The sequence below is a fragment of the Varroa jacobsoni genome, unplaced genomic scaffold, assembly GCF_002532875.2.
Source record: "Varroa jacobsoni isolate VJ856 unplaced genomic scaffold, vjacob_1.0 contig00888, whole genome shotgun sequence".
NCBI lineage: Eukaryota > Metazoa > Arthropoda > Arachnida > Mesostigmata > Varroidae > Varroa > Varroa jacobsoni.
The window spans coordinates 39,410-111,498 of record NW_019214547.1 but is presented as its reverse complement, the minus strand read 5'-3'; the positions used below and the strand labels follow the sequence as shown (position 1 = coordinate 111,498).

Here is a 72,089-nt window from a genome sequence, read left to right as displayed (position 1 = left end):
TAACTATTCAGATGGTACGCGGTCTTTAACTTATTTCAACTCCTAATCCTAAATGTGCTTTACGGAAATGCTTAAACGTATGCTTTAACAATTTCGTAGAATTCAATATACGAAATATAGAGGATTTGTCGTTTTATGAGTCTTTGGAAGATTACGAGGCAGGCTCCTTTCAGATCTGTACCATGTTATTTTAGTAGGCAGTACCTTGCCTTGGCTGGAGGTAAAAGTCAGGTTCTGGTTGGCTTCAAGGATTACGCGTGCTTCAGAAGATTCGATCGAGACTCTGCGAGGGCCCTCAACGCGAAGCTCGCGAGTGGCACTCTCTATCCGGAGGCCTCCAGAGTCGCCCCATGCCACCACAGGCGTTTGTAATGATACGCCATCCTCGAAACGCACTCCACCACGACCTAGGAGAAAATGGCAAGCGTGCACGGGAAAACTAATTCAAAAAAAAAAAAAAAAGCTGGCCCACCCGCTATATCTAGTTGCAAAGAATTGTTACTGAATATGCATAAATAGATTCGTAGTAGTACGCTCGAAGCCTGTAAAATGCGTATTTCTTGTTGTCGTTTGCTATAGTTGTTTACCCAGGCCATTGTAATATAATAATTTTTTTTTTATTTAACTTGGCATTTACTTAGTGATATCCCGAACAGGAGAGGAGCTGTAAAATGTAGGTTTGGCTAAAATTTCACTATAGGATTTTTAGGAAGATCGTCCAATTGCATTTTCGGTATGTCATGGGTAAGGCGTTTGTTTTGAGTGTCGAACTTACCAATGATCCTAAGGGTATGTGTTACGGTGGTGATAGCCTGTGACGATGATGCTGATGGTTGCTGGTCTCTTGCTTGGAAAATAAGCTTTCCATCTGCGCTATGTATAGAGAAGCTTTCGGCGAGGACATTTATCCGATCCGGGGCTACAGCAGGACAAAGTGTGAGCACTCTACAAAAACCTCAGGTGGTGCCTTGGCACAAAAATATGCTACTGGAAAACGTTTTTTAATAATTTTTGCGCTTGCCTCTAGAAAAATTTTCCTAACTAACATTACGGAAAGTAGCGGCAATCTTGACGTCTATGGCCAATCACTTGGATAAACAGTAAGTACTGTGTGCGTCATTGTTAAAGCTTAAACAACAAAGAAAATTGCACTTACTAAACCTAAAAGCTTAATCATGCTTTCCTTCCTCTGTCTTCGACATACGAACGACTCGAACGCTAACATACTTTAGACGCAGAAGTATAAAGATATGAGAACTTACCAATTGACATGTAACTTGTAGAACTTACATTGCGAGTTCTTGCTGCCGAGGACAGCGTTATGTTGATCTGCGATAGAATAAAGATTGGTTCATCCTGAAAAAAAGTTGAATGCATAACAAGAGACTAATTGTGGACGCTCGTCTTCGCACCGGTTGCCTAGATGCCACCGGGATACTGTTCGGTAGAGCCTGAGTTGCCTGGCCAGCAACTATTGCGTTTAGTTCCAAGTCTATATGGGCATCTAACTTAAGCGTAAACTACGCTTTGACGATGATTGAATCTACTCTTACCCTTTCTACTACCGATACATAGTATTGCTACAGCTTCATGAAAGACGGCCATCCATCATTTGTAAAATAGATTTGTCTATTGATGAGTGTTTTGCGTATCATGTTTGTCTACTTACGATTCGGGAGTGAATATTTTTGACAGCGATATCATCAAGAAAGTTGACGATGTCGTTGGCTCTCAGTGAGTTAGCTTTGATGGCGACAGAGGGCGCTCCAGTGGCGAGCGAAAAATTTATCGCCCTCGATATCCACAGCGTAAGCAGAAGATTGAGTGCTACGAGCCACGACAACGCGATCAACAGCATCAGAAGGTAGCGCTTACGCCAGCCACGAATGTCGATGACAAGGCCGTCGAATACCGAAGGTGCAGGCGTTAAAGGTATTCCAAACGAGTACTGGCACTGTTACCAAAGGATACATTGTAAATGAAATTATCTAAACTATCTCGTCTCCTATTCGATTGCGCTTTACGCATACGTTACAACACAACAAATTAATTTGAGTTTTCCAAATAATAAGGTGGCCACCCTGGCCTTCTCGGGTAGGAGGCCTCATACTCATATTCTTTTCGCTCGTTGGGCACAACTGCATTTTGTAGCTACAAGTGCCAGGTCACGCGCTACAAGGTCAAAAAAACCTGTTCTGTTTTTTTTATCGAAATTGCCAAGTTAATAGGGATCAGGTAGATATCTGTTCTACTTTGAAATTGATCACATCGACACGGGGGTGCAATTAATATGACATACTATACAGCGTTGGTGTAAACACAACAACGGTTTGTCACAGCGAACTTCTATACCAGCCTAAAATTCCGCCGTAGATCTCGGATATGAATTTCGAGGAAAACGAAAACACATATGCCCGTATTTTTAGACAGATAGTTATAACGATCGAGTATATGGCGTTCAGTTAGGGTATCGCTCTGGGATTGTAAATAGATTTGCAAAAAGCTTGGCAAACGCGCACGTACCATGCTGGTCAATAAAGCAAAAAAAAAATTACATATGCTAGACAGTCGCAACCTTGCTTGAAAATTATTTTTCAAAAAACCGGAAACAGATTTTAAAAAAATGGGAATCGGTTCGACTCCGCTCCATCTCTGCCTCTGCAGGATTTTCTAAAGGATTTAGACGATCGAAACAAGGTTGAACAGGATTCCCAGGGGCATTTCCATGGACGACTTCCGATTACATATTGTTCAGGAGCCCGTCTGATTTTCAGCGACCATGTGTGTAAGAAGTAGCGAAGTGTACTCAAACGAATAGTGGGAATATGCTTAAATAGTGCTAACAACTATTATTAAGTGCTCGTATTAGTAAACATTTGCATACCTACAGGCTAGTTTAAAGATCTCTCTAAAGCTAACTACGACTTGCTGAGTCGTTTACAAGTAACTTAGTTACCTGGGTACGAGCGCTACACCCTCGAGGATGTTTAGTTTTGGAAATACGCTTTATAGGACTCGGGATCCGTTTCGGCGGGTCCACACAAAAAATATCATAATGCAATGGCATTCACTGCCTTACAGATCACGATAAATGCGTCAATATAAATGCTCGGTTTTCGAAATCCTTGGATTTAGAGAGAAACACACACACTATGTACACAATCTGTATGCAAAACAGGTGAACTAAAGAAGGTAGTGATTCAAGTTAGCCCTTTTAATAGGCATATTGGGATCACATATAGGCCAACTAGATGCCGTACCCGTTATCAAAAACGCTGTGAGTCAAATAACGTAAATCAATCTCGAATTTATGCGCATTTCAGCATTTAAACACTGACCGTCCGTTGTAGTTCAACCGCATGGCTCATCCGCCCATTTTCTCGCTGCACTAGCACAACGTTCCGCTTAAGAGCGCCCTCTCTTGGCATACGGTGAAAACCGCTGACCAGCTCGTTAGCCCCACTGAATGCCTGGAGGGCAAATTCGTGGTCTCCTGGTGTCATTGCTAAATACTCGACAGCTTCAAACGCACAAAAACGATCTTGTTCTTAATTTTTTTTTAGCACTATATCTGTCAAACGTACATTCGCCAGCTACTAGCACAGTATATATTTCTAATGCGTTATTCAATAACAATTTTTCAAATGATCGGTTACAGGGTGTACGTTGATACTTTCCGAGTTACTTTCTGCTTTTAAATTTAGCACTCAGTACCGAATAAGCTAGCGTCCTTATCCTCATGACATGGGTTTCACCTTAGTCGTATACTCGTCTCCACTTTTATTTGGGTTCGGCCAAATTTTATAGCCACGATCGTTTGGCATAATCAAAGGTTCTTACACTCAGTCATCTCAACACGTCACTAAGTCCTCAGTAGCGTTGTGGAGCATCACGGTAACGAGACGATGTTCACTTGCGGAAGTCCATCGGCTTGGAATCTTTTGCGACCCACGTGTCAACCGCAAAGGGTGGGGCGGGCTGTGAGAGAGGGCCTGTGGGCTAAGCTCCGCCCTCTAGACGTTAAAGGGGCCTTAAAGAGCCTCAGAGTGAGCAAGATTGATCTCGAGGGCGAGGGCATTAACAGAAACATTCCGTAAACCTCATAGGATACGGTTGGCAATTTCTTCTATAAATTACATACTGTCTTACATTAAGCCCACTCTCCGTACTTGGTCGCATTAAAAAACTTACATCCAACAGTACTTCGTTAACGACATGCAGCTATCATTCAAATATCTGCACGCAAAAGTTTTACCATAGCCATAAGTTACGAAGTAACGAAAAGTAGAATATCGCATACGTATTAAGCAGAAGAGTTCATAAACCCATACGATGTAAATTAGTACGAGCGAACTTTTTGCGTGTTGCATAACTGAAATTGACGACAGAACCTATCTATATAAACTATTTCAACTTTGACGAAAGAAACGTCTCACTGTGTAAGTTTTAGAGGCTCGTCTTCTTCGGTCGAAACAGCAAAAACGAACAAGTTGCTCTGAAGTTGGAAAAAAATAAAACTAAACAAAACTGCTATCTGTGTTAATTAAATTTATTTTGTTTCTAATCGAACCTAATGTGATTGATCCTCAATAGTTTGGTTAGACACTGGGGTTTTAGTTCAGAGTAGCGTCAAATCAAGCATACTATTGTTGATTACTTTCAACGTTTTGCTTCGTGCATGATAGAACTGTTAACGGCAGAACGAGCTTTGGAGGCTGTAATCTATTTTTATATTCCATATACCTGCTGTGTCAACGGCATACTTGCCAGCGTTTACGTATAATGATAGTTTTACCTATTGTTCGTGTTTTACAGAAACTACAACGAAAATATAGTAATAGTTCTCCGAACCATTATAATATATAGTCGGATTATGGTCTAGGGTTGATTTTGTCCCTCTCTCGGTGTTTGTAAACAAGTGAGAGCTGGCAGACTTTGAGCCATAAACACAACAGCGAATGGGCTTTGCTACGGCAAAGAACTGTTAGTATCGAAACGAAGCGCTCGTTACGGAGATATTCCGCAAGCGCAAGGCGAGGGGTATACTAAGGCGACTGATCGAAGATAAACTAAAGCACAGCATCGCCTCAGTACAAAGTTGTATTGATGCCCATTTAACGACTTGAGCGTAACGTCGTATTTAACCCGACACGAAGACACTGGACGCAAACAACTTTTGGTTTCGGCAAGACGAGACAGCTTGCCCACCACGCCATCTGGTAGAATACCTATCGGCGATACCGGCGAAACGAAGGGGACATTTGGCTGACATATCTGGATGAATTTATGAATACTAGCCCCATTCCAGAAGAATTCCATCTAGTCCACATAGTATAGATAATGTGACACTAACCAGAGCTTTACGTTTTCAAACCTTTCTCTTTGAATGCTAAGCGTTCTAGGTTTATCATTCGCTACTGTCGCTAGAAGTTGCACGTTTTACATGTTTTAAAACAACCTGGCTCACAGCGTTAAAACAAAGCCACCGCCATTGCTCGCCAATAGAAAACTATTCAAAAGGTTTCGTTTTACAGAAGCCTATAGCTAAACAAATTAACCCTAATACACACTTGTTTTTTCTAGGTAATAATGTTGACAGAATAAAGTTTCGGAGAAAAGGGTCAACTTACTTAAAGGAAGTTACGCTGTTCGGATAATGTCTGCAGACAACTACTGAGAATCTATTGATGGTTGTCGGACCTCAAACGAAGGCAAAACTGAATACAGGAAATAAATTTTTCACCAGAACCCTAATAGCAGAACTTCGACATCGCCTGCAGAGAGAAACCTACTCGTTGACCATATTAACCTCACTCGTCCATCGCCACCCTGTTGTGCACAATATTCATCAAAAAAATGTCACCCACCTAGCGCAAAAGCTGGTTCTATCAAAAGGAAACATTCTCAAAGCAATGACTACGTTCAAACCGCGTGCCGCGTAAAAATAAAAAACCATTTTCACCTGAAATAAGCCTGAAACCTGAAATAAGGACATGCATAGGCAAATAGAGAGTATTTAAAGCGAAAGAGGCTGATTTATAACTAGGTAATATTACAGCAATGAGGTTAAGCGTACCTGAGAGGTCGTCAAACCTCTGTTGGAGTTCTACCAGTCATACAGGATCCTAACCAAAAGATAAAAGTTACGTTTTCTGCGCTGTATTTTGGTCTCATTTATTGAAAATAACCGCTATAATCTGGATTTTAAGGAATAGGTAGTAAAAAGAAACAGAACTTCAGATTTCACTTTATCTTCTATGGGATCAAATAGGTTTGCGAACACTTTATAACTTCGACATATTTCCATCTATAAAAGCTTAAATTTACACAATTGGCGCATAATGAGGGACTTTTTGAGTCGCTTTAACATGACGAGTAGAGGACGAAGAAAAGCAGCCATACATCAAAATAAGATGCCACGTCAAAGGCCAACTTTTAATATTTCAGAAACCGCGAATACTTTAAAGTTTAAAAATAAAACAGATCCAATATTTGAGCAAAATAAATCGAACATTACAATGAATATGTTTCCACTCACAAACATATATAATAAGATATATAATAAATATATGCCACAAGTCACGATTCTAACTGATACAGAAGCGTGTAGTTTTCAGTTGGCAAAAGGATGTCCAATAAATCAATAAAAATCTGCCATAATTTTAGTAGGTGAACGTAAGCATCGGTTGAACGAAGTAGTTTTTCTAAAGGTATAAACGTACATAAAATCTAATGAAACTCAAGTTTTCTTTATAATAATAATAATGGTGGTTGTTGTGACAACAGCACCTTATGATAGCACTGCTAAGCCACCGTTAACTTACTTATAGCCTCGTTCATGTCTAGCTAATCAATGTTATCCTAAATTCACGCCCCTTTATTTATAGAGCTCTAGACGTGCTCCATGTAATCTCCAACCTCGTTTGCTCACTGTTTCGCGATACGGTCCATTCCCGTACCATAGCATAGAAACATAAAACAACATCCCTGTGTTACGTACTGGTCAAGCTCAAGAAGCAAGTCTGTAATCATCATGTCAATCCTGTTCGTATTGCAGCTAACGTACTCGAACCAACTCCTCCGCCCTCCCTTCGATCTGCTTTCCACTCTATTATCTCTCCTTTTACCTCGAAGTCTTCCTATTCCGCCTGGTAGACCCGATCGTGTATAGACACGGAAGTGCGCTGAACAAGTTCCAATAACATCGTCAACGGGCAGACCCCTACAGTGGCAACAACATATAACCAAGAATAATAACGGATCTTCGGACAAGAAGACAGTGTACCCGTATCGACGTCGACTACTTTTTGTCTGTTGGTGGGTGTAATTACCTTACGTTCCCCGATTGATCACATTATCGGGTTCTAACTATGGCTGTTATTTGCTCAAAACGCAACTACCTATCCGGAAGGTCTCGAAGGATGATCATGCTGTAAATTTCTTGTGAGCCTTTGCTTTACTGTTATAAGATCAAACGAGCGATTAATGCGCCATTTTTAATGTAGGCGTATAGCACTTTTCAGAGTTTTATAGAACTATGGTGTATTGACAAACAACGTAATATTGATATACGGGTCCTATTGGCAGTTTCTTTAAAAGAAACTAGGTTTTTTTTGAACAATAATTATTTTCGGCGTATATAGTGCCATACCTGTTTTTCTGCCATTAATACTGGTATATTTATCGTATGAAAAAATTCCCAGTAGAGCCGCTGTCTAGTGATGAAAACACAAGTTTCTCTGTTCGCATCGAGATTGTAGGAAAATAGGGAAGTGGACACGGTTGACATCAAGTTTGATTGCCTCGAGGGTGTCGTAAGTGTAAGCAAGTAGAGTTCTATATCATACAAAAGTACATATCGGCGAAGCTATGAAACATGGCGGCATGTGACTGCAGGTGTTGGGCCTGAGCGATCGAAGACCTATAGCCGAAGCCCATATTCCACACTTTTTCAATACTTACGTGCAGGATAGGGTCTTCCCACGAAATCCATGCAAGCTATAAGAGCAAATAAAGAGACCTTCGTAACTTGAGAGGCCTCTCTCAGCCGCATCGTTCTAACGTCTACCGTTCCTTTGTCGCAGTAGTGCTAATGAAGTGAGTGCTTCCTCTCGTGCATAGATCCAATTCCCATGGAAAACCGCATCTATCACGAAAAGATCGGGTGTCGTTTCGTAAGATCCAAAAAACATACTGTGCATGTAATATGCTCTTATAGTTTGTATCGATAGACTATAAACATATATCCTGCATGCGCTGTAGGAACAATTTCTAGTCTACTCTAAGATAGAAGATATTCTTTTAGTTCGTCACGACGCCCGAGATGGCTCATCTATTTTCTACTAGGTACTTTGGTTCTATTCCTAGACGGACAGGTACATCTTTGAACGAACAGCCAAGGATCATTGCGGTAACTTTCGCAAGGCTCATTTCGTAAAATCTTAGGTAAATAAAGGTAAAATCTTAGATTACCCAACTTAAGTAAATCCAATTACATTGATGTCTAGTTGTTATCTGCGCTAATTGCTAAATGCTACAAGCACTGCATCTTCTGAAACCAAGTTACACTATCATTGACAAAAAATCATCTGAGGAACATTAAAACTATACCCTTTAAAGGTATCACAAACCGCTAAAAACAAGCGTAGTGAGCGATTTTAGTAGAATTTTAAAAAAAAAAAAAAAAAAACGTGCAAAAACAAACGCGTTTGTGTATCACAAATTCGTTTAAAAGAAAACACACAGAAATCCACCATGTAACAAAAATAATACGTACACATATATAGTCGTTATCAGATAGTGTCAGAGATAGTAAGTTATGATGTCCTTTGTAAAGTACTTACGATACACGTACATGCACACCTCATTACCGAGTTTGTATGAAACAATTCCTTGTAAAGCTCATTTGAAAATCGGCGGGAAATAGGTTATTTCCCTTATCAGTACGGTGCGTTTCTTAAAATGGGTACGCTAGCACAAACCACTCGATCAGTACAGGTTGTGCGATAGGCACTGCTCGAAATCAACGTAAGCTGAACATTCTATGGGAGACAATGACGATTTGCACCTTATTTAGCAAATAAATTCATCTTGAGCTTTATTTCATAGTCAATTCTGTTTACTCGCTGCGGGTAGTGTGAATCCAAGTTACTGATGTTGACACCGGCAGCTTTCGTCACCTGACAGACCCTGTAGCTCGGTTTAAGCGGGATCGTTTCAATATAATCTAGCAGGTAAATTTTGCCATATTGACGCTCGTTATTTTTCTTTATGAGTAATAGAAAAACAATCTACTTGGGCGTCACAAGGAGTATAACCTAGGAAAATATTATATAAATAGGAAAGCATTCATTTCTTTCATGATGAACGTAGCAAATATAGTTATTGTATCATACTTCGATGTAAAAAAAGCTTGCTTATTTACGTAAGTGGTACGGTTATGGACCATAACAGAATCCATATGGTGGCTTGCCTTGACGGCAATCACCTGCGTTATTTTCGAATATCTGCATTGACAAATGAAACATGCCAAACTGTGTAGGGATTATCGCTTCGTAGGGACAAAATTAATAATATTCTTTCAAGTTTAAAAAGAACGAGCAGCCAACTCGTCCTTTGCAGATGTTACCTCCATTTTGGCTTTCGCTGTCGTTTTCGGAAAGCAAGGGCGATCTCGTGTCACGATCCTGTCGACGCCATCTGGTGCACGAGACGCTTGTCAGCGCTGGCAGCGTAAGTAAATTTCGACTTCGGCCTTAGTTGTACTAGGCTGTTTTGTCACATTTGAACTTCTAACATAGAAAATTAATGAGAAACATAATATTGACTTGTAGTAAGTAGTGGATTGTGTAAGCACGGTACAGTTGCCGACGTTTATCTTTGTTCATACTTGTTATCCGCACCGCTACGAATCTTCGCAGAGACAAGAAACCGGCTACAGGGTCAAATATTTTCCCGAAGCTCTTGCTCCTGTTATTCAGGTACGTACATACGCCTGTACCGTTTATTGACCAACAATTAGTTATTCGCTCACTGTAATATAAACATGTTTATTAAATTACAAAGTTAGTTCGAGTGAGTGAAATGGATGACGTTACTAACGGAGTATATTTGCTACCGTAATGAAGTGAGTTACAATCGGGCTTCATAGTTCTGCTTGGCCATTGTTTCTCGGTTTACGCGTGGCTTCACTTTTTCGGAGTTAACCTCGACAACGAACGAAGCTGCTGCTCATCACCTCAGTTCTTTCCGTCCGCATAACGAATTCGACCAAAGCGGTTGCATCTTGTGGAAGAAGAAGACAACTGTGCTGGGCAAGATGAGACGCACGGCTTCCCGTTCGAGCGAAGTTGGACGAAGGAGCATTGTTGTACTCTCCTCCCAGACTAAGCCCTTCGTGCCAGTCGCACAATCTGTTGTCCTGCAAAACGGGCTGCAGCTCGAGTGGACCAGTTCTTACCACAATCTTCGACGCTCTTAATGGGGCACTAGGACTCACTAGTGAATGGATCAGGAAAAGAAACTTCGTTTCGAAATTAGCTTATATGTGTATATAATAACATGTCCATGCGCGCCCACATCATTTGCATAATAATTACTATCATCCACCACCATAACTTTGTTAGCTGCAGATAAACGCAAACGCTTTCCTTGTTTTTCGATAGATTTATATCTGTACGGGTCAATTATGTTTGTGCCGTGCAATGCAGGTCAAGCTGGTGATATATATGTATAGCCGTCAAATGGCCATAGCGAACAGCTAATAACTGCGAATCCCGAACCCAAAACATACATTTTAACGAATCGTGCTTCGTCGTGCAATAACAACGCCATGCAGAAAGCAAGCTTGTCTAATCGAACCATATGCTAACGTAGCCACCTAATTTGTAGAAAAATTTGGCTTTCAATCCAGTTGATCCAGAGCCGAAAAAAACAGCAAAGAACGAGTGAGTGGTTTAGAATAACAACAGCGTCCCTGGATAAATATCCCTTATAGCGATAACTAACTATAAACAAATCAGATGAAAATGGATCATGTACGGTGTACATGAGCAACAACAGTACTCAATAACACCATGTGTTACACTCCGCTAGGCCATGCATCAACGAGCACAATTAATATACACGAATTTTCTCCATCCTGTCTCATACCCCTAAACTAAATCATATTCTAGAAAAAAATACGTCGACGTATCAAATTCGAGAATACAATATCAAAGAGGAAAAACTCACTTCTTCCATAGACCATAATATCATCAACATGAAACTTCAGATCAGGCAAGAAAGCGGGTGACAGGCGCTGGCTGAATCGTAAGACGACGCTGATGACTGCCGTCCCAACGAAACGCGAGGGCAGGAACGGTGCGGCGCGGAGGAAAATATTTATGAAGACGTGACAATTGGGCAAAGCTGCTTAACGTAATCGCCTTACTCACTTCTCCTACGCTGCCTTCATCTTACGAATCTTATGCCGCAGAGTCAACGAAGCTTTAATAAGAAAGAATATCGACATCACCAAAAGGAACACTCACCTCATCGACGCGACAATGGGCTGAAGAGTGCGGTATAGAGTAATGGCAATCTGCAGCTGTGGTAAGCGGGGCAAACCCTGTCACCTTGTTCGTATGTTTCTCCGAATATCCTTCAGAAAGGCTTAGGCCTTAACTAGAACGAAACATAATATACATGTGTATGTTTCCCTTATTGTTGAATATCGTGTGGGAAAGTGACTTGAGCTTTACGTTGCAAAATATCATATTTACTGGTAATAGACCACGGGACAATAACCGGACCGATCATAATGAGAATAATATTTGGCTGTAGTAATATTATTTTGTATTTCATTGTATAAATTGATAAAATTATTTGTTTATGACATTTGACAGAGTTTTAATATTCTCTAGCATGTACGTCCTGTAAGTTAACGAGACCAATATTAACAATTCGTTTGTCAAATCTGTTAATGCAAAGGTTGTGAGGTTCTGAAATTTGAAATTGAAAGGCCGCAGTAGCACTTCTTGCTACCTACAATCCCGCTTGTATAAGCTAATTGAACCCCGTACAGTTAAGGCAGGCTAAGCAGCTGAACTCTGAATGGCCAACTAACCAGCATTCCTTCACGGACGATTCTCTAGCTTAAGTTCCATTAATGGGCCAGACAGACTTCGATGTGCTGCGCATCAACAAGAAAAAGCTACTCAAATACTCATTACACTGTGTTAGCCGATGCAGCCAAACGCCAGGTGGCTGCTGACATCTTGAATCATTACGGACGAAAACAGCGAAGTATTCTTGAACATCGTTGTCCGAGCCTGGGCCTTTTTCCAGTTCGGCAAAGCCACCTGGTCTTTCCCAAGTACACCTTGAGTACAGAACCAGGCCATTAACGGCCGATTAACAACAACATGCCACTTCTGCGCGTAGCAATAACTAATCGCAGTGATAGGCCCACTTGGCACATTGACCAGGGAACGCGTTCAGGCACAACTGATTCAACACTGGCTATCCAGCAATTTGAAGGAAGTTGGAATTAACGCATTCTGTCCTTTTTGTTGCGCCTACTTCAGTTCAGCCATATTGGAAAGCCACATTGGAGGACATGGTCGAAAAGGCTCAAATGAATAAGTCGTGAGAATATCGGCAGCTGGGTTAAATCAGATGGATCGAACAGACAGGCAAAAGCTATCCTTTGAGAATGGTGAGTCGTGTTGGTGCCTTAAGATATGTAGGTTGCACACAGGGGGGGCATTGTTAACATTAGACTATCAATTGATCATTGAGATAGACAATCTATCTACACCCGGAAACCGATTTTTTACACTCGTGGCATATATTTAATACTTCTATATCGACGACGCGGTGATTTGGTCCGTTGAGTCCCTGGCTGAATAGAACGCATACTGCTTTTGGTCTTTTTCAGTGAACCAATCTGTGTACAGACGTGGTTAGAAAATAGGAACGCGCATGAAAAATTCTAGTGTCCTATAAATTACAAAAGCTCATACATTAAAGATATTTGAGCTTCTACCATATGACTACAGTATGCATCATGATCATATTCCTAATAAATAGCAGCTGGATTTTACAACGGGACCGTCGGAAGCATGTTGCAGCCGTAGCAGTCTTACAGGTAAAGTCGCGTTATAACATACTGTCGCTTATGGTGGCTCTGTCCTAAAAAAGGTCTCCTCGGTGGCCTCCTCACGCTAATGTCTAGCTGCTGTGAACAGCGTCTCCACTCTGCCTACATTCAGTGCACGCACCCTTGCCGACATGCTATTGTCAGGATGCTTGGCGTCATCAAGTTCACCGCTATGAATGCCTGCGTACACAAAAGCGGCCTGCTCGTAGCAGCAAAAACTTAACGACGTGGACCTACTATCGTTGAACTTTCTTGTGTCTTTCACCATTGCCTTCGTCTTCGGTAAACTGTAGAGCCGAGACGACATAAATGAGACAGACAGCCTTCCACAGATGGCAACAGTATACTAATGAGCTGCACCCGTAACCCAGGGGTTTTCTTTTCACTTGCCTTGGGCATCTACCGCCATCTCGACGAAATACAGCGGTGACGGACAACGCTAGTGTATTTAAAACGTGGCCCAGAAAATATTTAAACATTCTACTATCCTGCGTCCACGTATACGATGAGTGTATCATGTGTGTGTATACGTATATAAAAAGGACTATCGTTGCGATTCTACCTTATCTAGCAGGGAATTATCGGGTGCTGAAGTTATGCATTTGGGCCAGGTTCCCTGGCCCGGGTGTCGAGCAAAATGCGTTGTTACGTAAGCTATTAGTATATACTTGGATGTAAGCAAATTGATATTCAGTATTTGTTCATAGCCTGCCATTATGGCATTCTGCTAGCGCCACAGGGTTTTAGTGCGACAACTATTGACAACGGGGTGGATGGAGAAAGGATGGTCATTTGAATGATAAAACATGCCGCTCGCCATAACCCTGCAACTTTCCACAGCTCTACCAGAAGTCGAGCTTTTTGACGCGAGCCAAAACACGCCGACAGAGAGATACATACATACTTTCGGTGACATAGTAGTAATATAATAAAATATCATATTTGATTTATGTACCAAGACCCTCGGGGGTCACATTTTTGCTTAAAGTTAGCTATTCAACCAATCTCAACGTACTTGTTGCTTCAGCGATAGCTCTGGTCGATAGAATTTCTTGCAGCCGACATTCATCGTCCTCACCTCAGTGGTGATTGATGAGCCAATTTATGAAGATAACAAATGCAGTTGAAGAATTACAAACCCCCATAACTCAGTAGTAGTTTTCCTTTGCTCGTTCTTCACTATATATATAATATATATATATATATATATATATATATATATATATATATATAAGCAAGAGAAAAAAGGTTTGCGTAGAGTTTTACCATTTATGATAATTCTAACCTAGGTTATAATGAGAAAGTTGAACGACCTTGACGACATTTGAACGACGATACAACGAACTTGAAGATACCACCGAACGAAAACTACTCAGAGGATAGTAATCATATTATGAATGTGCTTAACTTTTCAGAAGCCCAATAGTGTAAGGGGCTACCCCTGGGGTGCCCCTGACATCTGACCATTTACCACAACAGAATGTTCATAGGTCGAATCCAGAGTATTACTCTAACACAACGGTGACGAGTAGTACATTCATTCCGTGGTTACTAGATTTGGTTTATTTATTTGCGTGCTTAAGATCCCGCTGCCTGTAGCTTTTCATGTGGCGCCTGTCTTCCGTTCAGTCACAGGGGATTTACAATCTGAGTAAATATTTACATAAAACGATGGGAGGCAAATTATATAAGAAGATTCTTTCATATTTGGAAAACTTGCTAACACAAGTGATCTATTCAGATAGTTAACATAAATGTTATAGGTAGGCTTGGCTCTTAATAAAGTAAACATACTCAATATCTCCATATCAATTCGGACAACTACAACCAGTTACAGCAAACATAGCTATTAGCAAACCCGACACTGAGTTCTAACGTGTTCTACCTAATCTTGCTAGCTGCTCTTATCACTGGGAATGGAGAGCTTGTATTGAATCCTTCTACGATGTGAAATCTCGAGGGACCCTTTTTCGTCTTAGTCCTAGCAAAAGCGAATTGAGACATCAGGTGAAAAACCACTCACTGCCGACCAATCAGGGCAGCACCACCGACGGGCTAGCGACTACAGGGCCAGGGCCAGGACCAAAGGAACCAAGGGACACATTAGGACACCACACACGGGCATCTCCGGTCCCAGACCGACAAGCATCGAGTCAAGCCCCTTCAACTGTTCATCCTAGCCGGCCACGGTAAGAGACCCGACCGCTGTTCACAGGTGAACTTTCGGCACCACTTTATTCTCTCTGTGCCAGCATAAGCCGTACCGTATACACGAGTGCAGAAGAGATACATTCTAGGACACGAAAACGTCCAGCGAAATCGCTCAAATTTTGCGATCTTCGTTTGGAGTGCATTTGTCCGAAATGCCAAAGAACATAAGTTTGCTCAAAACATGGAATTGATTGCTAAGTTGGACCGGCGGCCGCGCATCCGCTTTCGTCTAGGAGAATCTCCGGCTACTGACGCTTCAACACTCAATTCGTGACTTATTATTCTACTGGCGCACGTTGGGATCACAAGGCTATTAGAAATAAAAGTGAAGGAAGAAAACTGTTAGGACATTCTTTATTGATGAACTACCGCTTCGTTTTGTACACTCGCTATGGGACAATACTTTAGATCTTACTTTTCAAACTGTCTTCCTGAATCCAAATCTAGATAGGAACCACGAGTTTGATGTTTGTTGATTTTCTTTATAATTGTTCTTACGCTATCTTCGCAACGGTTATTAGTTTATAAAAAACACTTCATTAAGAGCTAAGTGAGCTCCGTGCAGCCTACTTAGCCTATCTTCCGCTATGTCAATCACATACGCTTGGGTTCCGCTTGCTTAAATCTAGAATATTCCAATCTATGAAAAAACATTACTCCTACCTAAAATTACATTGAAACTATCGTCATCAGAATCAGAAGGCGACAGCAGTACCGAGAATCATTTTCTGATTGAAATTTCTACCCTTTTCATAACAGATTTAAGTATTTTAGCTTAGTTTAGAACAGCGTTTAAACTCCAAACCAAGTACGTCGTTTTAATATATTACTTTTATTATTGTTATTACAACAATGCTTGTTCGCTTTTCGACGCATGTTGTTTGTATCATATTTACCCTTACATACAAACCGGCATCCGGGGCTCCATAGCGCTATACCGGAGGGTCACTGGTCCCCTGCCCCGGCGTCACTGTTATATCATAAACCAACGGCCGTTACATCTATAGCTGCTCCACACTTACGAGCTAGTCTCATAGGAAGACGTCTGAAATGACGCATCTAGTTTCATAAAGGGCGAAAAACGTTTTGCATTTTACCCGTCAAAGTCAGTACAATTATACAGTTTCATTATGTGCTAGCTTTTTAGGGAATGTATAAGACTGAGGACTTACAAGACTGTTTTGCTCCCCAAGAACTCGTAAAACTCCGTCGAGTGCGGAGCCGGTTGTCAAAGCTAGTGAGGAATGATGCTAACATGATGTAACATTGCTCGATCAGACAGGAGAAACATCTTCAGAATCAAATAGAGGTTCTCAGAGTCGTATAAGGAACACTCTGAAAGCCGCAAAGAGTTGTTAAATCATGTTTTCTACCAAAATGTCGTTCGATGTTGTTAGTATTCTAGAATGTCGCATGTTTCGTTACACATCCAAACGTATCTACAGAAGGAGGCTTACCACAAAGGCTTGTATTGTTTCTGTTCTATTTGCGACTTGATTTGCGGCAAAGGATCAAGCAGCCTTTCTCGGCTTACATAATAGGATCGCCAGACGGACGTCTTCGGCACAAACTGCACAACAGCGGGGTAATAACAGCGATAGCTCGAAGCCTGTACATTGCGGAGATTAGTTGACTACTGACGAGATAAAGAGAGATGCGCCCACCGCCGCCAAACTGAAGTCTCCGGTCTGCGGCATATGAAGGCTCAACAGATAGGAAGGGCTCACCCAAGGGATTCAGGCAGGCACCCAAGGAGAAGCGAATCGAAACGACAGGCCAACCGAGCGCGTTGAGTCAAGGAACAATGCCAATAGCCAATTAACATAGATTGGTATAGACAAATTACGAAAAAGTCGGGTGCGACCTCTGTGCAATACTTAGCGTTTGAAATAGTATTTGATTTAGTAATTATAGCATTCTGCACGGTGGTCACGTTCTTTTATGAATACGCTATTGTATTGTATAGATTAGATTCTTGTTATCGTAGACGTAACACGTTATCTATGCGTAGAGGACCGTATCATATGGACCAGGTTCGAAGGTGTGTATTGGCATTTAGATGAATCCGGCTGACGGCAAGCTATTCATATTTACGCGTACGCTTGAAGCCTTGTCTAAAAATCCCTGAACTAATCAAAATGTTTCGAATTTGTAAAAAAAAAAAAGCTACTCTGCAGTAGGGTCGCGGCTTCGGTGAAACTGCCATGTCGGTAAACCGAACGAGAGCATATATGTCTCTATAACAGCCGACACGAAAGGCGAGCGTAAATGCGTAAAACGTTCTTATACCTTTAAATAGGTTCGTGTTATCAGAGGACTAGCTATACCTGACTAGGCTAACATACTTCTATCCAGCGCGGCCACGTTCGAAACAGCTTTTCATGTTGAATTTTCCCAGACTAAAAAAACTAGGCTTCATAAGCACTACCTACAATCCGAATCTACCGTCTGGCCTATTGGGGTGCGAATACCTCCAAGCGTAGTGTCATGTTTGGGGTATTACTTGAGTTTACTGTATTGTAACAAATACATTTATGGTGTACACGTTGTCTACGCGGTGTACCGCGCTATGCCTTGTCCGTAGTAGTTTATTGAGCTGTTTCAACGTATGGAAAATATGCGACAATGTTTTGGCTAAGATGCGGCAGATGGTGTACATGTTCCCGATTGACAACGTTCACGACGCGGCGGCAAGACTCCATTCCCATCTTTCCTATTCTACTATCTTCTCTACGTCTCGGCGGACGACTCCAGCGAGAAATCAAAGTCGACAACGTCAACGCCGTAAGGGGATACAGCAGCAGGTTGGTGCAACCAAAACAACGATGAGGTAATCCTTCTCTACGAACGATAGAAGCAAAATTGTAGCGAACATTTCAAAACGGGTGATTTTAGATGTTTCCATCAGCAGTTGAAGTCGGTGCGAAATTTAAATTCTAGGCGTCATACTGTCTCAGACAGACCCCACAACACACTATCGTACAAAGACCCTCATCCGTTAAAGCAAGCGTTGCAGCGATGCAGGGGGACGGCAGATGTTCGAGAAAAGCTCCCGCAATAGGGTGAAGTCTGTGAAGACAACATCTGTGTTAGTCGGGAGGGGTGACGCTATAGCGAAATAAGTTGGTAGATCGTCGTTTGGTTACCTCGGTCTATCCGGGTTTGTTTACTTCTTTTGGAGCACTGCGTTTATTCTTCGAGGTTGTACCACATACGATAGTTGTCCTAATTTAGGTAGTAAGAAAGTCTATTTATAAACTTGTTCTGATCCTTGTTTATGGCATAATCACTGCCGTTAGTGTTATGGTCGCGGCCGTATCGGCACAACGAATTGCTTTCATGTTTGATAAATCAGCTGAATTGAGATTTGGTTGAGCTTTATTGACCTATCAAAGCAATACTCTGTTTATGCTCATCACAATTAAGTACGGTCAATAATAAATGATATCGCGATCCTTTTGAAAAAACCTGTATCGCTCCATGGGACGGAACCGAGAAAATCGGAAATTAACATAGCCAGTATATACTGTAAATAGGCTCTAACTGAAAAAGTGAAAGAATGATTAATAAATTTTGACTAGCTAGAAATTAGTTGTTACGGAAGCGCAATACGATTATTAATAAAGAACATTAAAAGCACATAGATATCGTTGAACGAGTCTAAGGGGGGCTTTTCGTTTTTCATTTAAATAATACCCTACCCAGTTCGTTGGTAGTTTTGTATCGAAGCAAACAATTGACAAAGGATTTCCCTACATTGTCGATATAGAGTTCAGCTATTGCAGTCTATTCAGATACATACCTTTGACCTTTCAGCTTGATATCGGTATCTCTTACCTAGCAGATGATATCTTCGTTTTGTTGTTACTCAGGCCAAGACTGCGTGTTTTTTATTCTGTGTATTCGGTTGTAGTTATTATTAGCGCTGTTAGCCTAAGGCGCTGCATTTCTGCCCCGTTTTCGCCCTCACCCGCATCTCACGACGGCCAATGATGTTCCTGCTTGGACCACTGATCGTTCGGTCATGTTGCGCCGTCGGCTGGCTTCAACGTTCCGGCAGGTGGTGACGCCTCTTCGATAGCAGCCACAATGATGATGATGATGATTCGACTTCAATGCCTCACTGTCCCCTCTTCGCGCTGATCCACCCTGTTCCTTATTCTTTTCAGCGCCATTCTCATATCGTCTTTGGTTGGTCTCCGTCCTGTCGGACGCTTGCTCCTACCACCGATTTGCAGATTGCATTTGACCTTTTTTTCGGGCCTCGCAATACTCACACCGGCCTGTTGTTCTCGCCAAGAACAGCGTGTGGGCAAGAGCTGTTCTGCGGTGGTCCTGCGCCTCCTTCGACCACACGACAATCTACAAAGCTTGATACGGTGGAATTTCCCCAGTTGTGTACATGTAGCAAGAACAGCGGCATGGACGACTGAAATTAAGAAGAACTAAGCAAAAAATAGGAGGATCAGTCAACTGAAGTGGCGCCCCAAGCGTTGTATGTTCTGAATTGCCGCTACTTCAGCGTGACATGCATGGCTGTATTTATCAGTTGTAGCAATAACGATTAACCCGCTCCGACTGTTGACCCGGCTGTTGAAGTAGTAAGTGGATCACATCAACTGTCATCAGCAAACTCCCGTTCGCCATTTTGATGTCGAGCCATCGTAAAAATGTTTTACAATTCATGTCCTGTTCTACTTACAAAATATTACAAGATAATAAAAACTTTACTTTTTGTTTTAGTGTATGATACGAACCATTTAAGTAAGTAATATATTGAAGAGAATAATTTAACTAAGTAAATGTAAAATCTTTTCGAAAACGGTCCCTTTCATATACTGCTAATTACAATTATATATGTTTATAGGAATATTAACTGTTCGAGGTTCATGCTGTGGGCCGCTATTTGCTAAAAATCAAAATAATGAATTGATGTTTCAGCATGAAAAAGTAGGAAGTTTAATTGTCGATAAATTATAAAAAAAAGCCAAAAGGATCTATTTTGTTTGCTGTGGCATTAAACATAAACATGGGGGCGAAACCGCCATATCAGCAAACGCTCAGTAAGTACTTACAATTCAGATAATCACGAACAATAAATGGTGCAGGCTGGCTACGTTATCGCTTGCCTGACGCAACAGCGTTCTTCGATCGATGCCGCACGCTCTACGCGTAGACTAACGGTAACATCGAAGTAACAACACTAACAAAAAGTTCTGAGCGTCTTTGTTCACGACGCACGATGATACATACTGTAAGCGTCTGGTGGCAACATACGCTTTTTTGGGGAGATCAGACTCACGATTTCGACAAATCGAGTTCCTCCGTCCCCTACTCTGCCGGCGGTTTCTATCGACGTATGGTAGGTCCGCTCACGTCGCCGTGATGGCTGTGCCAGCAGTCTCGCTGGCCAGAGTAACCCTCGTTGGCGGATTACGTCGGTGAACCGGATCGCCTTCAACGGCGCGATACGGCGACCAGTGACCATGTGTAGAGCATAGGAAAAGTGGCTTACAGCTTTGGTTTCGGCCGAGTAATGGCGAACGGCCACACAGATAGATCCCAGTTCGTTGCGTATTGGTCATCGTAGTGACTCAATGCTGGGCATAACAGCAACGATCAAAGTTGGTAGCATTTTCGGCATCCGGAATGATCGAAGGATGGCAATGAAGGATAAAACACGCTTACTAGATTACACGATCGAACTAAACATCTGCCATCTGAAAAGTCGACTAAACGTACCACATCAGGCCCGTGAACAATAGTGGGGATTAGTGATACATTTTAACATGGACGCGTATCTGCTCTAGCTGAGAGTTCTGCTTTGTAGTAAATAATCACTCGTCTAGCAAGAAAATTATTTTGATCTAAAAGGGAATCGAATCTTCATATCTTTGAGTGAAGCTCGAATTGACTCACTAATTACCTTACCTTACTTGAATCATATGAGTCCTCTGTCCCTAAGCCTGATAGCCTGCTAGCAGATATATTTGTGGATATAAAAGTATCGTTGAATAATCAAGTGTTAATCAATTATAACTACTAAAATATTGTTTCAAAACATATACAGTTAGAATTAAAAAGGCTTTTGAAAAAAATTATTTACAATTTGTCCTGGTTACTTTGAAACAGCAGTCTCAAAGCCGAAACAAGACTTCTTCATTCATTCACACGAACACCTAGCACCACTACATAAGCCTTAGTCCATTTCCTACTTGTATCAATGGACGGCTTGTTCCTGATCTATTATCGTTAGACAAATGCAAATAGTTATCGTCTTCGCCTCTGAGCTCGAGGCTTCTGGCTCCCAATTATGGTAAAACCCTCGGACCAGAGCCCTTTAACTAAAGCTGTCTGACCTGAGCGACCATTAAGAAATGCTGGCAGATGCAATCGCACATGCCGGAGCCATGAAACAAAATACTATTTGATAGAAGCCGCACGAAGGGGAGAGCGAATACAACGAAGACGAACACTTAAACACAGAAGCTAATGCCGAACGGCAAGTAAAAAGCACTGCGAGGAAGGTATACCCAGGCGCAGGGAGGGAGGCAGACTGCTGCTGCTGCTGCTGCTGCTGCTACCGAATGAAAACAACGGTCAAGCGAGAAGAGAAAAATGAGTCGTCTGGACACAATGAGCAGGAAGATACTCTCGTCATCTTGCCATTCACGGCCTTTTCCCTTACCACCGCTTCTGACAACATCGCGTCTATGCCGACAACAACAACGGCGCTGAATCGACTATCCGAAGAACGATGTCCAGCTGACGCAACGCAACGATGGCGATGATGTTGCGGCTACGTTCAAGTTGATCGGAAAACGGCCAGGTATCCAGCAAAAGCGGCCACGGATTTTGTCGCTGTTCCCGTGTTTCGAGATCGGCCGACGTTTGGGATGCTACCCAACCTAAGATGCCCACTGGCCTGGCCCAAAGGTGAACTTCGCAAAGGAACGTAGCGACATCGGAAATCGTTAGACGGGTCGGCCAGAAAAATAGAGAAGACGGAGATTCGTGTCATTGCTAAATGGTCATTGTCGCCGTGTTTAGTTGTACGTTCACGTAACGGATGTGTATGCCAATGCCTTCTAGAATTGGCAGTACTTAGGTGGAATAGAGGAGGATTCAATGGCCTACGGTTAGCAGCGATAGCGGACCTCGTCACCGTCTCGGACCTCGAAATAGATGCTGTGGCAGGGATGAAGTAGACCGGTGTGATGTCTACTCTTCATTTCGATATGTAACTGTCTCGTAAACAAACTAACACCTCCTCAATTCATCGCAATTCGGAATATACCGGCGAACAAAGCTAAACGAAAACACAACGTATCGGAAAGAAATGTGCCTTCGGTGTTTTTAAGCTTTCAGACCAATTATATAATTAGTGGACAAATAATTAGTGACTGTTAAATGCGGAGGTAGTGGAACACCGCTGAAGACTTTTCGGCAGAGCGTGCCGGGTTTCCTCGCAGCAACGTTTCGACACTGATGGATAAAGCGTTATGAGTTATACTTGTGCATACCGTATTTTGTGTCAAAAAATTCAGACGCAGTGTTCTCATCCTGTCGTCATTTAGAATCAGAAAAAGAGTTATACAAAATCGATGTGCAGGTGTTGGTAGCAAAAAAACTTTCATTATGGCAGATCTTTGCCTTCCGATACCGTTGCAACGACGACGAAGATCTTCCTCTTCAATCGGCCGACAAAGAACCTCTGTTCTTGGCTAGGTGGCACTCGATTCGCGTGACTGGTCCGCTGATGAGGACACACTAAACTTTTTGGCCTTTGAAGCATTAGATTTTCCTGAGAATTGCGTATTCCTGTGAATAAACTGCGAGAGCCTCGACGACCTTTTCTACACTCTAGCTTCGTCCTCAAACGTTGTTGAAGTCAGGTGATTTGAAAGATCCAGCGTTTCGCAACATGCTAGACTACAATAGAGACAGATATCAAATGCTACGTCGAGAAGGATCGCTACTTGACCCTGCTATAAATGTTAACAGGTTTAATGAACTAGCTGAAAAAGAACGCTATCTTTTTATAGACGTGCAACCATTTATTATACCAATGGGCCTATTCTTTTTGAAAATTGTATCGTGAAATGGCCTATTCGACGTAACGGAGCGATAGTATAACAGAACATTATCCTATAGCAAAGGCTAGCTCGGTCAACAAATCGGTTTGCCAATAGTTGCTACTGGCTCGTAAACGCATAGGAGATGTCTGTTCTCGTGCAGTTCTATATATATAGAGGTAGCGTGTATGTACGGTGTACTCGATCACGTGTTAATACTGTAATTATAAAAAATCATTCTGATTAAAACTTAACAAAGTGAAGACGCTTTGCGAATATTCTTCTGGTCCAACTGGTGGTTTTCGATCATTTTTCTCATCTAAGACATCTTTCAGTACACAACAAGTCCCGTGAATGGTTATAATTACAATCGTTGGCCCATCGAACCCCTAGCTTCTCCACGTAGTTTTGACATGTTGGTTCTTCTCTGGATTGCAGCTATAAGACAAGTTGCGTGCCTTTTTAATCGACCATACATCAAGTGATGACCGAATCATTCTGTATGTTTCGTAATTGAACAGGAAGTGTAGGTGATTTCATAGTTCTTTGAAACGATGTAGACACATGTTCTATCTTTTCTATCACTTCAACAAATTTTCTGATACAAAGTGGTCGATGTGTTAGCGAGGTAAGGAAAACATTTCGTTCATGTTGGTACGCGTTTGCTGTGCGAACTAAACCCGTGGCAAAATGTGATGCCCCCCCCCCCCCCTCTCTAAAATTATGAAATTGTCATTGCGGCCTGTTTCCCATTCAGGAAAAAAATGTTCTATTTTTAATGCTCGCATCAAGGTATTGTCGGAGAGTTCACTTCATTCTAACCTCATCGAGTTATCACAATGCCCGTTTAGAAGGATGAGCAGATTAAGAAACACACCCATCGCCAATGTTTTCGTTCGATATTTACTATCATAGCTAACCTTTTCGTTGTCTTATCTTGCAACGTCTGTAAAATCCTGTGTAATCCAAATGGACCAATTCGAGTTTGTAGATGGACCATTAACTTTGCCTTCGACTACTTCATTCATTCATATAAAATGGCCGCATAGTGTAAAGTCTGATTGAAGACTTCTGTAAAGCTACAACGAGCTTCTCATGGAAGTGAGTCGCACAATTTTTATTTGTTTTTAAGGCACCTATAACATCGAATGTGCTGCATAAAACAGTCATTAACTCCTGGAGACTTCAATGAAGTATGGTATAGTTTAGCAGGGGGAACGGGGACGAAACCCACGCATTGGCGAAGCCACTAGTAGTTCTATTTATGTCTATATTATTTAATATCCTAGTTCTACTTCTAAGGATACTAATAAGGCAGTAATATATTAGATAAGGCTCTTTCGACCGATATGTTCTACGTGTCGAAAGGTCGTTCCGCGAGCGAAAAACCAATGTGTGACTGACATAGCTATGAGAGACAAATTTCCCCTTCAACGCGCGGTGTGACCTCTTTGCAACAGTAACCATTATCAGACAAGTGCAGCAGTTCACATCAGGATTCATTCAAAGTATCCGAATTTTCGAATTAAACATTTCGATTTTTTTTTTTTTCTTTACAAATGAGAAAAATGAATGATTCAACAAATCTAAATAGCTTGTTTATTGATCCATGCTGTACGGGAATCACTACTGACTGCTACAATTGACGTTTAGGTGCTGACTCTGAAGTATATGAACCCCTGTTACAGGCGAATAAATCAAAAAACGTGATTTATGCTGGTCAAAGTTTGTTAAACAGAGACCGTCGTTGTTTTTCGGTGGCATATATTTTGGCGGGGAAGACGTTGCGCCTATCCAAGCTATGCCCAAGCTCGATTGTATATTTTCCTGCTAATCTAAAGGGTGCGTTCTAGTCTGGGTTCGAACTCGGCCTTATTCACGGCCGGCTCATTTCAGTAAAGTTCGAATCATAGAGAGCTTTATCGTGTTGGACAAATTCAGACAATGTCAGACGTCTACCTGGAGCGAATTTAAAATTAACTCTTTCCATTGATAGCTTGACTATGTAAAGGTTTTGGTTTGAAAAGTCAGACCCTGAACTGAAACTGAACTTTTTCTATATAGTGTTACTGACTTAACAATAGTGTGACATCACGTACTACATTAACTATAAAAAGCAGTGCTATGCATCGCATATAATAACATCATAACTTGAAGTTCGCCCAGCCACCAGCGTAGCACTCATAGATACTTGAACATTTACGTCTGGATCCATTTTTACTCGGAATCGGACAAAATGACGACGTAATAGTTACGTTTACGCACCTATATCAGCTACCTCTGTAGAGTCTGCGGGAGAGACTATGTCGCCCTACGTGAGACAGACGCGTACGGTGTCGTTCGATTTGATAATTGTGATTCGCTCGTTGATCCATTGTTTTACGTTCACCGATCGCCGAGCGATAGCCTATTTCATTGTGCGCATTTATCAGTACAGAACTTCTTGAATTTTGTTCCTTGTTAGCCTTCGCGTCTGTGCTATTATATCATGTACTTTCTGGGTCTGGTGTTCGCCCGCATCAATTGCACACCGTCATGGCGTAACACAACCCAGCCGAGTTCTCTCGTTCTGTTTATCATATGGGACGATTCAGGGCTAAGAAAACGTTCGTGCGCATGCGGACATACGCAAGTTCCGCTTCATGTAGCATAACAGCGTAATTAGCAACAACAGAACAGCCTCTAGAGCACCATATCCACGTGAGACATTCTGGGCTATGGGACGATGGGCTTAATCTAACCCAATAAGTGTTCCTGCAAGTAGAAGGACGTAATGATACGGTCTTGCAGCTGAAGAAGAAACAGGTTGTTGTTATACCATTACAAACGTTGGCATATACTACTAATCACAGATGCAGTAGTTATTGTGGTGGTTATTACAAGCTGACGGTTCCTGCTGTTCCGTCAATCTGTCCGCGATTTGCACGCATTCCCTCTATGGCACATGACTGATGACTGTAACAACAGCAGCGGCAGCAGTAACAATAACAACAAAAGCATCAGAGTGGCTGCGGCAGTCAGTGCCATTGCCGCTAACCGAGTAATGCCGCAGACCGGATCGAAATGCAATTTGACATGATGCCCGATAAAATGGGGAAACGCTTTAACGGAGCGGAGATGAGTTAACCGAAATCAACAAACGGATAGACGAATGAATGAAATGAATAGTAGATAGTACGTGCGGGAAAAACAATGTCCGGTACTGCATTTAAACATTGCGTTGAACGGGCGGAGAAATCCAACGGTTGCTCTAGCTAGTACTATTCATGGACTAAAAGAGGACCAACGTGTGGAGCTTTCTCTATCTCTAGGCCTGGTCGTTAATATTGCAATTAGGCCAATTCTAGCGCAAACAATCGTATTTGTCTGCCGGTGCCTATTGTGATACCGACGATAGTTATACATGAGGGCGGTCGCGTCTATGCCAGCGAACATCGCTGGCTATTTCATACTGTACAGTAAAGTCAACGGTTCATTAGCTCTAATCAATAACGGCTAGCCAACCAGTATAGTTATACCGTGTCTGAAAAAGCGGTCCCACACTGATCGAACAGTCATTGCAAATGAAGAACAAACGGTTTTTTGCTCATTATTATACAAGGCGCGTGAGAAGGCTAAGCAGAGTTAGTGGCAGAAAAAGCAAGTAGAAATTGTTGGAGACACAAGCCAAAATAAACATGACGAACAAAAGGTAATTAAAAATAACATACGCGCTTGCCCTTGCCCTGTACGTGTGAAACTGTTGTCCCAAATGGCCGTAACGTATTACAGAAAAACGTGAATACAGAATAAACGTTAGTCTGTCGTTAGTTCGAGTTGATACCTCCTATTAGGTCTGTGTGTTGGCTTATTACTAGATTTGCGTGCCACCTACAAACAGCGGATACGCATGTCTCATGGCCAACAAACACGATAAGAGAAAATTCGCTTGGAGGCGAAAACTGAGAACTAGCAAGGCTCCCCGAGTTTTTGCGGCGTAATTGTAATTATACAGACAACGAGGTTCGCTATTGGCTTTCTAAGCGACGCGGTCACAAATGCGGCGTATGCAACGTTGGACGAATAAAAACAGTAAACTTATACTGAGAACAAAGTAATCTCAAAAGGCAGGACGCCTCGTTGGCCGTGTCCCTAACCAAATTGACAACGAGAGTTTGCGAACTATAGTAGACCTATTCTGTCTGTGCTAGGAGAAATTGAACTCAGAGAACAAAACTAACATGGTATAAATGCTTCAAATAACATTTCGTAGAATAATCATAGGGGGCTGGGATCGATGTACTCGTCAAAGGCTTTGAGTGGCTATAGACTAACTTCAGATCTTCTCCGAAGAGAGACAAAAGCGCCCGCTGCATAACTTGTGTGAAAAGTTACGTTCGGCTCTATTATTTAGTAAGGTCTAATCAAAGGACAATTAGATAAAAAAAAAAAAATAACTTACCAAGTTTTAGAAGGGCGATTCAGCCTCGTTATCGTCCGATGAGTTCATGATTCCTATTCATGACGACTCGCCAACCATAGCGTACGATGCATTTACGCATCCACTAGAAACACGAAGTACTAACTATGGAGCAATAACTCATATGAGTGAACAACTCCCGGACAGAGGCGCTATAATTGTGGGTGGCGAAGTACCTTGGGATACTTTGAGATAAACACGTTTCCTGAATGAAACAAACTTGACTTTTGTAACTTGATGTTTAGAATGCTGACTCGGTTATGATAGTATTATGGGGCCCCAACTGCGATAAGTTTGTCGATAGCCTGTTCTAAACTTATCTATAATGCAGGCCAATAATAAAGATATTCATAGGAAGAATACGATTTTACCAACGGCAAAATGGTGTGGTTGTTAAGTTTTCGTGATTTTATTACATATTGCCACTGGAAAACACAATCGCGTTTCCTAGATACTAACTGGTTTAATACTTTAATATTTATCAGTTTAATTTAGTAAAAATATAAGCTAATGTTCATTTTCTTAAGATGTTTTAAGCAATCAGTAAATGAAAAAATGGTTAGATTTCGCCTTTGAATGGGGCTGAAGTACTTTGAAGTCCTACGGAACGAAGGGGTATTTGTTGGCTACGTGCGGAATATTCCGGGGGCTAGTTCGTGAAATGGGTAATGGTCTGCTGCTTGTAGTAACTAGAGGTGCCTGGAATCTTACATATGCACATGCAATGATGGCTATTTATGTCTCATAGCATATAAAACAGATTACGAAACGAGTGGTTTTTAGGACAAAAAAAAATTAAATTTGCGGTTATCTGTATCTAATATGATTCACTGGCGTCTGGAGTCGCCTGATACTGTTGTCAACTTTTGCTAATAAACCTATCGTTCAGGGAAGATATAAAAATTTGTCCTAATATGGGGTTGACTTCGAGCAGCTCTGAATTTCACTAGCCGTCTAAGACAAATCTTGTTGGCAGCACCGAAGGTAAAATTTGAGATATTAGAATTTATCTGTGACCTTTTTTACTACGGTTCTAATAAGGATAGGTTCATCTATAGCAAAAATAGGATAGTCGTTCGTCAGATTCGACGTGGGCACCACCAATAATACATTCCCCGTGTTGCTTCACTAGATAGGCCATGTCAACGGTATTTCACACCAAGATGAATGCAACGGTGAAATCTTTTCAACGATGTGGCCGATGGCGTAGCCCTAATGGGTCAGTGTGATTTTGGCGAAAAGGTGACATTGGGTTTGGACAAAATGTTACGAAACTGTTTCCAAACCTTTGGCACGATCCATTTCTCGCGTGTACCTTATTGTCGAATGGATTTTAATTCTTTTTTGAGCCAGCTAAGTATTTTTATTTCTACTTTAATAAAGTACGAAAAAACTAACTAAACACTTGCGTATTAGGTAGAAATCGCGTTTTACAAAGCTCTCTATACTGGGCTTTATTACAAGCCCATTTATGTAGGTAACCTGAGCCATAACACAGGGTACATATGAAACAGGACGGCAGAAGAATGGATGGATCGATGGATGAGCTTACAGACAGAGTGAAAGAACTAACCAGTGGTATAAATACAAGGTATTAATATATATATATATAAATAAATTTATGCACGTCGTTGAAGGGATTGGGAACAGTGACCCCCTGCTCATTTCCAAGTTAAGCCTAGATAGATACCTTAAGCGACTCCGTATCTATAAGCCCGTATAGACATATTGGTTGTACGTTGTGTAGGGCAGCAATTCTTATCTGTAACAACCATCTTGCGATAATTCGCCACATAGTTCACATCTAAATGCACCGTAATCCAGATAATTACGATCGTCGATCGTGGTTAATTATAATAGTTGTGAAAACTTCAGTGGAATCAAGTTCGTTTTCCAAAAGTAGTGCAACGTATCCATGCAATTCCCTCGTTCCTCTAGAATCAACTGCCCACCAAAACTTAATAATAATAATAATAATTAAGTCTCCTAGCGGGTGTATCATAGTGGAACCATTAGAAAGAATAGCCTTCTGTAACAATAATCATAGCTATTTCTCAAGAAAGAAAATACTTTCACTCTAAATTTGACCTTTTCACAGGAAATTATTAGCTTTATTCGTGGTCTCGGTGTTTTTAAGATATATACGTTGGAGATATGAGCTCGGTAATACGTTTCAGACGTCTTTCACACCGCAAATAGATGAGCAGACCTTTTTTTCTGCGTTTCATCCCAATAATCGTGTCTGATTAACTCTATTCCCACAATACTCTGACTAACGGGTAAACGCATATTCTATTAGGCAATAGATACGAATTTTATATATGCTGGATACTTCTTAGTAGGCTACTCACTATATCATGGGTTCTACGATGAAACCAAATTGTACGACCTGTACAACGGTTTACTTCCAATCGACCGATCACTATCATTTCGGCCAAAAGCGACCACTATTCATGTTCAATTCAGCCGTAAATTTAACAGATTTAGTGTTTTCCTTAAACTAACAGCCTAAAGCGTGTCCACGAACTTTCTCAAACGAGGGCGCATAAGCAAGCGCCTAAAAACAAGTAATTGCTAACACGAAGGGACGTATCAGAACTGTGGAATAGCCTTAATTCTAAAACAATTATACAGTGACTTAGAACATGGGCAACTGAAGGTATAACTCACTGTTTTTCGTTGTACCATAGAACGAAGTGAGCAAGACTTGGCGCGGAATACTTGCAGAGATGCCCGAAGCAGCCTAGGTCGATCGCGAGCGACGCACCCACACGCAGGTTAGACTTTTCAACATTAAAAAACAACTGTCGACCGTAGCTGTCGTTCGTGTCCAAGAACTCACCGAATTATAACAGCTTCCTGCTACGAAACGTTGGCGTGTTTAGCTTTGATTTAGATGATGATGATGATGATGATTCAACACTTACGACGCCGGAGCGATCTTTTCAATTTCGTGCGAACTAATAAACACTATTTAAATAACTGAACAGAAGGTAGCATGTGGAGGTACCAGTAATCGAGCTGCAGGAATTATTATTACCATTTTCTATGTTTCCTCTCCTTTATTTAGGGGAAAAGTTCCCTTTTTGACGTATGCGATTTGTTAACGTTTTCTAGTATTTCCTGTAACGGTCGTTTCCCCAAAACGTGTCTATGCGCAAACACTGATGTGCGAGGCATATATTGGGCGACGTTTTACGCTCATTTCTGTTTCCAGGCGTCTTCACTACAGGACGTGATGATGTCGAAAATCACTTCAGTCTTTGCCGTGCAAAAGATTTGCCTGATCGGCGTAAAACGACGTGTTGGTTCAGGTGTACCGACATTTTCTATATGCGTAATGTTGTTTTTCAGGATATCTAACATTTGTTTTTGAACTGCTAGCAATGGGCCAACTTCGTCCACAGCCGCACGTCTATCGAACGCATCACACACCGGTCTACGTTCGCCGAAGCGGCTTGCCCAGTGTTAAAGCGAGTTCGTTTTTTCTCTATCTAGCTCTCGGGGCCGTCCTGCCGTTTCTCAAGGAACATCTTGCCCATCAAGTACGACCACCGGGTGGTAGCCGCTAGATTTAACTTCCATTCATAACAACTAGACAATGGCCATTTGACTCTAATCATTACTTTTAGCTCGATCGCGAATTGGATGTACCCGTAGAAAGCAACGATGGTAGTTCATAGCAAATCATAGGACATTGGGCATATTCAAATGTAACGAATGGCTGAGTAGGTACAATTGTTGCTTGTCGTTTAAAGGAAGGAATGAATTAATCCCATGCTAGCTGGCAATGCAGGAAGTCATGGAATCATTTCGACTGTTTTTAGTTTGCATGTTTCCAGGGCATTTTTCTCTAGCTTTAGTTTTTGTTATTTGTTTCAGGGGCTAAACGAAGAAGAGACACTTCTGGTAGAAGCCTTATCCGCTTTGGCGTCATGTGGCCTTCCCTTACTTTTGGTCCGTACAGCTGACCATGTCGGGTGTCACCGCGGAAGTTTATTTATAGCGGTCGTAATCACCGCTGTGGCGTATCCAGCCCTCATGTTTGTTAGTGTTTAGAAATAGTTGATTTGCGGTACTAACGGTGTGTGATTAGGTGCGAGATTGTGTACATCGTGGGCCTATGACTTTTGTCTTAACTAACCGACTATAGCTACTGTTATTGTAAAGCTGTTCAGGTCGTTTGTGTATTCCTTTCACTGCTAGTTTCGATCCGTTATTATGGTCCGAGGACCAGGCTAGCACTCATTTTACATGTTTAAGTAACACAAATTTGACCAAGTTAGAAATTTGTGCACGATCCATGCTGCCCACCGTTGCCAGGTTCCCCGAGTACAGAGGTTGCCCAGAGAGCCCGTTCTTGAATACGACTGTCGAGAGGGTCTTATAGTTGAACGCTGCCCGCAATGGACATCTTGTGCGGAGTCTGATCTCAATCCTCTTGGAGCAGCCAATTTCAGGCTTGTCGATTGTCGCGTCAGGTAAGTATTAGATCATCTCAGTGTTTAGAAGAGAAAGTTTTAATTTAGAAAAGACATTGTATATGCAGTAGACGACGAGGTGATACGCCAAACAGTTGCCAAGATTTTCATAGCACTAATTAGCGAACGTTTGTATGGAAACTTCTCGATACGAGGTTTGTCCAAAACAGTTGAGAACCCGGTGACATTATTTATTACTCCCTACGTAGAATTCTTCCATCTCGAACTCTATATACCCCCTCGTAAATGAACTGGTTTTCTCCATTTTTCAAGAAACACTTAGTGCCAGGTGAGCTGCGTCCACAGGCAGGCCATTCTCAAACTAGGACAGATCAGTAAAAATCAGTCAAAAAAAAAAGAACAGTGTAAAAGCGAGCACCGTAGTTGATGCTAATAGAAATACGTATTACGACCTTTGGGAAAAAGAGGTGTAAGTACGACCAGTATGACTTCCGTTCATTTCAAAATTGCTTCCTCAATGGCGCCTTCTTAATTTGACCCTATCTAGATGTCGGCCTGATGATGAGTCAATGTCGTTTGGCCCAATCCACTTCTGCTTCATGTCGGGAATCGATAAATGTAAGTACTACAGTTTATGAGGCTGAATAAAAAGAAATTGTGACAAGTATAATAAAAGCTACATTCAGCATTTACCAAAACATAGCAACGTCAGTAAGCGGATCTGATAAAACGGTACAGAAACTCACTCGGGTTTACAATTTTAAACTTGCAATTTGAAAGACTGCGACAGAATGGGCCTGTCGTCGAACGATACACATATTAGCCAAGTAGTTAATTTAGTGGTTCACCAATGGAGCCCATAAAAATGCATTAGAACCGAGCATTCATAGAGACCGCAAATCCTGTTAAGTAATTACTTCATTAAATACCCAGTGTACCTGTTACAGCGCAACATTGCCATGTTTTGGAGCGAGGTAATACATCTGTAAGTTTTACCTCGACATTTCTATCGTCAACGGCGAGGTCTTTAGCCTGGACGCCTGCAGACCCTACTGACATACAGGTGAGCGTCGTAGTGTTTTTTGGGTGGGGTTTTTTTTGAGGACAATTGGTTTCATTAAGATGACATCATTAATTGCCTACCCGGTATCGTCTTTGAACTGATCGAACAGGCGGTCTGTGGATTTGATCTTATGTCCCCAATCAGCTTCAACGGAAAGGCCTACAATGACCTCGTGTGTAGGAGTGCAACATCCAATTGTGTCCGGTGCAAGGTTTCAATAGCTGATTCAAATGGTATACAAAAAAAACACGACCTAGAGATTTTTAGTTAGTACGGAACGTACACATCAACTTTGAATAAAGAATTACGCAGACTTATGAAAGCTTTGCTGAAGTTAAAAATCTATATTTTCTTTTTTACAAATAATAATAATAATAATAATGGTTCTCAGCCTCGGCTAAGGTATCATGAAGTGATACAGCTTTTCCAATACTCTGTATCTTAAGGCTGATCGAAAAGTAAGTACAGTATAAACATATATTTGTCATCGTTATTTCATCAACATAGGTTAACAATGAATTAGAGACAGATAGTAAGTAAATACGATAAAAAATAGATACATAGTGGGGCAAGCAGGAGAGATCATTGTCCTGAACAAGTACATCTGAAGTATAAACTATGATTAAAACAAACTAGGAGTGAAAAGTATTGTTTCTAAATGAAGTTGCATATTTGTGCCTTCGATTTTATTGTTAGGCCGTCAGATGAAAGCTGCCTCGTGTATCGAGGAAGAAGGTGATCCTCAGTTAACGCTATGGTTCACGTTGATACTTCGCTGCGCCGGCGATGCATTTGCCATGTCAGCTGTTATTCTTCTGGATTTGTTAGCTTTGGACGCTTCACGCGATTCAATGACTAAATTAGGTTGTATACGCGTCTGGAGTTGCCTCGGAGGCTCGATAGGGGCTTTGGTGTCCGGTCTGCTGCTCGACTACTTTAAGACAAACGTAGAAGCAATCCAATGGGCGCCGTCTGCTATTCTATTTGCCGGTGTGTATCTGCTAAAATCATCTTCGGCCATATCACACAGACTGTGTAACTGATACAACTATGGGAATAACACAATGATACCATTTTACTCATAATACGGTAGTAACTGGTTATTTTTCAAACCCGTAGCGAGAGCTGATTTTGAAATTTTTTGTTTGATTTTTTTTTCTTTGATCGATTGATAATTTTGAAATTTGAATGAAAAAAAAAACGTTGGTATTAATATACAACTACAATATCTTTTTATGGTACAGCCTAGCAAAAGCAGGTCGTACTTTTCACGTGTGATGTCCTGCTTAGGTATAGGTTAGAACGAATAAGCAATACGCAGCGTTTTATTTGAGTTTAGCTTGCTCAAGAACCATATAGATAAACTGCTTTATCTGTTGTTTTTGACAATCATGTTGTGAAGGTTGCTGCATCGTTATCGAAGCTATAGCGTGTTGCTTATTGCGGCCAGTCGAAGGAATCAGCTCGTTTTTTATCGATCATGGCTCGCAACACCGGCGCCTCTGGTCGGGCGAAATGATCCTCTTACTCGTCCTTACCATAGCGCTTGGCACTGATCTTGCCCTTATCGAAGGTCATGTCAAACCCTGGTTAGTATACAGTTTTTTTCGCATTTTCAAGTTCGACAGTGTGTCCGTTACTGGCTAAAGTTTCAATTTGCGTATGCTTCGAAGTATAGCAAACTTCGTCACGTTTCGAAATGGCGCAAAGCACTTAAGTTGCTGGAGAGAAAAAAGCTCCTTACTCTACTGTTCCATTTTTACAGGTACCAAACTATGGGAGCTTCGTTTGCGGATCTCGGCCTAAGTTGGAGTGTTCCGCTGTTAATTGCCTTGCCCCTTATGACGGCGGCCGATACTCTTCTCAAAGGAACTGGGCGCGTGAACCTCCTGGTGTTTGCGTCTCTCTTTTATGCCACGCGGATGGCTGGAGTATCGTTCGTTCGGTATGAATGCTACACTTATAGAAGATATTGCATTGCCCCATATGAAAATATTCATTGGCTCTGCATTGAACTATAAAGCAATTTTTAAAGAACGCAGCTTTTACTACTGCATTCAAATGTGTCAGCCGATAGCCCTTCGTGACCTTTACAATTAGGGACAATACGACATAGTCTTGTGATTGCAACTATTTTACGTTGTACCCTTCGTTAATTACAAAATAAACATCAGTATCTATTATGAAAATAGAGGAATACATAGAAGTTCATATAACATTATTCTATTAGCTCACTTATACTTACTTCTGCGGATGTAGGTGCCTCCGATGGGCGGTCCCGTTCGAGCTGTTGACCTGTTTAACCGGTCCTGTTTTCTGGCTTGCCTTAGTCTCGTACAGTCGAAAGATTTCGCGACCGGAAAACCGTTCACTCGTACATACACTTGTCAACATTGCACATATCGGAATTGGTTTGTGTACCACTGCTTAAAAAGAGTTTAACTTTTTCTTACTTTTCAACATACACAAACATAATGCAGTAACATCGTTGTTATTCTACAGCAGAAATATTCAAAAACCGTCTGCTTATCCCATCAAGTGAGCATAATTGACTGAGACATTTTTAGCGATGAGCCGTGCGCTAACCTCTCCAGGTTACTAGCGTTGTCGATCCAACGTTCGTCGACTCGCCAAAACATAACCTCAATGAGCGGCATGCAAAGAAAAATTTCCCGAAACAAGCTAGCCATGCTCCACATACGCAATCCTGGCACCATTTTTCTTCTTTCAGGACTAGAGACTTTCATCTGGTACTCAATACTTAACCTCACGCTAAACATGGCGATGTCCTAAGCACCGTTGGTAACGTTTGCTGTACTAGGTAAGAAGTCAATGATTTTTCTTTCCACAGGGAGGCTACTTTGCCTAGTTGTAGGCTCATTTGCTATCGAAACGGTCGGACTGCGCTGGACCCTTCGACTGGCGGCTACAGCCACGGCAGGCATAGGGCTTACGTTTTACAACTGCTACCACTGCTGCGTGAGGGTCGCCCGCATTCGCAGGTTACAAAGGCGAAGCCATCTTCACCGACAGCTAAGCAGTAAGACATTTTTTTCGTCAAACGAAGAACACAGTTCCCTTAGGCGTAGACACGCAAAGCTTCGTATTGTATTGGTTTCGTCATAGTGGAGACATACATATTCTGTTTCGCCTGCACGTGGATGGTCGTATATTCATTAGAGTACGCACTATTATGTCTGGCGAGATAAAAACTAATAGAATGAGCACGCTTAATTCATTCTGATAGCATATATAAGACGGTATTTAGCGTCTTCCGCAACAAATAAGCTCATGGCGGGGCGTGCTAATGGCGGGATATGGCGTAATCATTTTGAAAATCAGTGTAACCTTTTTCATTTCCCTACCGATTCGATTATGGCAGAGGCAAAATAGTTATTCTCTTCTTAGTACGTTTGTAATAAGGCGATTTTATGCAACCTTTGAAATGTTTATCTGGATACAGCTGATAATGGCCAGTGGTATCCAGACTCGATTCAGGGAGAGCCTTACAGCTGGCCCGTTATGGAGCCCCCTCGAGTGCCTCCACTCCTCAGGTACCTATTGCATCGTTTCAGAGTAATATGGATCACTCATACTTCCACGTACATTACCATTGTAATTTTGTGCTTTTCACATCTCTATTGTACATGCTTAACAGTAAAAGGGATTTCGAGTTTCATTCATAGAAGCAAAGCTTGTAAGGTTATTTTCTGTTCATTATTACCTTAAAAGTGTTTTAGGGTACTATGTAGATGCCGAAAAAAACTATTGTTTACGTATTTGCACCTGGACACAAATTTCTTTGTAATCTGAAATGCAAATGCTAAAAGGCTCTTTAATGGCTGCTCTACGTTCTGTACCCTTTGATAATCCTGATAGGCCGCGTTCTGCTCTCGCCATACCTTCGGCCTACGATTCGGACGATTCTGACGACCCTTACGGATACGGTGGTGCTGGGAGTCTTTACTATAGCCGAAACAACTTTTCACGATCAACCTCGAGACTACCACGACAAAGTCAGATATAGAGCACTCGCCGTTTTTTAGTAATCCAGAAGACACAGACTTTACGATCGAATTTGCAACTATGAATTGACGGAAAAGTTAATAAAAGCTTTTGAATGAACATGGCAAATGATACTTGTGCTGATGGAGAAAAAAAAGTCTAACATGTTGCTACATTTATAGATAACACCATCAAATACAAAATTTCCGTAAGGTTACTACGGAGTAGCAGGAAACGTTTTGTGCTAAACTGAATCAAAGTTCGTAGGTATCATAGTAAGGATGCAATTTATTTGAACAAAAACACTATAAATGTGAGCCATATTATAGTAGCATAAATAGCAAGGCCAACTTACGTCTATTAGATGCATTGTTTCGTAGAGTTACGCATGCTCAAATACTCTAGAACATCAATGTAATAAAATAATTGCATTTTTATGGAATATAGGCCAAACAAAGAAGGTCGCAAAAGCATGATTTAAACGCATGAATCACCACTTTGCTACATAAATAGAGTATCTGAACTTTTTGCAGAGAGTGTATATATATATATATATATATATATATATATATAGAAGTAGAGCTATAATATTCATAGAGGTACCAATAAATCGACAGTTTGTCTTTGCTGGCCGTTATATTCTATTCTCGATCATTTGCAATGTGTGGTTCATCGGTATACTGTATATTCTTCCAGTGTGCCGATAACAACTGAATAGGATAAACCTAAAAAGCTTGCACACGAATTGGTAAATATAAACCGTTTTTTTTTTTTTTTTGTTGATTGTTTTGGGAAATGCCTTGAGTGTCCGCCATCTTGGGTTGTGATAAAATAAAAATAAGGACAATAACTCTTCGAAACTAAGAAGACTGATGCGTTCCTGATAGTAGGCCACAGACCCAGGTTGCAGCTGACGAGACGTGGTAACGTTGCCAGTTACTTGATTTGCGCCGTTCTTGTCGCGCCTGCAGGTTGCACATTCCAGGAAAATTGGAATTGTGCCAATTTCGACCTGTCGCTACTTCGTCGCTGTATCGAAAGTTGTTCCCGTTGTCGTCTGTCGACAACAAATGAGATAAACTGTACTCTACTGACTTCAAGTTCAGCTGGATTCCAATCCCCGCTCCTATGGAGTCCCCCAGGAACGTAGAGATCGCTTGCTCAACGGAGGCGAGATAACGCCTAATAGATGGGTATCATTTCGTGGACCGACGCTGAAGAAATTTCTAGTTTCGGTATAAGGAAATTCCTTGGCTTAATCGTTGCTAAATTCAACTAGGTGGTTGTGCTAGCGAAAGGGATCGAAGACGTCACAAACCCTTCACGGTGCCCATCAAGTTATCGTGTGTTATTGATATAGGTAGAAGAAACTCGTTACGGCTAAGTTTCATCGATTTTGTAAGACGACTGATCTGGAAGAGCATGAAAGCTACACCTTATTTTTGTGTTTGCGTATTTTTAAGTTTGCTTACTAAAAACGATAGTAGCTAATTCTATAAGCTGGCTTTGTAAATTTAAATTGTTTACGTTACACGAATATAGCTGAGAACCAAGCAACGAAAAACTCTCAGTATAGGTAGTCAGCATTCTTCTCACCACCGATGACTTCCTTTTGATTGTACAACGACGACTTTCTCACAAAATGCAGTTCCAAGGCACGGGGCATTAGTGGGTAACCAAATGTTGCAACGTGGTCGTTATTTCCACCTCATCGACGGCGCGCCTGCCGGCCCAGGCCCAGGGGGAATTAAACTGCAATCGGCAGTCACAAGGGGACTGAGCGAACACAATACAAGATGCCACCCCACGATTGGCAAAGCGAAAATCTTGTGTTTGGCGGGCCCTGAACAGAGGGTCCGTCTTATTGAGCACAATTTACGCCTCAATTCGTCACCCCACTGTGGCGGTCTGGAGAAAGAGCACGCCCAAACTTGGGCAAAGGAATCTGTTTCCCAAACACGTAAATACCTAATTTTTGTCGTCGTAGTAAATGCAGTACTATAACGTATTTTCCCTGTTTTGAACAACTAACTATTGCGAACGATATTCATACGTACACTGAGAGGCGCCCATAAGGAATAATGCCAGACCCAATATTCCTTCACCTTTAACTTATGGGCTATTCTGTTTACAATGAAATAGATTTAATTGAAAGAGCTATAATATCGTCAGTGGAAATGCATGATACCTATCATGTATATATGTATACGCAGATCAACTTCGATGTTCCAGAAATCGAAAACAAAATCAACGTTTACCATACTGAACTGGCGGGGAATTACGCACTGTATAGTATTTGCTTTGGCAAAGTAACGAGTGGGTTTGCCAGCATTCCCTGCTATCTATTATACATCTCATCCGTTAGTCATTAAAACAAATAGCAGCAGGGTTGATATTACTCTATTTTAAGGGTTTGCATCCCCTGAACAGGGGGCTAGCCACATGCCAATTTGATTTTGTGCGGTTAGGTGCTGATATAAATCATTCCATGATGAGACCCCGTACACAAAAAACAACTCCCTGTAAAAAAAAACAACTGTCGAAAATTATCGTATCGGTTGAAATTTATCTGGACAAAAATTGATTGGCAGCAAAAGTACCTATATAAATTTAAGAAATTTCGTATACTGAAAATGTGATTATCGTCGTCACTGCTGCTGCTGCTGCTGCTGCTGCTTGAAGAAGTACGGCTCCCAGAGGGATCGCGGTACGGGAGCCGCTCGTACGATACCGATCCCCGATCCGTCGTACATCGTGTATAGTGCAGCCCACTCGGTGTCAGGTGGGGTTGAATTCGCCAATGACATTAGAATTCTTTTCGTATCGCGTTGACAGTAGCTAACAGCAACTCCCAAGAAGATGTTGTTCTGTTTTCCGTGAACAACTGCCTGGCAGATGGCGTAAAGCCAGCTGCTGTATATCAATGTCATAGGGTCAGGCAATGATTGGCTTTCCAATAGGGAACATCTGGTGCAAAAGTTACGCCTTAGTCCCAGTAAGTCTTACTGGCTGTGTAACGAATTCGTGCATTGTTATTTTAGTTCATTGTTCCCCCTCAATCACGCTAAGCATCACTACCTAAAGTTTCAATTTCTTTTAAAATCAAGCTAATCAACGAAAGCCAACGAGGACATTTGTGGCAATTTCCCGAGTGTTATCCAATAATAGATGGAGAATCAAAATCCAAATAATTTCTAAAAAATAGTAATCATAAATTTTGAGAAAAATAAGCCTACTTGTTTGACTACATCTCATAAGAAAATGCTCACTAGTTATTAAGGCACACAGATACAGAATCTGCCGTCATAATCAGGGCTAGCATATGCATGAAGATAAGTTCAAGCAAGTGGGTTATTGGGTTTAATATTTCAGCTGGGTGAAGAGATAAACAAATTAACTTCTAAGACAGCTGAATGCTCATCCTCGAATACGGGACCAGCCAAAATCAATATTTCGGAAAGATACTCGTCTCAAACGAAGAGAACAGCAGATGCATGATGACCATTGTAACCATTAGATGAACGTTTGCCTCCTTACCTAGCTTTTTGTGCTCAGGATAATTCCTGAATGCCAGTTGACATACTTCTCCTTGTGAGCTGTATACTCGCTCGCCTCTAAGCTAAATAGGTATTTATTTTTACAATTTGTACATTTGAAAGTTCCGTTATATGACTTCGAGGTGACCGTGGGTCTTCATGCTGGCTAGCGATAACCTGGAATGCCGTGAAGCGGTTGTCACAGACACTAATGTTTGAGGGGCTTGTGCATGATGGCAGATCTACGGTCCTCTTACATTTTAATGTGTTAACTATGATCTAGTTCGTCATGTTTGCTTAGCTATATATATTCTTTGGAATATGTTCGCGAGCTATACGACAGTATTATGCACTGGCTAAAACTGAGCCAATAGAAAGCTTCGGGACAGAAAAAAGAAACAAAGAAAAGTTGTTGCATGATAATTCCTACGTGTCTGCAGTAAAACTGGCTAAGTAATCTAAAGAAACCAACAATTCTTTGATTGCTTCCATTATGCATATTATTAAAAAAAAAAAACGCCTTAAATAAATGAACACACATGTGCGTGAAAATACAGGTTTGTTTTATTGCATGAGGGAAGGTTTAAGCAGGCCCTAATGCTACCCGGAACCGTACTCTATATTGGGTTTTTCTGATCTTGCAAATGTCACTTTGGCCAACGTATTTCTCCCGTTATAGGTTATCATCGTGGCTTATTTTGGCCGTAGTACTGTAACATTCAAGGCCACCTAATAATGAAAACAACGAGTGTGAGCGTCAACGAATGTACGTGATACTGTTCGCAGCCCATAAAGCCATTGCTGCCAAAGCTTACAAGCACCTTAGTAAAAATACATTCATCTCACGGATGGATGCGTGGAGTTTCATCATATGAGTGACCATCTCTAGCTATCGTCTGAATCTATACTATCCAACAGAGTCCTTGTTCAATGGCTCTCCTTCTGTACATCTTCATTATTGAGGAATGATACTTTATATCGATTCACAACATTCTTGTATCCTACAACACAGCTTCTTTGTTAAATGTCCTGACTAAGTTCACGCCGTTGAACTCATCCATTTTCCCTGCATCGTTACGCTTTTCTAAGGAGATCTGTCAGACCATAACGGGAGTACTACTATCTTTTATTAATAACCAATGTACAACCACTCACCGTGCCTTATTCCAAACATCATGGATTAATGGAAACGATCGCAAGTCATAGTAGCCTGTGTGATTTGTCCTGATCTGTACCTGCCTATCATCAGTATTGTAAAGAAACAGGTGATCACCAGCCTTAGCTATTGAACTAATTACTCATTCGTTACTATTGCTGTTGACAGTAGGCTCATTGCAAAATACAGGACTCGCTTGACACTCATCGTCGGGTCCAACAACAAAGATTTTCCCGTTCTTGCACGCGCACAAAGCAAAGCTTTCTGCCTCGTCGTCTCGTGTTGAATCTGTTGACATATCGTGGCTGCGGTCCACAAACCGCATTGGATCTTGACCCATCTGAGATCTAATTTCGGTCTGCCAATCTGTAAAAAATAAACACAAAATATAACATGTTATATTAGTCTAGCATTTAAAAATGCAACTATTACGCAATGCTAAAAACGACACATGTACACCTTGTTCAATACTGTCATCCTGAAGTGATCTTAATTTATGGCTAGACTTATATTTAGGCACCTGCATATCGCTAACGGTGGGACTATTGTTTTGTTATAATGAACCTCTAGCAGTGGAGGTTCACTAGAATTAAGTAACTGTCATCATTTAAAGAAAATATAACCTTCTAGTAATACTTTAGTTAGATGTAAAAAACAATGAATTTTTGGTTTAGATCTTCACATATTTGGAAAAACCAACTGTTCGTTCGCATCTATGTATCGACATTTCTGTCCCTTAGGCTTTTTCATGAAGTTCTCTCTGACCTAAACATATTTATGACATAGTGAATCGCACAGGCTGCCGCAGCGTGTTCAATACACTCCGATAGATTGTGGGGTAATCACTTTATATGATCTGTGCATACGACTCGTATAAACATAGACGAGTAGAAAATTACCTATGATAAATCTCAAATTTTTGCCAGCTTTCAACGTCTACAAAGCGACACTTGAACCCCTGTTACTTAGACTAAGCACCGGACTACTCGAGTCGTTCGTATGAGAGTTGGACTGAGCGGGTAAATTTTTTTTGGAAATTACAGTTAGTTAATGAAAAAAGCGGTAAATGAGCATAAACCTTCAACATTATTTTCTAATAGTTGTTCTGGTTCATTCCTTTTGACTCGTACACTCCGCATAGCGGCAATTGGTAGATCCTTGATTTCCAGCTTGTGACTACTCAGAGAGATCTGAAATGAAAAAATACTACGTTGTTCAGAACAGATTTTCATACCAGTCGGAACATTCGGTGTCACATTCCCTAAGCAAAAGCTAAATAAAAAAAATATGGCGAACTGCATAATAATAACAACCACAAGTTCGATCTTAACCGCCGAACTTCCACTTAGATATCGTACATGGTCCCCTGGTTGAGCATTTATCAGATCTCTATTTTATCTTTTCTCTGCTATAACTAGCAAGATATAAGGCCTTTTGGTCTTAAATAACAGTAAATACAATATACAAGTGTATACTCTTTTCCAGCAAGATGTCGATCGCAATATTAGTTGTGTGTTCAGAATATGGCTAATTTTTATCGAATACTAACGGCCCGTGCAGAAAACGTTGATGGGCTGACAATATTAGGTTACTGTAGGACAAACAATTCAATCTTCTCACTAGGACAGTCGAACTGTCCCGCAAACTACTCTTGCTTACCATGCCATCTTGCGAGATGATGTTAACCGTATCTACAGATTTAACGTTTATGTGTTCCGTCTTTGACTCGACCAAAACATCGCCCGCACTCTGAACGTTCACTTCTTTAAGTGGAGATTCTAACCTGTTAATTAATAGAACACAGACGTTGCAGCAGGTCCCGTACAAACACCTCGCTAGGAGTAAACCTGTCGAACATTTGTGTCAATTAAAAATAGCCCATTGGAAAAGAGGAAACTTTCGGGCCTAGATTGCTAATACACAAATAAAATAGTTAACTACCATGGAAAGCTGCTTATGTACAGTCCGTACTCAACGAAGCGCTTAGTGCTTCGATGTTACAACCATCAGTCCTTCGATCAACCGATGCCTATCAAAGACATGCAGGTATATCTATCTTACTTGAGGTTACTCTGTTTGTGCGTCAACTGATCTTCCGATCTGAAAATTTGCGAAAAACACCACCTACCTCAGATCGTACCTAGGGCTACCACGCACTGTGTTAGCCTGTAAAGATCCTCGAAGGATGAAGCCGTTCGGGGCGGATACGGGTACTTCATTGGCTGCTATAACAATTTCATCTTGACCCGCGCGGAATAGCACTCCTCTGCCTGGACTCAAACCAAAAACCTCAAACGCGTCCCCACGGACTTCGAGTCCTCCGGCTGACATCGATAGGGAATTCACCTTTCCGGCGCGATTGTTAGACTCGATATGGACATCTTTTTCAGAGGACATTAAAAGCCCTTCATGTCGTTGTTCCTGCTATTATCAAATACGATATACTGAGAAATCATTTTTACCTTATTTATGTTTTGTTGTCAAACCGTTTAACTAACACAAAGCAGCCAAGAATACCTATCGTGTCTGGCACTGCCCGGTACCAACTCCAAGATCGAATTGTGCTCAGTATCCATTTATTGTCGGCGCAATACCGGTTAGGGCCGCGGTTAGAATCGGCCGAAATCGCTCGTTCAAACCTTAGATATATCAATGTGAAACATGTCTAAATAGAAAAAATACGGCCGTAAAAAAAATTACGTGTCCATATGGCGAGATCGGTCACGCGACCTTTCTACAGTATCTGCCTATTACAAAATCACAACTAGAAAGGTATATGTTTAAGTTTGCTATATGCCTATGTGCTAAACGACATCTTCGCGTATATCGCAGGGTTACATGGCTAATTACACCAGCGCTTTATGCCAATGGACGGACGTAATCCTATTCATGCAAGTACGATAAGCGGAGCTTAGCAGAATTTACGCGAGTTCAATATTATCCAACAATGGAACACGAAAAGAATATTAGAAAAACCGACATATTACGTTAAGGCACTATTCTTAGAGAATAACAATATTCATACTAATGAAGATAACAAAGCAATAGCGCACCCCAAAGTATCGCACTTATTCAATCAAGGACCTTTATAATAACATGGTTCTGTTTCTTAAACAAACCCTGTTATAGTTGACGTGAGACAGGCGCGTGGTACGGAGCAGATCTGCGAAGACTGCACGATCCCTTAGCCAGATCCCGGAAGAGGGCGAAAACTTCACTGAACTCATGCCGGTTCTCGTAAGTTGTAGAACACGTATTAGAAAGATGTTCATTGCTAAATTGACACATACCACCGTAACAGTAAGCGCCACTAGAAGATGAAATGCAAGCGTCGATTTTGAACTGATGCAAGCCGATCTGACTCTGCCAGTAGCCGATGATGATACGATAATAGGATTCTTGGTCAGACGAACATGCCCATTGCCATCCTGCAGAGGTACAACCTGCTGGCAGTCTCCTCGATGTTCGGTGGCCATCTTAACAATTTTGAGGGCTGACCTTTACGTTTCCAATGACCTTGTCAGTGCAGCACCGTTAGCAGTTGCGGCAGTAGCCGAAACCGTCGCTAACCGCTTATCCCTATGCTTCGTCCTTTACCTCGTATGTTTCGTTAGACCTTGAAGCGGTCCATCTCAGTCACGTCTGATGTATCCGAAAAAAGTAATGCTGCACTCTATATTATTTAGCCCAGAGTGCTAAAGAAGTCTAAAAATTAAAGAGACTCAGAGCTATGAATGATTGGTGTAGCCACGATTAAGCCAATAGCTATTGTGGGGTTACGCTTGAGGGACAAGCGACTACGAATAAGACGCATAGTGGGACCCCAGTACGGGAGAACCGTTACCTTTGGCTGATGGAACAGTACTGTGAAAGCGTGGAGTTTCGAAGCTCCTCCCTCGGCGACGGTAGCGCCCTCTTGAACGGATAGGGCCATCGCCAACAACGCGAAGGCCCTACAAAGAATGAACGGTAGGTTCGATTCGGACATCGTGCGTTTTCCCATGACAAGTAATTACTTTCGAGTAACTTTGATTCTTCTAAAATAACTCGATTCGCTATAAGTTACGGAAGGAATGAAGTAAGAACTAGCAAGTTGGGCTCGCCTCACTCGCTGCAGAGATACACCCGGCTAATGTAGTTAAACCATGTGCTATTGTTGTGCCACTTTCTACACCGCTAATTAAGACAATTTCGGGTTGTCTTTGCATTTGTTTGCACTGGACTATTTGAGAGTTCTGGAAAACTGACTGGGGTAGAATCGGCACGTTACACAACGTAGCTATTGGAAGTCCTGGCAACCCATTGTGATCTCCTATTCAACAGGGAGCAAGACGCGCAATTCCTCAACAATTATACAATTAGATACTAATATTCTACAGATGTATAATAAAAAAATTACAAATTACAGAAGCAAGCGTTTGATTCAGTGAAGATTATCGAAATGAAGAGGTATGCCCGTTTATCAGTGTTCGATAGAAGTGTTCGAGATAGGTAGCTTCTCGTCGTACACCAAACGATTCTTCGTTTCTTTCGATGGCGTTATTGCTCCCAGCGTGTATGAACTCTGGCTGTTAACAGATGTTTGCAAATCTTCTGTTCCTTGTATTATTATTGACCGTCGCTATTTAGATCTTCGTAGTCGGTTATCAGATACTCGGTGGGTCGGTCTCAAATAGCTGCCAGCAAGAATAAAGCGACCACCAAACATATAAGAAAAAAGCAGGAAGCTCACACTTCTTGGTCATATGGTCACCAGCGCCAGCTTTCACGCAGAATTATGCCGCCCGCTCGCCATATGACACCACATTTTCCTCCCCACCCTCTCCGGGTCCCTCTTGCTATGGGCCCGTTTTTTCTGGCCATCCTCGCCTATCATATGATGTACGGAACACACACATCTGCCTGGATCTGACGCATAGTCAGACGCTCAGCCACAGCATGCAGTCAAGCAGATTCGCGCGCAGACTACAACATTCGTATACGGATAGCTGCTCCATGAATCTTCACACGGGCAGTGCAGTGGTCCACAAGTAGCCCCTGCCTACGGGAGCATTTTCCACGGCTCCTGCTGGCTTTTGTCATTTACATAGCTATATCTCTATTCGGACACATCGTGTCTCCGAACTGACGACGAGGAATCGCCACTGTTGAAAGGCATGGCTATGTTATCTCTCCAATGCCAATGAGATTTTGCCGAAAAGAACTAGATCTTGTTAACGAAGAGCGTATACCGAGTAATGACACTAGCTTGAACGATGCTTCGTCAAGTAAATGGTCGAAACTACGCATCGTAAGCCTGCCTAGTAACGACTAAAGCGTCTGCTCTATTCTATTTTGTATTCTAAAGCATGTGTGCATTATATGCACACAAATCTTGGGTTGGCTGAAGAAAAAAAGTTAGTGGCTTGCATTACGTGCACTAACCGACAACGTTGTGTGGCCTTGATACAAGCAGTCTGAAAGGACCAAGTAGACTTTTTATATCAATAGCCCCTTCCTATTATTATTATTAGAAATTTTAATGATGATTTAGCGTAGTGAGCATACGCCCAGCTTCAAACCCAACTCCCTTTACGCCCACTTAACCCTAGTAGACAAGCACGTTACCACTGCGATAGCTCGAGGACTTTGCAGGCAGCAGATGTGCACATGCGGGGCTCGATCTGCTACGAGTCACTGGTGGGATTTTATATGAATGTTGTTAATATCGGGCATATCTTTAGCTTAATCCGTTCACTTAAACCCCCTCTAAAATAATAGACGTAGACCAGTTAAATAGTTCGGCTGATGTCCGTGTCGTCTAGGGGCAGTCACTTATTTATTACGAATTAGATTTTTGAAACAGAATGAGCTACTGAGTCTCTTCAGAAAATCGAGGGTCAGGGATATAAATATCGCATTTATAAGGTAGACATCAGCCACTAAGCGATAAAATTCGCATTGCAGATCCAATGCTAATAGAATAACAAGAATCGTTAGATAAATATCAATAATTTGTATTGAGTTTTTAAATATCCTATAAATTATCCCCTTCATTAATATTTTATTAGAAATTCCAGGCATATAGCCTGGATATTTTAGAACAGAGTCGGGACAGAAACAGACTTAAAAGTTTCGTTAATAATAAGCAGTAGTCGAATTTGGTTCATTCCAAGGTTTGGCTATAATTACTAAGCTTAGACTGGTCGATTCTTATCGTTCGAGATTTCAACGCTCGCATAAACTTTACGGAAGCTCGTCCGCGTTACCCTGTTCAATTTCAGTCGAAACTAACAACACGCCCGTTTCGTTGAGGGTAAAAGTTGTCGCCATTCATTGCGAGCTTATCTTATCGTGCTGCTATTTGATGTGCTTCTCAAGGGGTTCATGTCACATAGGATAAGCTACGCCGACTTGTGGTGAAGTCAGTGGAAGAACTCAACGAAGGAGTAGAAGGTCTTTCTAGTTTCGTTAGTCTCCGCCTGACAAAGCAACATAACTAACATTTTCCTCGATGTGACACTGACAAACATCTTCTTCCATCTAGATAATAACCGATTTACTCTAACGAAACGCGCCTTTTCAAAATCTCGGCTCGCATATTTGTCTGTTTAAAAGAAAATACATCTACAGATATGATTTGAGGCTGGTCTGCTTATATCCAATAGGCGACTGATTCAGTCATTTAAAATTTTCCACATATACCAAGGAATACATTCCTTGGTATATGTAGAAATATATGTGGAATCGATTATATGAGATAAAAACTAATTTTCAGAATATACGATTGTTATGCTTAGAATTTTGAGATGATCATCTGCTCCTGGATAGGCCAAAAGCCCTAATAACCATTTTTTCTCTATTGATATTCGTTCTACAAGTTCTAACGTGCTGTTTGATTCATGTCCGTCGTGCAAACTGATTCGAGTTGGACCTACAGCGGCCTCAGTTACCGTGACGGATTTGACACGACGGAATCTACCTAGAACAGGCGCATGTTTCGTCTCGGTTAACTTCTCGGATTAACTCAAATATCACCTACGATTTTCCGACGCGGTTGATGCGTATCGCTATCGGATCGGGTTGTTTTTTTTTGACGACACAGCTCATAAGCAGTACAGAGCATACACAGCTTATTTAGGTACTTGCGTTCTTCTCGATATTATGATAAAATTGAGTAATTTTCTCAGATTCTCAGTGTTCTAATCTAGCCATTACCGTGTTAGAAGACAGACAAGTAAAAACAGGATGACCGGGATATTCATGAGAGCGAACAGCGCACAATAGCCCATCAGGCACAAAGTTGGTTAGCGAGAAAGATATACGTGAAGAAGAATTATTGGCAAATCGGGTGCTAGGATAGCAAGTAGGGGCAAAAGATAAAGTTTGCAGGAAAGTGACAGATGAAAATAAGGAAACTGACTGATGAACGAGACGCAAGCCATGAAGGGCATTATAGCAGAACAAGCAATGTGCAAAGAAATAGAGTTGAACGATAGTGTTAAAATGTCACTGAATTTCGTGTTGAACGAGTAAATGATAGACGAATTTTATGGTAAGGAAAACATAACGCTCAAACACAAGGGGCTTTAAGGTGGTCAGCATACGAGCGAGGCTTCCATTGATGGCCCATAGCAATTTGATATAGCCATATATGTAAGGTCTCCTGAAATTAGACCATAACGTCAGTTCTTGCTATATTCTGTGCGCTTATCTAAAACAATATTCGCGTATGTGGATCCTCAAGGGACACTTGTTCCTTTTTTTTAGTTGTATTGCTTTGTCGCATAGACTCAGCCCACCTGGTTGACTTGAACGGCTCAAAGCGAGGAGACAAAAAGGTCTCCCTAGGCAAGCAAATTAATACACATCCGTAGAGAATATTTCTGCGTCTTTGGATTATATCCCTCGTGTATTTTCGTAAATCAAACTGAAGCACGATTGTTATTTGAAGGCTTGTCGTTATAACGAGGTCCTGTAAAGTTCCTATGTTAGCGTCAGTAATGCACTTTTTGTAACATTAACTAACTTAGCTTAGTTATAAGTTAGCTTTAGTTAATGTTACGATACGACTTCCTAAAGCTTTTAGATGAATACTTTTTAGACTTTTACTGATGTGCGCTACCTGTGTTGCTCAGTACTGGCTGTTCACCGTTTATACAAAGATGTAATGGTCGGGCACTTGTATATTAATCTATAGAGAAAAGTTAACGTATATTCGATAAGAAATGCACAACAGACAAACACAGGAGAACACGGTAATTAAATTATGTTGTTTTCATTTCATATAGGCAGAAACAGAATCTAGCTGTGAAAAATCTTCTATTTTGAATACAGAGTTCATGTCAACCAAAAGCCAGGGCATTTGAAGGCTTTCATGTTCACTCTTTAGCGCCCCATCTCTAGCCCTCTGCATTATAAGCGGGAAATCAACGTATCATCTAACCAAACCCGAGGGCGTAAGTTTGCTTATCCTGGACTTCATACCTTATCCCCGCTCCAATTTGTCTCCTCAGCGCAACACAGTTTTAGCTTCAAAGCAGAGGCGTTGATCCGATGAAATCTGCCAAGATGGAGTCTTGGTGCACGAGAAAGTGCTTCCATCTATTCGACAACGGATCAAACTGTCAGCCGGTAAAGGAATTGTCAGTTTGTCCTTATTATATTCCTTATCGTGATCCTTATTTCTAAATTGATCCCTTCCTTGCAGATTTCTGTGCTACGTACTGGGTCCCTTTTTCTTCCCTCACTCGCTATCGAATTGCCATTTATTCTTCAGGAGATTACGTTCGACTCTAGAACAACTGACAGCTAATAGAGACAGTAATGGAGGTAACACACGACGTTTAATATGTATGTCGGTGGTGTTTCAGGTCGCTGTAGATTAGAATACTTTGCTAAGGTGTGTACAATATGACGAAATAAGCTTCATAGTAGCAGTAAAAAGACATATATGAACCTAGGTTCAATAAGTGTGAAGCGTAAGCCAATTAATAGCTCATCCTAGCATCATCTTAGTGTACGGAAATGTTTGAGTCCCGCATATGCTTGTCCGAATGAGTTTTTTCATTGTCTGGATATGGCATCCTATTAATTTCGTGTTTTTCTGTTGTGCTTCCTTATATGACAACATATAAACGTGCTAATAATTAATAAAATGTAAATCTGCCGTACTAATACATATAACCGTTAACTTTGTCTGTGTAACTAACTCGAAGTATCTTTTTGTCGTGAGGTTTTTTTTTTCTTAGAGTTTCTTAAAGCCCTTTTCAGGCAGGCCGGCAAATTATTCTTTATATGATTTATATCTTGATTTGATTCTATAATCTGTTAAGTGTAACACGTTAGGATCATCTAAACTAAGCAAAAAAAAATATCCTAATGTAAAGAAATACTGCTGATACTTATTTTTCACAGAAAGAAATGTTCGTTCTTTTTAGCTAAACGGCACTCAGGTTATTTTCTCGGACAGTCAGTATAGGTCGACGCATGTGCTTGGTGAGATAAATACCTGCTACGTTTGAAAGACACTGACGCGAAAAGTGGGTCTGTACTTTTACCTATGTTTTCAACCTGACAATTATGCCTGAATTAGGCTGCTGTTAGTCGACGACTGGGCATCGTTGGTCACAATCCTTTCGACTTAGCTGTTCTATTTTTTTTTTTTATCAGCAATGTCTCTAGAGGTAGACGGAACAACAGAACTGTCAATGATTTCGACGCGGGCGTTTGCAGCACAGGGTTCGTTGATTTTCTGGGCTTTCAGAGGCCACCTATTTATCTGACATTCAGTCAAGATGCACGTTTGAGTGAACCTCTTATGTGGAAAGGCCCTATCACTTTATTGTTTGTACATTCTAAGCCATAGAAGTTTGCAAGATAAGCACTTCCAAAATTTGTTACAGACCCTTTTACTAGGTCTAGCATGAAGAAACCTAATCGTTCTTCATAGAAAAAGCCCAGTCTTCTAAACTGTAGTCGGTATGGAGCTTTTGCAGGGAATTCCTTCAATTGTAATCAAGTAGAAGAAACATCGTTTGCTAATTTAATTTATCAAACGTTTTATCAATGCTAATGATATTTTAGTGAGTCTGCATAATGTGAAGCGAACTTTACAAGCGTTAAGTTATCGTGTGATAGACAAACAATGCTTTGGGTACAAGATGTACTATTTTGACACGGTTAATTAAAAACTTTATTTGACTAAGCATGTTTTTATAGATTGTCTGTCAATAAAAACACAAGCTTCTAAAATTCAAGAAGATAATAAATCAAGAAGAGAAACTACTAGGACAATCTACCCGGGTTTTGATCACGTTAAAAAATATTGTTCATCGACTTTAAAGCGCTCTCTCAGCCATTGTATAAAAGCTCAATACTGCTCGAACGGATCTAAAATCTGATTAATTCAATTTTAGAAAAATTATTTATACGTCACAATTAGCAAATACAGCACGAGCAGTTTGACTAATAAAGGCGGGATGGTACTTTTTCAATTGGCGTCCTTCAGCGTAATAGAACCTGATAGGCTGCAATATCTAGAAAATAAATAAGAAACAAAAGCTAAACTCTGTGTTTATAGACAGATTTATGGACCTCGAGGGGACGCCCTTTTTGCTCTGTTTTATATTTTCAAGCCGGCTTTTGCGGCCAAAGGGCACAGCACGAATGTTATTGCAGAGATAAGTGCTCAAACGGCCCCCCGAGGCATTCGCCCTCGAAGGCCAAGTAAAAAGCTGATTTATGGGACAATGACGATCCGACCTTAGTCTTTCGTAAACAGCAGTTTGTCTCTTACACATAATACATTTTATATGTCGGTGAAACGCCTTCGCGTCTACGGTCGGCGCGAAATCAAGGCTGAAGGCCAACAAAATAATCAACCGCATTGGTACTGGTACAGTCATATAGGATCATTGTCCTAGGTTGCAGCAGAGAGCGGATGAAATAATTGAGGTTTATTGCTTCGAATCAAATTATTCTTTGATACAAAAAAGCGCAACCTTTCAACAGGAATTATCACTGTTGTCGCCTACTTAGTTTTGTTACGTCAAACCAAATTTACTCAAATGATAAAGATATTCGCACAGAATACAGAAAAGCAAATAACGACAACATTAAAAGAAACGTTTAAAATAAAGGAAAAACACAAGGAAGGTTAACTCCATGCGTCGGCTGCACGAACCACTATACCAGTAACGTTTGCTACTATCAATCGATTAATGAAGCGGTCTACCACATTTTGCTACTTTCTTAGGTGAGACATGGGTTTACATTAGAACTGATAAAATAAAAGTAATTCCACACTTCTGTGTGTGTGTGTGTGTATGTATATGTGAGAGACGGGTAAGGCCTACCTGTTTTTCGTGAACCGTAAATTTCTGCTTGCACGTGGCAATTTTTTGTATTCATTTTACCCGTTCCCTCTCAGTCCATACTTACCCCCCGAAGCGTCCTGCAGCCATGAATTCCTCTGAAGGAATCACGGCATTGGGGCAATAGCTGTCTTTTCCCAGTAGCCACAATGGAGTCACATTGCTTTTGAAAGTGCCGCTTATCTTCGTGTTTATTGTTTTTGCTTCATTCTAACGAAATATTAGAGTTGTTTTGTCTGGATTCGGTGGGCAGACGTATAGGAACCGAGAACAGTATGGAGTAATGCTACATATATAGTACTGTAGGGCGTCTAAATTGAGCATTTCTTCTGTACCTCGTTCTTAATATTTACACCTAAATACAACGAACATTTCAATGAAAGCTTTCGCATATGTTAGATGCGTCGTTCGTGATGGTTATGTACATTCAGTGCAGCTAATCTCCACTCCTGATACAGTTTCAACCAATTCGGGCCCCGAAAAGCCATTTTTAATCCATAATTAATTTTTTTGATCGTTCCGTAGGCCAAACAGTATTGCTAGATCTAAATTCGCCGAAGGGATGCTTAAATACGGTGCACACGAAAAATTACAACAAAGTTAGATTTCAGGCTGGTAGCAGGCCATAGGTTCTAAAAATGCAAAACAGGGAAAAAAAATTCAGAAGATCTAAAACGGCACGAGACATTTAAAACACTAACTATTTGGACATTCCAGTGGCAGATTACTTCTTTTCTTTACTTTCTTTTGAGGTACTAAAAACCTAGGCGTATTAAAAATGGCTTTTCGAACCCTGTCAATTTTAACCCTACTGACGATCTTCCGGTTTGTCTAAGTCATAGTTTTGGATGCAGGCTGTCGATCCCGGGCAAAATATTCAGTTTTTAAACTTGCTAAAAGGTAAAGGGTTATCCAGCCGAAAAGACTGAACAGTAACTAATCAATACTCAAATTGTAGAAACGGAGCATCCTGTTATTTATCGTGACGAGCTTGTTTGTTTGTTCGTTCCACTGTTTCAAAAAGGAACGCATCACTTTATATATATATATACATGTTAAAATAAACACTTTTATTTAATTGACGTTTTTGTCATTCTCAGTGTTAATTGTCCAGTTGTCATCAATGCTGATCTTTGTTTGTTATTAATTAAGACTAATTAGTTTCGACCGACCTCAAGCTTACGATTCGTTGAAAGCTCGACTTCTGCAATCTCTGATACGAACTCTGAAGTCAAGCAGACTTCATGACATGACAGAAACATGACAATGGAACTGTTCTGATATAAACGAACCGCTATCGAATGATACACGTCCGGCATGTACTACACTACAGGTGTGATTAAATAGAAAAACATATTTTTGCATCGCTAAAATAAGGCATCTTACGTTGAGCTTGAGTTAGTCATATCAGCTGATACATATATTATACATATATAAAAAGTCTCTAGTCAACGAAACAAACGCAGACATAAACAACAAAACATGTGCATTGATCATTAACAACAAGAAGCTCTGGACCAATTAGGAGTTTATTATCAGTATTTATAAAACTGCGACTACTCTGTATTACCAGCTTGCCATTATAATACGATCAACACATTTATATAATCACTATCTGTACCAGGAGCGGTACGGCAATTTCTTCTGCAGCAACCCTGTATCCACAAGTACCGAAAGCGAAAAAAAAAATCTCGACACGCTCACATTGGAAATTGCCTTCAAAACCCAATGTTCCCCTTTTTGAGCCAGCCTCTATTTGTGTCGCATTATCATGCCCGCTGACTTTCTTTTACTTACCTAAGTAAAAACTGCATCCTGACGTGGGCCTAAGTTTAGGATTGGGTATCTATAGTTTCATGAATACCGAGAGTCACCAATGTCAAGTATCCCATAAGCCATGTCACTTCGTATTAAGCTTAACAATTTGTTGGTTACCAGCGGCAGTAGTATCATGGTTTGTAGGCCATAGCTTTACGCAAATAACTGTAGAGCACTGGAAAGACGCGTTATTACTGAACAGGTAACAGGGAATAACAGCATATAATTGTAAAGGCCAAGATTTCCTTATCAGTTAGGTTAGGCATTTCCTGCAGTGAGCCTAATGAAAAAGAAATATTTCCGTGTCAGGCCTATGGGATTCCGACCGAAAAAGCTGGCTTTTTAAATGGAGAGAAAGTGATTCTGGCTAACCTGATAGGACCCAATAGACCCACACAGCGGCGTCTCAAAGTATGATATTTTGCACTTGCCAATTACGTAAGTTTTGATAACGCAGCAGACACGGAAGAGATGCGGGACTATTGTACTGAAGAGCAGTTCTATCGAAAGACAGATTTCCTTCAATACGACTTACCCAAACTAGACTATTAACTAATCTATATAGTACGCTGGACGCGTATATGACGTTACCATCTTCTTTTGATTAATCGCGAAGGCGTGACAAAAGTAAATGTACCTATCACACACTATAGAAATACATAGTAGATATTTGCCACTGCTGGGATGAAATGTAGACTAAAACGTTAGAGGGCCAGCTAATACGAACATCTGGTTCGTATCAGCTGGCCCTCTTGAGCTTAAGCAAAGTTGCTATACTAGATGGTGGTGTACAAAGCACGACGGTGCACCCGCCTTCAACTGTGAAGCAAGATTTGTCTATCTATGTGAACCCAGATTACACGGTTTGCATGTTCATCCTCTTAACCAGCCAAAGCGGTCCACTGTCTTGAACGAACGGCAAACTAAAACCATCCCGTATCAAAGCCAATTTCGCTCTTCAGACAACTATATTGGATATAAAAATCGCTTCGAAAACACTCAAACTATGAAAACGATCCGACATACATAAGAGGTGGAAGCATTTCAGCACACCGATTGCCCCCAGGGCATCGTATATAGCCGAAAAACAAAGATGGATTTTCCAATGGAACGGTAACCCTGGAACGCTGCGGATTCAGAACAGCAAATACGTTAGAACGTTTGATTCACAGAGGACAGGCGTATCCACTGTAGCCTTTTTCGCATCCCTGGAGGGTCGTTCGTCTATCGTTTGTTTAGTTGCTGACAGCAGTGACGACGACACTCGCATCCGACCGATTTTTCTGTATTGGTTTGATTACGCCTGTATAGCACACCCGCGTGGGAGGAGAGAGCATCGATAAATAGATAATTATCTAGGATAATACGATCATTGGCGCACCTTAATGAAATCGAAGTCACATGATAAACCAGTCAGGCCTTTCTTTAGAAATTAGTATTGGAAAGTGGACATAAACGAGTCGGCGTTAGTTGATTGTCCTATGTAAAAGAAAAAAAAAAGAAAAGCTGCATTGAGTTTTCCAATTCGAAGAACTCCCTACGTCGTATCCTTAAATACGTAAGTCAGCAAAGCATCAGCATTCAGCACATACACCCACTCACCAAGTGAGCGGCGAGCTGCTTGGCCACCTATTTCTTCCACCCTTACATCTATTACGGCTGCTTTAGTGAGCGTTCGCAGTCGAATAGCAACGGGCTATCATCAGCGACATCACATGGGAGGCATACGATTACCATCAACAAAGAGAGTCTAGGAAATGGAACGGGACTCGCCCTGGAGGCATATAAAAAGGAAAGATCAGGCTTACTCAAGACCAAGAAGAAGTCTTGTGAGGATTTTTACTGCACTGTCATGGAAAAATCTCTACCGGAACTCGCTACTGGCGGTGGCTGATGGCCTACCGTTTAAGCGTAGATCGAAACGCCATTAGAAATTGTTTGACCCATGCGTACTTGACTACGAAGTATCGTCGGGGAAACTGAATTTTCCACAATGGGTCAACACTGTCTCTATCTATATACCCGGGTCTTTTTATACGCCGATTTCAAAGAAAGCGCAAGCAGATTACTTTACGGTGAGCTTACTAACCTAAATTGTCATAAATGAACCGTCACCAAATACAAGATTAATAACTTTTACTAACATGGAAAGTTAATGTATACGGAAAATAAAATGTAAGTTTTCAACTTAAAACAGTTTCTGCTTCATGATGATATTAGCGCCATTGGTTTTTGTCACTACAGTCCAAATGAATAATTGTGCTCTTCTTGACTGTTGATTTTTTTGTTTTTGGTTGTTGATAGTTTTTATGTAGCACAGGGATAGTTCTGTAGGTGATCTAATTGTCTGTTGTTGAATTGTGTGTTGTCGAATAAACATCTAATTACGTAAGCTGTACATCTTACTCTATATATTTGCTTCCATAGCTGTTATATATGATTTGTCTTATATTCATCTATTAGCCCCCATTAAAAGCAAGCTGGAAAACAGGAGGAACTTCCGATCCGTGTTTACCAGCTAAAGCGCGCTATGGTCAAAAGCCAGGATAGTAGGAAGCGTAAGGCAGCTTTTTCTAACTGTAATAAAAATCAAAATGGCTTCCTCTTCTTCTCCTGATGATTCTAAATCTGTTTCCTTTAGATGTAAGGTTTAAGACCATTTAGTTCCGATAGCCTCCGAATCGGCAATAACGCCTAAACGTTTCAAATGTTAGGTCAGATACTGGTGTTAGACATTGCTTTGCACGGTTGGCTTCTGTCAACAGTAGACAAAGTGTGCTTCTGGACGAACTTGCGCCTTGGGCACCTGACAGGCACCCACTGCACCATCACAATAGTGCCTGCTACACTTCGGCTGATACCATTTCGACCGAGATTTCGCTGTAAAGTTCCTAAATGTCGTTAATCAAGAACATAATTATGCCTGGCTAAGTTTGTATCTGATGTTTTTGGGGCGAATACAACCTTTCGACAGGGTCCGAAGCCGAACACAGAGCGGGGTTATTACTTACGTTTACGTAGATCACCAGCGCTTCTTATCTAGGTACGTGTAGGTTATATTTGCCAGCTGCGGCACACGAATGATTTTCCATTCAAAGGAAATTGCATTTACGAATATATTATCGGCGACCACAAGAAATACTTGATGTTGTACGCGTTCTGCCGACTACAGTCGATTTGTTACTAAAGTTTTACGCAGGAAAACCAAATTAAACATGAGATTTTTTGATATCGACCAAAAACATGTCACCAGAATCCGCTTTTCTCTGCCTCGAAATTGTCAGGACCGATCAAAGCGAATCCTTTAACTTATGGTGCCGTCGCCTTAGTCCGTTTTAAACTATTATTATTTATACTACGCCAATTATAGGTAGGTTTTTCGATTTTTGTATTTTTGTTAAAAACCATACCTGCCCCACTATAAAAACTGATAGGTCAATCATCATCACAGGAAGCCCTTCAAGACTTGAAATCACCTAGCCGCCTTAATTTTTGACTAAAGGCAGTCCCATGAAGATTCATCAAACAATTTACTAATTCCATCACAGTTTCTATCAGTCTCTCCAGACTTCTGATTCCGCCGCGTGACGTCCCAGATACCCTGGACAAGTAACAATCAGAGAACTGGATGATATCAACCCCAATAGCCAATCGGAATCAGTATTTTTCAATTCAGGATGCACCTAAAGGCTAAGCTTCTGAAATGATTAAGTCTTACCAAATCATTGTACCATATAACTCGGTAGAATAATACGTCAATAAACGTTGGTGCATTACTGATAACAAACTTAAACACCTAAACAGTGTGGTAATGCATTGCAGAAAAACGAGCAATCTTTATAGTTATGGCCTCTTTAGAAAATTAAAATTTTTTCCCAAACAACGCTTTTCGTGGAAATCAAGTTTGCGTTACCATAACAGGCTTCTAAAGGAATTTTTCTGTCTTGGAAGGTCTTACCTGCTCGCGCAGCGGCTCAATTTCGCGCATGGATGCCCGCATGGCTCCACGAGCACCGCAAATGCTCGAGTTAGCCCACGCTCGGTCTGACATTTCTAATGGTCTTAATTCTATCATTCAAATTTAATCTCTGGGTTTTGAATACATCAGCGCCCACAATGTTACCTTAATGTTGACAGGAACTTCTGTTTATAACCTAACTAAAAAGCTAGCTGGAAAATTGATAAATATGCTGTGCCGGTCATACGAATTACAAAATGCCATTCAGCACGCGTTGCTCACAAAAAGATCTAATGAAATAATATGGATCTTCCTTCATATAATGTTCGGTCTAAGTTAAATAACTGACTTTTCATGCTCTCACGGTACGATGATGGCGCAGCATGAAGCATCTTTCGACTGCATCTTATTGCTGATTTATCACGCCTAATATTAGCAGATCGAGCTACATTGGGTTGGGTTTTGTTTCCTAAAAGTCGTAATCGTGTTTTCGCCTTTTCCAACCCTTTCAACGGTAATCGTCGCACTATAAATTACTTTTTCAGCGAAACGACGTCGATCGGCGTCGCAGAGTCCTAACATCATTCGTATACCGTATCGAGGTCTGCTGAAGTCCCAACTATCATACGCTACCAACAATACACAGAGACGAAAGACCCGTTCCTACAAAGGTAGCTGTATATTGCACCTGTTTATTTTTCGTCCTAGCGAATACGAGTTATTGCTGTTTATATTCGAAAGGCATGCAAAAATCTAACGTACGCCTATTTTGGTTCAAAACGAAATTCGAAGTTTGACTAGGTGCCTTGCGTCGATATAGCTTCCGCTACCGGTGTCTAGCGAGTTGTTTTTGTGCGGTGTTCTATTTTGTTGTTGTCGTTGTTGTGGGCGTCCCTCTGAATAGAATGGGCTGCGGAAAGCGAACAGTATTGAGCACTTGGAGCTGGAGGTCTGTCTATCCTCTGCCTTTGCGTCTTTTCGAAAAGTGAGCAGAGTCTCCCGGGCGAAAAACCACCTACAACCCACGGCGGCTGGACAGCCGTACACACTCATATGGATCTATGTTGGTATTTCCCTTGAAATACACAACTGTACCTAGTATCTGTTAGGGAAGATGGCGGAGGAGGTGTTCAGCTGCGTCTACAGCGTGTGCCATATGAAACCTTATCAGAGCCCCCGTAGCCTGGGGACATGGTAAGGAGATGCAAAAATCGATACAGGAAGCTCCGTGTTGCCCTGTGTTACAAGGAAGGGAATCAAGCAAGATCTACAAAACGAAGCAAACGCTGTAGTACGGGAAACCTCTAATTCTAAATGTTGTCTTCAAAGGGCCGGTGTCAAAAATATACTGAAAACAGATAGAGATAGCACGTCTTGCTTATATGCGAAATATAAAGAAAAGTAACACACAGTTTCAGAAACATTCAGGCTAATACAAATAGACGTGTATAGAGCGTTTGAGTGCTCCCTAACAAAAAAGTTCAATAAAAGTAATACTCCCGAGCTAATTAACGTTATAATTGCGCCAAACTAGAAAATTGACGCTACATTGACCAATGCTTTTTTCCCGTTTGGCAATAAACGCGAATCTCTGATAAGAATTTTTTGAAGTTCGATTTCTCTAGCTTGTGAAATCTCCCAAATGTTCTTAGAGGGTAATATTTAGCACTATGTAGATAAACTCTACCATTGTGTATTTCCTTCTTAACAAACAAAAAAGTGTTGTCTTGTATTTCCGTAGGATAATCAACAGGTGCCGTAGTTATTCTGTATAGTTTTAGTTTTCTTTACGACGAAATATCACTGTGATACAATTAGCTAGGTTTTCGAGCGCCGCCAGGCCATTATTTTTTCGCGTCGTCAAAAAATAATACTTTCCTCCCGGAAACGAAATATACGACCGTAGTTGATCTTATCATTCAGTATTGATAATGCATTTTGTGTTTGCACAATCATTTAGGGTCCCGGACACGTGCAGCAACAAATGAAACAACCAAAAGTAAGATTATTTCGTAGGACTTAGCTAGTTTCAAATATTGCCATAAGCCAAGTTATAAAGAAGACTCACAAAGAAGGATTCACCACTACGTAGTTTCAGGCCTTTGGCTCTATGAGTACGTTGGGCCTGGTTAGGACGAGTATATAGAGACGGGATGAAGCTACTTCATATGTGATGTCCAGGATAGGAACGAGTATCCTTGAGAAACTAAACCTTCCACCCACACTTTCGTTTTTACTACTGGTCGTGGTATTCTTCCCAGAAGAGTACTCGCGTCACTGCCATACCTTTCTCCTTGCAGATGACCCCCACAGGAGAGCAGCCATAACAAGCTGCTAAGGTTGAGCGAACGGCGGCCAGGGACGAACATCGTTTCCGTCAAAACTTGTATGTTCGGTCAGCTTCCTAGTCTCCTGGTTCGTTGCTTGCTCTGTTGCTTAATCTAACCGCGCTGAGAGACGATGTTCTCACGACAAAATACAGTTAATCTGGAAGAAGAACTAGTAGCACTATAGCTGTTATAGATGTCCGCGGTCTGATGGGCGACAAGTCAACTGCCGTCGCTATGCCTGACGGCGGTGAGATTCCGCCTCGGGGGACAGATGACCGAGTTGTTCAGGAGCGCGCATGCAGAACAGAAGCGGGAGCTGCTATAGGTATTGTAGTCTATGGTCATCCAGACAGGCCAAGCCGCTTGACAGCTAACGGATGTTCACTGGGCCACTCACCGGAAATACAACGCGACGTCATAGGAAATGGTTACTCTGTCTCGTACTCACATCGCTGCTGTCCCTCGGATAAGGTATAAGGCACCCAACTCCACTTGATTGAACTTAATAAGCGAATCGGTCACATAACTAACAAGTTACTAATTCAATATCCTTTGTAAATGTACCTTAGTTAGCCTATATTTCATAAACGTTGTATAATTAATTTGCACACTAATATGCTTTTATTAGTAGTATCTATACATGTATGTCTATGTATGCACACATGTGTAAATATTCATATCTTTCTTTTGGCTAATTGCGAACTGGTACCAAATCATCGCTCCTTAGTAAACGCTGTTTGATCGTATATCGTCCTTCCTATCCACGCTCCTACTCCTTTGCCCTGTTCACAATGCCCTAACAGATCTACCACATCCCCAGATGGACAATGCCTTAATACCGAATACGATCAATAACAGAAGACTCAACAGACCCTAGAGGTACTTATAAGATGTTTCCCTACCAAAAAAACAGCGAATTTACTTAGAATAGTTAATTTTTGTGTATAATTCAAAACAATTTACAACAGTATTGTATTAATTAAACCGATCACCACTATGGACCAACGTGACAATAGCCGCGATATTTTCTGCGTAATTCCTATGAAACGGAACAAATCTAGTTTAGGTAACTGAAAGTCCTTTCGTAGCTGGTTGTAAGCGAGCTCCGCCTAAACTGCCCTTTAGCGATTTACCTAGATCATCCTCTGCGCAACCAAATGACAAATATATAGATTTTACAGTAACCGGCATCGAGCCCGTAGCCAGGCTCAGGGCTAAGTAACTTGAAGTTAGGCTGAACATTAAAAATCATTGCTTCGAAAACAACCGTATAAGTGTATTGAGCCTATGTCTCAAAACTTAACTCTAATATCCCGATACTCTAATAATATCCCGATTGCTTTAAGGCGTCAATAGGATACTGTATGTTTTTTTTTGCATTTTTTATTTGCATATATTGTAGCATTTTTATCATATTAGGCCGTAGAATATTTTTTCCCAGCATCAACCTTGATCATGATCTGTACGGGGATCTCGCACCTCTGTGGAAAAATCTTTCCTAATTGAACTGGTGATTGCATCACAATATAATCCTAAATAGTGATTTTTGTGATACGTTTTCTGCGTTGAGCGGAGAGAAAAATAAAAGCACTTTGCCACCGGGCCAGGGCAGGCAGTAGCTCATAGAAGCAGCTAGTGATCACCTAGCTATTGAACTTTCACTTGTGGTCGCCATGGTGACCTGTTTGCCTGCTACACCTGAAGGACACGTGCTGATATGGGATTGGATCCGATCGTAGAGACACTTTGTTTCGCACCGGGAGCTAAGCGTCTTGTGCAATGCCAAACAACAATACGGGACGTAAAGTAAAAACAACTCGAATAAGAACGTATTGAAGTAGTTGAGACGACCAGTGTTTTGCCCTAAATTGAATATAGGTTACTCACACTAGCTTAGCGAAAATGTGCTTTAGACGACAGGACGTTAGGAGGACAGACATGCACCAATATCGAATGATAAGTTAAGTGGTACAATTCGATTACTACTCTCGCTTACTTGATAGTTGGATCGAGCTTACTGCCGCTTACACTGCCCTTAGAATTGTTATTTTTTCAATGATTTTTTTTTCTTTCTTTTAAGAATATCAGTCGTTATTATCAGGCTGTCTGATTGATTATACTAATTTGACCAGCTGTGACGAGACTTCTGAGTTCAACGCGAGCGAATTTTCCGTTGTCAGTTTTCGGAAGTTCATCCACGAAAAAGACTCCACCGTACAGATGCTTGTAGTAAGCAAATTCTCCTAGAAAAAAAGAACAAATATTTCTCACTATAAATGAGTGCACTAGCTATCGGATAAACAACCGCTAGCAGTAGTAAAAATCACTACCAACTCAAATGAGGTCACAATAATATTTTTTTAAGCGTACTACTCTATCTGTAATTGCATATATCTTTCTAGTCAACGATGTGGTGCTATGGTTACGAACTGGCACTAAAGAGCAACTCAGACTCATGAGTGTACGTTTAAAGTACGATATATATGGTTGCGACATCTTTCTAAAGCGGTATCAATTTATACGCAACGTACGTTTAACCATATCGAGAAGTTCTTGTTTGAGTTCATCGCTTGGCGAATGTCCCTTATTAAGGACAATGTAGGCGGTCGGCGCCTCGCCGTACTTCTTGTCCGGGAGTCCAATGACGATGGCCTCTTTTACTGCCACGTTCTATAGAAAGATACAATCCACCATTGGTCAAATTCGTAAGTCATATACGCATATAGACATTGCCTCGTGCCGGAGGCCGGCCGTCTGGAGCAACAACTTAACGGCAGTACTGGAAAAAAACTCTAAAACATTTAGTTGTCAAATGTAATGCTCTCTTTTAGCTACTGTTATATACGTCCGGACAACAATAGATATACAGTAGCTTTGTAGAGGATTCGACCGCTGTTATTATGGTAAAGCAAAAAGACACTTTATCTTCTAATAAACAAACATAACACACTAATTAACTATTCAAAAATGTAACTAATCTGCATTTTTTATTCGAGATAGACCGAAGTTCAAAGATGTCAATTGTTGACACTTGCTTAGCATAGGACAATAGTTCGCACAACTAGTCAAGGGTACTTGCATTTTATTAATTCAGGTACCAGTCAAAATGCCGGGAAAAAGACAAGGCACATTTTCCGAAGTTCATCTCACGGCTGCATCATGAAGACGTGTATAATATAATATCGCTGTTTATTTCTGACAATGTGATTCACAATTTAGCGATTTTAAACTACAGAAACCAACGAGCTAGCGGAGTAAAGTGCTTCGAACTTCAAAAATGCGAGATGACAACTTCGTTGTCATAGAGATCATTAGGAACTGAACGGTAAATGCTCTGAAGGCTGCTGAATCGTTAAAAAGGAACAATGTGACAGTATAACAAGCCTGGGGTGAAACTTTGTCCTTAGACGAAGCCATTATTTCCAATTGGCTTGCTTTTGTGCAGGAATTGTCATGACGAGGTTCAGCATGTACACTTTATAGCCCGCGTAGCAGTATCCTAAGAATCTCATTCGCTGGAAACCGCTGAGGCACTCCTGGCCAAGAACAACCTTCAGTTGGCTTGCATCGAAGTTTCGGAAAATCCAGAAAATCGAGAACTAATGCTGTGTTCGTTATTTTACATATGACACATTTCACAGCTCTCCTCTGGGGGCGACATCGTTCTTCCCAAAATATGGGGAAGCTCATTCCCTTGTCAACTCGCACATCAATAGAACACCTCTTTTTCGATCGCCTTTAAGGTTTAAAGCCCCTTTCATCTTAGACTGGAGGACGTGGAGGTAGCCCAGTATTAGTCAGGGTTTTCGTTATTCTAAAAAATTAAGCTAGTAACCCTATGAGCCGAATATATTCCCTCAATATTTAACACGTGCGTTTAGCTATGCCATGTAGCTGTTGTGGTGTTAACTTTTTTTGCCAAATTCTGTTGTTGTTGTGTGCCATATTGAACAAAAAGTAATACGCAGATACGAAGAGCTGTTGAATAGCTTCGGCAACCTAAGGAAGTAGTACGTTCAACTTCATCGTTTGTCCTAATTCATATTCGGCTTAATTTTTCGAAACAGGATTGCGTCCGTAATCAAAATACATCTGCCATGCAGGCGAACACGTTTCAAACAGCTAGACGGTCGAAGTTTTTAGGAAGTAATTGTAGGTCCTAGATAGGCTCGAAGTATAACTGTTATGTATCGTTATGTAAAGATAATATTAAAATGCAAATATATCGACCTAAAATTAACATTTGTTAGCTATTGTTCATAGTTGATACAAATAATATATCGATATACAGTGGTTGTTTCGGTGTCGGGCGCGAATACGTGCCGCGTTAAGGAATAATAATCCCTCCCCTATTCGCTAACCGCTTTAGGAGATGATTTTAGAAATTGCCAATATTGCAAAGTAAAAGCAAACTTATATGGGCTACCTGAAGTAATAGGTCCTCTAACTCGGCAGGAGACAGCTGGTTGTCTAGACACTTGATCATCTGTTTTAGGCGTTCGCATATATAAAATTTACCTTCTTTATCCATATATCCGTAATCACCTGTTCAAGGAGTCAACAAAAACTGGATAATTAGTAATGCAAAATTGTATCAAGCTGATTCCATGGAAGTTACAAATACATTAGCTCAGTCACTGTATATGCAAGTTATTACAGAGCTACACCACTTTTTTTTTTTTTTCTATTCAATAAAACGAAGTCTATATTTCCGCACCATATCACTGTCGTTTCTTCCATGCCTGCTGTATAATAAAGTTCACTCATTAATAATATAAATTCACCTGTAAGCAGCCAGCCTTCCTTGGTAATGGCTTCAGACGTAGCATCGGGTCTCTTGTCGTATGACTTCATAATAAAATCACTCTTGACCGCTAACTCGCCCTTCAATATTGGTTTTAGATATATAAAAATACTATTAGCAACTGAGTAAATTGTAGCGACAATTTCGAATCGGAAATTATTCCAGCGCAATAAATGTCTTTTTTTAGGTGTGAATGATAGGATGATTGATCTCCTTCCTAAAGCATGGCGCGGTGCGGTAAGGGGTCCATGTCGAGCCGACCGATATAACGTCGGCGAATTGCCAAATTTTCACTCACCAAATGACCATTTTGGCCCCCTTTTCAAGCATAATAAAATACATTCGTAAGCAGACAAAAACGACGGAACAACTCTATCTTAAGGGTATATATTGTAGTAATAGCATACCTTTTCGTAGGGATTGAGCATACTGCCGTTTTTCGTATCGATGACCTTCATGCGCGTATTTGGATATGGTCTCCCAACTGACTGGGTTGTGCACTTGTTATCCTCGGTTATCGTGACGATAAAACATTCACTCATACCATACACTAAAAACAGCCCATGACAACAAGCAGTTTTATGTAGCCACAATCAATTTCTACTGATTTTATTTGGTGGCTTATAGTCTAAAAGTATGAAACGATGCCATGTTAGCAGTTCGATAAAGTTTGTTTGTCTCGGCCACGTAGATCACCAGAACTATTCCATGCAAATACGTTTTTGTAAATGATTCTGCAGATATGGAAAACAGCATATTTTCGAATGATCACGATGTTGATGAGATCAGACGGGGGCATCGATCAGGCTGTTGCCCGAATTGCCATGTCTGAAACAGATTTAGAGGCCTTACTAGCCCGAATATTTCAAGTGCCGTATAGCTAAAAATAGGTACAAAATAAGGTATCAAGAATATTCAATACGGAATCGTCACACATTCTCTGTGCGACGGTGTCCTTTACTCGAAAGAGCAGCCAGAAAGGCGCTAACTCATCGCGCATTCAGCTGGTCTAATGGATAGCAATTATCTCTTAGGGAGATTTAAGCTTTTTCTGTTGTTCAAGATTTCCATTATTGCTGACCAAATAAAACCGATTCTTTCTTTTATCATGATATCAGTACAATTCGTTGCTCATAGAAAAATAGGCCAACCAATGGCGGCTGCTACTATACACCTATTCCCTCTTCCCGTTAATTAATACCTACTGTTAATGAAAAGTAGAAATAACAGCGAATTTCAAAGGTACCGCTTTACCTAAGTGGGTGTGGTCACTACAAGCCCTGAAGTCAAAAGCAGGAAATCGTCTCTAATTCATTCTAATACGGGCCCCCAATAGATTATCTAGAAATTTATTTCCTAGAAACTAGCCAGCTGAGATACGAAAAGACATCGTTTCTTGGACAATGTTTGTCACAGTTTTACGAGTTGAAATTAAACTTACGAGTCTGCTACACGCATATATAATAATAATAGCAAATACGGAATAACAGTAAGAATACGTTTTAAACGTTTAGTCCTATCATAAACGTGAGACAAATAGAAACGTACTGAACTTTGCTATCAAAAAAAGCAGGGTGCTGATATTGCTACTCCGTCCTGCGAATTCATTCAACACGCTAATATAACATGTAACATTTTGCGCCATGATGAAATGAGTGGCCTTCCTACCAATTTGAAAGGCTACATACCCTATATTTTCTACAAATTTCGAGGCTTAAAAGAGATCAATCCATCTTAGCTCTGACTCACAGATTCGGTAGCTTTGAAGTTCAAGTAAACCGATCAGAGCTTCTGACCACGAAACAAAAATAGTACTGCCTCCTACTACGACGTGCTTTACTGAACGACACGCCCCCGGAGCTTGCCGTAATATTTCAATCAGTCTCTGGAGGATGACCGGAAATACCATCAACTCCGTAACCTGTAAATGAGACACAGTAGTTCGCTGTAGGCAGTTGCCAACACCTTGTTTTTTGTGTCGATTAATATAAGCTTGCTAGAAAATCGCTGCCGACGGAAAACACAATCTACGCAATCATTTTCCTTAACAATATTCTCCCGCAGTTTATACTTGTCTGCTAAGCTAGCCAAAAAGGTGACCAATATATACGTAACAAGAACAATTCATTTTTACCATTATTACGTTTTGCACTATAAGAAATAGTTAAATAACGAGTAATGAATCAAACCATGATACAGTAGAGCATGTTATACAATAGTCTGCGAATTGCCGGATCCCAAAAAGTATCCGGCCAAAGAAATTTTTCTATTATGAGATACTTATCTAGTAATATATATATAGAGCGTGTGCTACCAGAGTAGGCAATACCAGGCATTAGACGCCTAAGGAACGATTGCCAAGATATCATCGAGTGATTTCGCTTCAAGAACCCGTGCTCAGCCAACGATTAACATTCTTACACCCAGCTCTAGTCCAACTTGAGTGGGCTTTCAATCAATAGTCGATCTTCCATCGATTACGGCAGAACCGTCATGACATTGTAATGCACTATAAAAATAACAAGGTTCCGTTTAAACCATGGAGGATCATGTCGCGATAACGTCTACGTCAGACAAGCTTAAAAAGACACTAAAAATTCTAGGTAAAGCTAGTGCGTAAAAAAGAGATAGTGACACTGGTCATATAAACATTGTGTGCCGGAGCGTTACAGGCGGAACTTCCCTTGCGAAACAAATCTACATTCTATGACAAAACTCACGGTGGAACGTGTAGGGAAAACAATTTGTTTAAATGAAAGTTGCCACGATTTAGTAATAGAGATAAAGGTATAATTAATAGGAGAGTCGGGAATGCATTACCCTGTATGTTTCGCATATGTTGACGAAATTCTCAAGATCCTGATTCGTGTTCGCAACAACGGAGGTGGCGCCGATGTAGATTGCCAGCGGGAAAAAAATCGAGCCAGACACATGGCTTATCGGACACCACTGGAGAATCGTACCGGAGCCGCGTAAAACTTGCGTACCTTCCTCGCTTTCAGTAAATGCATTTTAATGTAAAAACAGCAATCAATCAAAAGTTATCGCAAGCTAAAACTCGTATCTTTCGAAAATTATTGAAAGCCTACGGAAAATGGATTTTCGTTTCATGCAGTTGTTAACACGAGATGACAACGTTTGTTGATAATAGTCACTAACCTCTTAGGGCTTCCGTTTGTACATAGTTTTTCTAGTTAGTTCACAATAAATTCAATGGTTCCTATCAATAGTTCACTTTCAAGAATCAGGCCAAAGTGCCTTGATTCAAAAAACAATCAGTAGCGCCTTCTTATTTCTGCGAGGATTTTGAGAGCGATAACTCGCGCCTACATTTTTGGGGGTTTCGTCCTACACATCGTTACATCGTTTGACGAAACGACGAAAACGAGCCCTCTTTGGCCTAAAATATACTAAACGAAGACTGATCTCAGTTTTAATCTTAGTAATAAGTAAATAATACTAAATGGAAATAGATTGATAAAAAAAATGTCTCTGGAAAATGGGAAACGTATGTAGCCAATAGAATCGTGGGTGCCGTTTGCAGTTCATGCTGTTGTAGGAACTGGTTGTGGGATTTGTCCTTTCGTCACGCGCCTTACCTCGAGCAGATAAGTTGCGACTGGTGGGTAAAGTGCGTGTGCAACACTCCTTTAGGTAAGCCTGTCGTACCCGAGGTAAATGTGATAAGAATCTCATCTTCACGTGGACAGACGTCTTTAGGAGGGCTAAACGGGTGAGTGCTGCAAATTTTATGGTGTCTTTAGCGTTGCAACTATTGCTAATGTTTATAGACAATATAAAACAGTTTCAAATCTAGAGCTTTGTGAAGATAGATATATCTATTTCATCATCGAGTAAGCAGTACGATGTCAGACATATTGCATTTTATCAAACAGGTATATACCTGGTGAGTAAAAGCTGTGTCACCGTCATGAGTTCTGGATGTGACGCCGGTGGGCTTTCCATATTCGCCAGAATGACAGTCTGTGAACCGTAAATGAATAGGTATCTAATTTAAATATAATGAATAAATTACTAATGTAAACTAGGGCTGCTTAAGGTCAATTAATGGCCAGACCTTTGAGACGAATCTGACCTAGGCTGCAGTTTAAAGGTTCGTGCAAATACTTGTACTTCCCGAAAGATATATTTGGCAAAAGTAAACCGTTATGGGTTTGGATGTCAGCATAAAATCCAAAGGTGTAATGTATACTTAGAATTGTTATGAAAAGAGCTTAACCTTAACTTCTGGAAGCTGGTCAAGACTCTTTAAAGTCACCTCGTATGCCGCGTCGTCCGCAATGATAAACTTCACATTTGCAGTTGCACATTGATATACCATTTCTCCTGAGAAACAATAAACGCTCGTGCAAGTTTGATCGTCCTTATGTTTGTTTTCGGCTACGTTCTATAGTTCAGGTTATGTCAATCAGATAAAACGGACGTATAAAAAGCGCAATTATGTATTTTCTTCAAGTAAATGGCACATTTAGCAAAATTTATTTTAAACAATTGCGTTTAAATGATCCCCTTGTGCTATAAGATTCAGTAGCTTTTGCAGAGGAAATTTCGTATGTTTTAGGCGGGAAGAACATCTGGAAAGATTAGAACTTGAAAATTATAAGATTCTTACGGACTACAAGGGTGGTTTTGCATGCGACAATTGTTGCATTGATGAAATGTACCGCGAGATACGCTAGAAAAATGTCTATGGAGTTGTTGCCGTGGAGCGCCACGCGATCTCTCGCGGACATTCCAAGCTCTTGAAAAGCTCCAGCCAGCCGCTCAACTTCATGAAGTACATCATTGAACGTCAACGTACGACCCGTTCTATGTTCAATCTGAAATCGTAACGCAAGATCCGAACGACAGACATTTCGCTCACTTAGGATTTAGTACACTAAACGCACCCACCGCCTCTACGTCCTCTGAGTTGATCAAACGTATCAAATTTTCGGTATATAGTCAAATGGAAATCCCAAACAAACGCTCCACAAGCTACAAAAGACCCTTCATTTTTTATAATCCAACTCATCTCAGTCTTTCATCCTCCGTTTTTGCTCTACTTACCACCGCAATTTTATTTCCAAAAAGCTGACAGCGATTTCTGTAAAATATGTGAGCAGGCACTTCTTCAATCACACGGTCCTCGAGCCTGGACGTGACAATCATCTTTAGCAGGCCGATGGTCTGTTTGAGAGTCTGTTCCACAATGACCGAAGCACCTTAGTGACGCATAAAAAAGCTTTTTCTTGGCTATTAAACACTACATTAAGCAGGTTTACCTTCGTTGCTCCGCAAGGGGCTTTTTCTTCTTACCGATGGATACAATCTCCCAAACGATTACTCGATGATCCTCCTCGTCTGCGATAAAGTGTGTCACAACTAGATTCTATACCGCGGTAGCTTGTCTGTCTCAACGACAATAGCCTTGCGTTTGTTTTCGACTCAACTACGCAGAATTTCAAGATTACTATTCGAATAATCTATAAAACGTTTCTATTTTTCCTTTTCGCCAGCGAGTGCCCGTATCAGTGATCTGTATTATACAAGCTACTAGGTTATTTAACGCATTTCACGACAATTACTGTTCAACATTATCTCTTACTAGGTGTTAGATAAAAATGGAGCCAGTCGGTATGCTATCAGCGCGGGGTCGTCGTAGGGGGCCATTCGATAAGCGAACGAATCGACATCAGTAAAAGCAATTTAATACGATGGATGAATTAGTTTACTT

The 72,089-nt window shown here is 41.0% G+C and overlaps 4 protein-coding genes across 7 annotated transcripts in view; 1 reads left to right on the top strand and 3 right to left on the bottom strand.

Moving 5' to 3' along the window:
* The window catches only part of LOC111271703 (gamma-sarcoglycan), a 5,322-nt gene extending 1,406 nt beyond the window's left edge, over positions 1–3,916 (bottom strand). Inside the window, exons 1-6 of one of the 2 annotated variants that reach the window (XM_022852656.2) lie at positions 3,715–3,916; positions 3,339–3,520; positions 1,670–1,954; positions 1,263–1,356; positions 776–919; positions 205–407 (exon numbers count right to left, since the gene is read on the bottom strand). In XM_022852656.2, coding sequence (XP_022708391.1) covers positions 205–407; positions 776–919; positions 1,263–1,356; positions 1,670–1,954; positions 3,339–3,503 — 891 coding nt within the window. In that variant the 5' untranslated portion in view covers positions 3,504–3,520; positions 3,715–3,916. Of the gene's footprint in view, positions 1–204; positions 408–775; positions 920–1,262; positions 1,357–1,669; positions 1,955–3,338 lie in introns of both variants that reach the window. The other variant, XM_086973005.1, reaches the window with a different exon arrangement.
* Positions 3,917–22,115: 18,199 nt separating this feature from the next.
* LOC111271701 (uncharacterized) lies at positions 22,116–37,525 on the top strand. Its single transcript, XM_022852652.2, has 15 exons — positions 22,116–23,247; positions 30,577–30,663; positions 31,104–31,431; positions 31,769–31,933; positions 32,210–32,367; positions 32,876–32,946; positions 33,276–33,391; positions 33,501–33,624; positions 34,088–34,381; positions 34,794–34,980; positions 35,157–35,336; positions 35,651–35,802; positions 36,243–36,431; positions 36,855–36,945; positions 37,271–37,525. The coding sequence occupies exons 3-15, from the start codon at positions 31,273–31,275 to the stop codon at positions 37,416–37,418; spliced, it is 2,034 nt and encodes a 677-aa protein (XP_022708387.1). The 5' UTR covers positions 22,116–23,247; positions 30,577–30,663; positions 31,104–31,272; the 3' UTR covers positions 37,419–37,525.
* A 3,953-nt stretch (positions 37,526–41,478) lies between these two features.
* LOC111271704 (zeta-sarcoglycan) lies at positions 41,479–46,463 on the bottom strand. 3 transcript variants are annotated; one of them, XR_002687043.2, is made up of 6 exons: positions 45,208–46,463; positions 44,217–44,512; positions 43,748–43,871; positions 43,167–43,278; positions 42,088–42,454; positions 41,479–41,661 (listed from the first exon to the last, which is right to left on the bottom strand). XR_002687043.2 is itself a non-coding variant. In XM_022852658.2 (5 exons), exons 1-5 carry the CDS (start codon positions 45,562–45,564, stop codon positions 42,231–42,233), a joined length of 1,113 nt encoding a protein of 370 aa, XP_022708393.1. In that variant the 5' UTR covers positions 45,565–46,463; the 3' UTR covers positions 41,479–42,230. The 3 variants fall into 3 exon arrangements, 2 of the variants coding, with proteins under 2 accessions (XP_022708393.1, XP_022708394.1); XM_022852658.2 differs by having other exon boundaries at positions 41,479–42,454; XM_022852659.2 differs by having other exon boundaries at positions 41,479–42,454; positions 44,217–44,509.
* A 15,683-nt stretch (positions 46,464–62,146) lies between these two features.
* LOC111271706 (uncharacterized) lies at positions 62,147–71,592 on the bottom strand. Its single transcript, XM_022852664.2, has 12 exons — positions 71,423–71,592; positions 70,986–71,193; positions 70,593–70,699; positions 70,257–70,336; positions 69,952–70,092; positions 69,173–69,347; positions 68,102–68,273; positions 66,760–66,902; positions 66,333–66,432; positions 65,975–66,093; positions 64,080–64,218; positions 62,147–63,791 (listed from the first exon to the last, which is right to left on the bottom strand). The coding sequence occupies exons 1-12, from the start codon at positions 71,522–71,524 to the stop codon at positions 63,646–63,648; spliced, it is 1,632 nt and encodes a 543-aa protein (XP_022708399.1). The 5' UTR covers positions 71,525–71,592; the 3' UTR covers positions 62,147–63,645.
* Positions 71,593–72,089: the final 497 nt, after the last annotated feature.

What these genes read in the sequence shown, in the direction of transcription:
- LOC111271706 (XM_022852664.2), bottom strand. Translation starts at nt 71,524, where the DNA reads ATGATTGTCACGTCCAGGCTCGAGGACCGTGTGATTGAAGAAGTGCCT. An exon ending in ACCAGCTTCCAGAAGTTAAG is followed by an intron (nt 70,337 to 70,592) that starts GTTAAGCTCTTT and finishes TACGGTTCACAG; the next exon opens with ACTGTCATTCTGGCGAATAT. An exon ending in GGAAGGCTGGCTGCTTACAG is followed by an intron (nt 66,094 to 66,332) that starts GTGAATTTATAT and finishes CTCCTTGAACAG; the next exon opens with GTGATTACGGATATATGGAT.
- LOC111271701 (XM_022852652.2), top strand. Translation starts at nt 31,273, where the DNA reads ATGGGCCAACTTCGTCCACAGCCGCACGTCTATCGAACGCATCACACA. An exon ending in AGGAACATCTTGCCCATCAA is followed by an intron (nt 31,432 to 31,768) that starts GTACGACCACCG and finishes TATTTGTTTCAG; the next exon opens with GGGCTAAACGAAGAAGAGAC. An exon ending in GAAGGTCATGTCAAACCCTG is followed by an intron (nt 34,981 to 35,156) that starts GTTAGTATACAG and finishes CCATTTTTACAG; the next exon opens with GTACCAAACTATGGGAGCTT.
- LOC111271704 (XM_022852658.2), bottom strand. Translation starts at nt 45,564, where the DNA reads ATGGCCACCGAACATCGAGGAGACTGCCAGCAGGTTGTACCTCTGCAG. An exon ending in CTCACGTCAACTATAACAGG is followed by an intron (nt 44,513 to 45,207) that starts GTTTGTTTAAGA and finishes ATTTGATAATAG; the next exon opens with CAGGAACAACGACATGAAGG. An exon ending in TCATCTCGCAAGATGGCATG is followed by an intron (nt 43,279 to 43,747) that starts GTAAGCAAGAGT and finishes TTTTCATTTCAG; the next exon opens with ATCTCTCTGAGTAGTCACAA.